This window comes from Nicotiana tabacum, chromosome 19, assembly GCF_000715075.1.
Source record: "Nicotiana tabacum cultivar K326 chromosome 19, ASM71507v2, whole genome shotgun sequence".
Lineage (NCBI taxonomy): Eukaryota > Viridiplantae > Streptophyta > Magnoliopsida > Solanales > Solanaceae > Nicotiana > Nicotiana tabacum.
In genome coordinates, this window is record NC_134098.1 from 132173866 (window position 1) to 132245954 (window position 72089).

Sequence of the window (72089 nt, forward strand, 5' to 3'; positions counted from 1 at the left end):
ACGGATCAAAAGTTGGACTTAAAAAGCTGCTGCAATTTTCCCTTCTGCTGTATATTCTGGGCTATGATCGAGCCCCAGATCGAACCCAGATATCGAGCCCACGATCGAGGCCAGAGTCGAAGTCAGGGACGAGGCTCACTATCAAAGCCACGATCGAAGGCATGCTCGATGCCCTGATCGAAGGCACATGCTACATGCCCTGATCGAAGGCCCACGCTCGATGCCCTGATCGAAGGCACATGCTCGTTGCCCTGATCGAAGGCCCAGCCTCGATGTCTTGATCAAAGGCATGCCATGATTGAGATCCAAGCTCGAGGCTGTGATCGAAGTAGCGATCGAGGCCCAGTTCGAGGACCAGTTCCGAAGGCTGCTGGGCAGTTTTATAAAAAGAGGACATTCGTCCCATTTGCCATTTTTGACGAACTTGAGCTTGAGCAGAGGCGACTTTTGTCAGATTTTCAAGGGACAAATATTGGGGTAAGTAATTCTAACTCGGATTTGGTCTACATATACAAGTATATCATTGTTTTCACCATAAATTAGTGTTTTGAGATTTAAATTTGGGAAATTTTTAGAAATTTCATAAAAACAAATTTTTGAGATTTCGGTAACGATTCGGAGTCGGATTTGAGTGAAACTAGAATGGTTGGACTCATAATTGAATGGGTTATCGGATTTCATAACTTTTACCAGATTTTGAGATGTGGGCCCCACAAATAAATTTTTAATTAATTTCGGGATTTTTCTATTAAAAATGTAGTATTTTCTTATAGAATTGATTCCTATAATTTTTAGTGATTGTATCGAATTATTTTGGATAGCTTCGAGCCAGACAGAGTTGGATAATCGTGGGAAAGGCCTTATAGTGGATTAATTGGAGCAAGACGAGGTAAGTCTCTTGCCTAATCTTGTGAGGGGGAAATTTACCCCATAGGTGATTAAATTAAATATATTTTTGCTAAATTACGGGGGCTACGTACGCACGAGGTGATGAGAGTCCGTGCGTAGCTACTATTAATGCTAAAGTCCGGGTAGTTTAGGACTCAAAGCATGAATTACTTGTGTGAATTGTATTCTTTATTAATTAAAATAATTGATGTATATATTGTGAATTGTTATGAAAAGTAGAAAAATATGATTTTCATATGCTTAATTTTTGTTTAAATCAATTAATTGTTAAAAGAAATTATTATCCTCCCAAATTTATCTTATAATAAATATACTCTCCTTCCGGAGGCACATAAAAAAATGTCCTCCTTTCTTGTGGAGCGGGCCGAATGCCTCGGCAGGATAGATGCATCTATGGATCGCGCCGCACGTCCCTCGGCAGTGTACACGATACTCTGGATCGGGCCGTACGTCCTCGGCAGAAATCATGCGTAATAATAATAATTACACGATACTTTAATAATTTATTTCAGCTTGTGAAGCTAATTAATAAATTGAAAAATCCTTGGAATTTAATGAATTATTATTCTTGCTTGTTAAGGAATTAATTGTTACTCCTGTAAATAAGATTTAATTGATAAATTGGAAATTATTTGAATTGAAGGAATTTAATTAATATATTGAGAATTGTTACATTTGAAGGAATTTGATTATTTCTACTGATTAAGTAAATTAATGTAAATTCTGTAAATCATGCTGATTTAAATATCCTACTTTTATTTCAGTTATTATTATTGACCCATAGTGAGTGTCAAAGTCGGTCATCTCGTCTCTACCACTTCGAGATTAGGCTTGATACTTACTGGGTACATGTTGTTTGCGTACTCATACTACACTTGCTGCACTTTTTGTGCAGGATCTGAGACATGTACTAGTGGAGGACCTATCATCACATACCCAAGTCATCCCGATGCATAGTGGTGAGCTGCCTTTCTGAGCCGTTCTGCAGCTACCAGTATCTCTTCTTATATTTATATTCTGTCTATTTCATTTCAGACAGTATTTAAAGTTTTGTATAATCTACTAGATGCTCATGCACTTGTGACACCAGGTCTTGGCACACACATTGGTAGAAGTTGGTATTTTATTATTTTGCTTGGAATAAAAGTTTAACTAATGTATGTTTGACTTACTAGTTGGCTTACCTAGCTGTAGTGTTGGGCGCCATCACGACCTATAGGTGAAATTGGGTCGTGACAACATGGTATCAGAGCCCTTGGTTCACGTAGGTCTCACAAGTTATAAGCAGACCTAATAGAGTCTTGCAGATCGGTACGGAGACGTCTGTACTTATCTTCGAGAGGCTATATGGTGTTAGGAAACTACTTTTCTTCATATTCCATCGTGCAATTGATGTAGTACTAAATATCCTTCTCGTATTCTCTCACAGATGGTGAGAACACGCTCTAATGAGTTCCCAGACCATGGAAGAGCTACTCCCCCAGTTGCTAGAGGCAGAGGCAGAGGCCGAAGGAGGGCTCCAGGCCGTGGTAGAGGGCGAGGACGTCCCAAGACTGTTCCAGTTATGCCGCCAGTGGATCCAGCAGAGAATCCCATTATTGAGAAGCAAGGTGAGGTGCCTGTGGCAGAGCCAGCTCCGGTGGACTTCACATCTGCACCGGAATTTCAAGATGTCATGGGTCGTATGTCTGCGATTCATGGACAATATGACTCAGGCCGGTTAATTTCCGGCAGACCCAGCCACATCTTAGGCGGGCGGGGGAGCACAGACCCCTACCGCGCAGGCTTATGGATAGGCAGCTGATGTATATCAGACTCAGGGTGCACTACCCGTGGGTGGAATCCAGCCAGTGGCAGCAGCTACACCTGAGCCAAGGCCAGCTGTAGCCGCCGATCCTCAGAAACTATTGGACAGATGGACTAGACTACATCCTCTTGTCTTCAGGGGTGAGCGACATGAGGATTCACAGGATTTCATTGATCGTTGCAAGGATAGACTGTACAACATGAGGATATTGGAATCCCATGGGGTTGATTTTGCTACTTTTCAGCTAGAGGGTAGAGCCCGTAGATGGTGGCAGTCTTTTGCTCTTGGCAGACCAGCAGATTCTCCTCCCATGACTTGGGACAAGTTCACCCGTATCTTCTTGGACAGGTATATTCCACCCTCCCAGAGGGAAGAGTTGCGGTTTCAGTTTGAGTAGCTTCAGCAAGGTCAGATGTCAGTGACTGATTATGAGGCGAGGTTTTCTGAATTATCTCACCATGCACTAATGATACTCCCTACCGAGGCGGAGAGAGTGCGAAGGTTTGTAGTTGGTTTACATACTGGTATTCAGGCCACTATGGCTCGAAAGGTTGAGATGGGTACTTCTTATGAGCGAGTTGTGGAGATAGCCCTGAGGATTGAGGGGGTACGTCAGCAGAGCCGAGAGCAGATTATGAGAGATAAGCGGTTCAGGTACTCTGGAGAGTTCAGAGGTGCTCCGTCCGGGGGTAGAGGTCAGTTCGTGAGGGGGCAGTCCAACATACCTCCATATCCAGCACCACCACCTCCTCGAGGTGCTCCAGTACGACCTTATTTTAGTGCTATACCAGAGAATTCTTATCGCCCACCAGCTATTCAGGGTTCTTTCTGTGGGTATTCAGGTCCCCAGGGCCAGACACTTAGTCAACAGCACATCGCACCGAAGAGTTGTTACGAGTGCGGAGATCCCAGTCACATGCGGAAGTTTTGCCCCAGGCTTCGAGGTAGACCAGTACAGCAGGGTCAGCAGCCTATGTTTGCCGGACCAGTTGCTCCACCAGTAGTCCGACCACCGAGAGGCGGAGGACAGATGGGTAGGGGTCGTCCTAGAGGTGGAGGTCAGCCAGGCGGAGGCCAGACAGTTGGCGCTCCAGCTCGGTTCTATGCTTTTCCGGCTAGACCAGATGTAGAGGCCTCAGATGCCGTGATTACAGGTATTATTTCTGTTTGTGGCAAATATGCCTCAGTATTATTTGATCCAGGATCTACGTATTCATATGTGTCATCTCTATTTGCTCCATTCCTGAGTGTTTCTCGTGAGTCCTTGAGTACTCATGTTTATGTGTCCACTCCTGTGGGCAATTCTGTTATTGTGAACCGGATCTACCGGTCCTGTATTATTACATTATGTGGTTATGAAACTAGAGCAAATCTGCTATTGCTTGAGATGACCGATTTTGAAATTATTCTGGTCATGGACTGGTTATCTCCATATCATGCTATTCTAGATTGTCGTGCCAAGACTGTTACCTTGGCTATTCCAGCATTGCCTAAGCTGGAGTGGAAGGGTTCGCCTGTTAGTTCATTTAATCGAGTTATTTCTTTTATAAAGGCTCAACACATGGTTGAGAAGGGTTGTTTGGCTTATCTAGCCTATGTTCGGGATACTACTGCAGAGACTCCGGCTATTGATTCAGTGCCTGTAGTTCGGGAGTTCCCCGATGTATTTCCTTCAGATCTTTCAGGTATGCCACCTGATCGTGATATTGATTTCTGTATTGACTTGGCTTTAGATACCCAGCCTATATCTATCCCACCGTATCGCATGGCTCCGAAAGAATTGAAAGAATTGAAAGAACAGCTTGAAGAGTTACTAGCCAAAGGGTTTGTCAGACCGAGTGTATCGCCTTGGGGTGCACCAGTATTATTTGTGAAAAAGAAGGATGGAAAAATGCGGATGTGTATTGATTATCGCCAATTGAACAAAGTCACTATTAAAAACAAGTACTCGTTGCCGCGTATTGATGACTTATTTGATCAGTTGCAGGGTGCTAGGGTGTTCTCTAAGATCGATTTGAGGTCGGGGTATCATCAGTTGAAGATTCGAGATTCAAATGTTCTGAAAACTGCTTTCCGTACTAGATATGGTCATTATGAGTTTCTAGTAATGTCTTTCGGTTTAAATAATGCCCCGACAACGTTTATGGAACTGATGAACAGAGTATTCGGGCCATATATTGATTCATTTGTCATTGTCTTCATTGATGACATTTTGATCTACTCACGTAGTAAGGAGGAGCATGAGCAGCATATGAGAGTAGTGCTTCAGACATTGCGGGAACAAAAGTTATATACTAAGTTCTCTAAATGTGAGTTTTGGCTTGAGTCTGTAGCATTTTTGGGACATATTGTATCGGGCGAAGGTATTAAAGTTGATCCCAAAAAGATTGAGGTAGTTCAGAATTGGCATTGTCCCACTTCGGCGACTGAGATCAGGAGTTTTCTGGGTTTGGCAGGTTATTATCGTCGGTTCGTGGAAGGTTTTTCATCGATTGCAGCACCTTTGACCAAATTAACCCAGAAGGGTGCTCCATTCCGATGGTCCGATGATTGTGAGGTGAGCTTTTAGAAGCTCAAGACATCATTGACTACAACACCAGTGTTAGTGTTGCCTTCCAGTTCAGGGATGTATACAGTGTATTGCTACGCTTCGCGCGTTGTCTTGGGTTATGTATTGATGCAGGAAGGGCAAGTGATTGCATATGCTTCACGTCAGTTGAAGCCCCACGAAAAGAATTATCCGGTACATGATTTGGAGTTAGCTGCGATTGTTCACGCTCTTAAGATTTGGAGGCATTATCTTTATGGGATGTCTTGTGAAGTTTACACAAATCATCGCAGTTTGCAGCATTTGTTCAAGCAGAGGGACCTAAATTTGAGGTAGCACAGATGGCTGGAGTTACTAAAAGATTATGATATTACTATCCTATATCATCCGGGCAAAGCAAATGTGGTTGCAAATGCCTTGAGCAGAAAGGCGGAGAGTATGGATAGTTTGGCTATCATTTCAGCAGAGGAAAGGCCATTAGCCTCAGATATTCAGTCCTTGGCTAACAAACTTGTGAGGCTGGATATTTCAGAGCCCAACCGAGTTCTTGCATGTGGGGTGGCCCAATCTTCATTATTTGAGTAGATCAAGGCTCGATAGTATGATGACCCATACCTGATGGTTCTTCGTGAAACGGTACTACGAGGTGGTGCCAAGGAAGTCACTATTGGTGCAGATGGTGTTCTGCGACTCCAGGATCGTCTATGCGTTCCTAATGTGGATGAACTGAGGAAAAAGATCTTGGAAGAGGCACACAGTTCTAGATATTCTATTCATCCAGGTGCTACGAAGATATATCGTGACTTGAGGCAGCATTATTGGTGGCGACGGGTGAAAAAGGACATAGTTGAGTATGTAGCTCGATGTCTAAATTGCCAGCAAGTTAAATATGAGCATCAGAGGCCAGGTGGCCTACTTCAGCAGATGACTATACCAGAGTGGAAATGGGAACGAATTACTATGGATTTTGTAGTTGGGTTGCCTCGGACCTTGCAGAAGTTTGATACAGTTTGGGTCATTGTTGACAGGTTGACTAAGTCGGCATACTTTGTTCCTGTTGTGACTACGTATACTTCAGAGAGGTTGGCTCAGATTTATATTCAGGAGATAGTTCGGTTGCACGGTGTGCCAATTTCCATCATATCAGATAGAGGCCCTCAGTTTACTTCACATTTCTGGAGAGCAGTACAGAGTGAATTAGGGACCCGTGTAGAGCTCAGTACAGCCTTTCATCCGCAGATCGACGGGCAGTCAGAGCGGACAGTTCAGATTTTGGAGGATATGCTCAGGGCATGTGTGATTGACTTTGGAGGTCAGTGGGATCGTTTCCTGCCTTTGGCCGAGTTTGCTTATAATAACAGTTACCAATCCAGCATCGAGATGGCTCCATTTGAGGCCTTATATGGCTGTCGATGCCGTTCACCTATAGGATGGTTTGAGCCCGGTGAGGCTAAGATATATGATACTAATTTGTTAAAGGATGCCTTGGAAAAGGTAAAGTTAATTTAGGAGCGACTTCGTACAGCACAGTCCTGGCAGAAGAGTTACGAGGATCAGAAAGCGCGTGATTTATCATTTTTGGTAGGCGAAAGAGTTCTCTTGAAGGTTTCGCCGATGAAGGGAATTGTGAGATTTGGGAAAAGGGGAAATTGAGCCCAAGGTTTATAGGCCCATTTGAGGTGTTGAGACAAGTTGGGGAGGTTGCTTATGAGCTTGCATTGCCACCCAGTCTATCGGGAGTTCATCCGATTTTTCATGTATTTATGCTCCGAAAGTATCATGCCGACCTATCACATGTGTTAGACTTCAGCACAGTTCAACTAGATAATAACTTGGATTATGAAGAGGAGCTAATTTCCATTGTTGATAAATATGTTCGCCAGTTGAGGTCCAAGAGGGTTTCTGCAGCAAAAGTCCAGTGGAGGGGCCAACCAGTTAAGAAAGACATGCAGAGCAGATATCCACACTTATTCAGCACTCCAGGTACAATTCTAAACCCGTTCGAGGACGAACGTTTATTTAACAGGTGGAGAATGTAATGACCCAATCGGTCATTTTAACTTTTAGAACCTCGTTCCCTAAAATAAAACTTCCCGTAGGTGCTTGTAATGATTTATGACTTGTAGGGATGGTTGGTTCGGGATTTGGAAGTATTTGGGGTGAAATCGGAATACTTGGTTCCTTAAGTTGGCCTTAAAGTGGTAAGTTTGACTTCGGTCAACATTTTGAGAAAACGACCCCAGAATAGAATTTTGATGATTCCAACAGCTCCGTATGGTGATTTTGGACTTAGGAGCGTGTTCGAAATTTTATTTGGAAGTCCGTAGTTAAATTAGGCTTGAAATGGCTAAAAACAAGAATTTAAGTTTGGAAGTTTGACCGATGAGTTGACTTTTTGATACCGGAGTCGGAATCCAGTTCCGAAAATTTTCATAGCTCCGTTATGTAATTTATGACTTGTGTGTAAAATTTGAGGTCAATCGGAGTTGATTTGATAGGTTCCGACATCGAATGTAGAAGTTGAAAACTCTTAGTTTCATTAAGCTTGAATTGGGGTATGATTTATTGTTTTAGCGTTGTTTGATGTGATTTAGAGGTTCGACTAAGTTCGTATGATGTTTTAGGACTTGTTGGTATATTTTGTTGAGGTTCCGAGGGCCTCGGGTGAGTTTTGGATAGTTAACGGATCAAAAGTTGAACTTAAAAAGCTGCTGCAATTTTTCCCTCTGCTGTATATTCTGGGCTATGATCGAGCCCCAAATCGAACCCAGATATCGAGCCCACGATCGAGGCCTGAGTCGAAGTCAGGGACGAGGCTCAGTATCGAAGCCACGATCGAAGGCATGCTCGATGCCTTGATCGAAGGCCCATGCTCGATGCCCTGATCGAAGGCACATGCTCGATGCCCTGATCGAAGGCCTAACCTCGATGTCTTGATCGAAGGCATGCCATGACCGAGGTCCAGGCTCGAGCCTATGATCGAAGCCGCGATCGAGGCCCAGTTCGAGGACCAGTTCCGAAGGCTGCTGGGCAGTTTTATAAAAAGAGGACATTCGTCCCATTTGCCATTTTGACGAACTTGAGCTTGAGCAGAGGCGACTTTTGTTAGATTTTCAAGGGAAAAATATTAGGGTAAGTGATTCTAACTCGGATTTGGTCTACATATACAAGTATATCATTATTTTTACCATAAATTAGTGTTTTGAGATTTAAATTTGGGAAATTTTTAGAAATCTCATAGAAACGAATTTTTGAGATTTCGGTATCGATTCGGAGTCGGATTTGAGTGAAACTGGTATGGTTGGACTCGTAATTGAATGGGTTGTCGGATTTCATAACTTTTATCGGATTTCGAGATGTGGGCCCCATAGACGAATTTTTAATTAATTTCGGGATTTTTCTATTAAAAATGTAGTATTTTCTTATAGAATTGATTCATATAATTTTTAGTGATTGTATCAAATTATTTTGGATAGATTCGAGCCAGACAGAGTTGGATAATCGTGGAAAAGGCCTTATAGTGGATTAATTGGAGCAAGACGAGGTAAGTCTCTTGCCTAATCTTATGAGGGGGAAATTTACCCCATAGGTGATTAAATTAAATATATTTTTGCTAAATTGTGGGGGCTACGTACGCACGAGGTGACGAGAGTCCGTGCGTAGCTACTATTAATGCTAAAGTCCGGGTAGTTTAGGACTCAAAGCATGAATTACTTGTGTGAATTGTATTCTTTATTAATTAAAATAATTGATGTATATATTGTGAATTGTTATGAAAAGTAGAAAAATATGAAATTTTCATATGCTTAATTTTTGTTTAAATCAATTAATTGTTACAAAAAATTATTATCCTCCCAAATTTATCTTATAATAAATATACTCTCCTTCCGGAGGCACATAAAAAATATCCTCCTTTCTTGTGGAGCGGGCCGAATGCCTCGGTAGGATAGATGCATCTATGGATCGCGCCGCACGTCCCTCGGCAGTGTACACGACACTCTGGATCGGGCCGTACGTCCTCGGCAGAAATCGTGCATAATAATAATAATTACATGATACTTTAATAATTTATTTCAGCTTGTGAATCTAATTAATAAATTGAAAAATCCTTGGAATTTAATGAATTATTATTCTTTCTTGTTAAGGAATTAATTGTTACTCCTGTAAATGAGATTTAATTGATAAATTGGAAATTATTTGAATTGAAGAAATTTAATTAATATATTGAGAATTGTTACATTTGAAGGAATTTGATTATTTCTACTGATTAAGTAAATTAATGTAAATTCTGTAAATCATGCTGATTTAAATATCCTACTTTTATTTCAGTTATTATTATTGACCCATAGTGAGTGTCAAAGTCGGTCATCTCGTCTCTACCACTTCGAGATTAGGCTTGATACTTACTGGGTACATGTTGTTTGCGTACTCATACTACACTTGCTGCACTTTTTGTGCAGGATCTGAGACAGGTACTAGTGGAGGACCTATCATCACATACCCAAGTCATCCCGAGGCATAGTGGTGAGCTGCCTTTCTGAGCCGTTCTGCAGCTACCAGTGTCTCTTCTTATATTTATATTCTGTCTATTTCATTTCAGACAGTATTTGAAGTTTTGTATAATCTACTAGATGCTCATGCACTTGTGACACCGGGTCTTGGCACACACATTGGTAGAAGTTGGTATTTTATTATTTTTTTGGAATAAAAGTTTAACCAATGTATCATTGACTTATTAGTTGGCTTGCCTAGCTGTAGTGTTGGGCGCCATCACGGCCTATAGGTGAAATTGGGTTGTGACAGCTATACATCATAAACCAAACTTATAAATATATTAGGAATTATTTATAACTAAGTTTACAAATAACAAGACTACATTTGAAAATAATATAATTATAGTAATAATAAATATAATGTACTTTAAGTTTGTTGAACTTATACATGTTAAAGCTCAAACGCAATCAGATAAGCGAAGCATAGATAAGATACTGAAATTTATATTGAAATTATACTAATAAATGGTATGCATTTTTGTAAGAATTTTAAGGATGGAATAGTAGGAAAAAATGTATTTTAAATAAATTGTCATTTTTTCTCTTTTCTTGCATTTAGTCCAACAAATGACGATGCCTCACTATATTATTTATAATAAACTATTTATTGTAATATGCCAATTCAATCGTAGTCATTTTTTAGACTTTACATTGTCAATATTAATTTTTGGGAGCTATAAGACCAACCTTTTTATTCTCTTTTGTGTTTTGTTTTTAGTATTAGGTCATTAAAATAACAATAATTTTCATAAGACAACATAAGTTCTCATAAATCACAATAAAGCATCTAAAAACTTATGTCATCCATTATTTCTTCATTTATTCAGTTAACTAATAAATGGGAACAACATTCAGGATTTTCAAGAATATTTATTTAACTTCTGTTATATATTTTAAATTAGTCAAATATATAGTCGGATAAAATTTACGTAATTTTTTTAAAATTGTGTACTATTAATATAGGTACACGAGCAACGCGCGTACCATAAGGCTAGTACTATATTAAAAGCACGAAGGCCGTTAGCGAAATATCGTTCCCCCTTTTTATCCTTTAAAAATAAATTTCATATTAGACAAAATCGTAATTTAGTTATTTTTCTAATATTTAATACTTTAAATCAACTTAAATTTTAGTTATTAAACCTTTTCTTATTTGAATTATTGTTCGGAGAAATAAGAGTATTACCTTTTCTTTTGCTTATATTTGCTTACGCCAATTCCTATATGAAATATGTTTGAACTTATAACTCTAAGGGAAGGATTCCATATATTCTTACTATTTAAAAAGAGTCGTATGTACTTAATTACTTTCTAAATATTAAATGTAATTTTTAAATATTATGCAAAAATATCGATGAAGAGGAAAATTTATTGTTCGCATAAGAAAGGAGTTCAAAAAATATCTATATTTTTATACACGAATCTCGAACGCAAAAATAAATAATTATTTTTTTAATTTTTGTTCAATAACTCAAATATATTATTTAATAATATTTATATAATTTTTTAAAATTATATACTCATTAACATTGGGTACACGCGCAAAACACGTATCCTAAAAAAAAAAAAACAGCCCTACATAATCTTGTAAATAAGAACAGTTGGAATTGACCCGCAAAAGCAACTACTTCTTTACAAAAGGGTAATTCCCCCCCCCCCCCCCCCCCCGCCAAAAAAAAAATATTATCATCAAACAAATAAAACCTGATCTTTTTAGCAAATAATTTTTTCACCTTATTTTCCGAAAAAACTTATGATTCTATACATATGGCATGCAGTGTATACACGACATGCATATTCTAAAGTTGATTTTGAGTGTTGCTGTTTCTTTATTCTAGCTGATAGAGTGAATGTTTCAAATGATTTTTATTGATTTTTCGTTTCTTTTTTCCTTCATTATTTGTATGGTTTTTAGATGCCTATATTTCTTTTAAAATTATCCTTGGAAGTATTTCTGTACAACATCTTTAAAAATGTACAAAAATATTATTCCTGTTATAAAAGAAAGACTGTAAAGTAAAGACAAGTATAGAGAGAAACTGATATATTATTCAAACTTCAAACTTACGTACATAATGAACTGAAAACTCCTCTATTTATAGAAGAAAGGAAGATGCTTGTAAGCTGCTAATGCAAGCTGTTGTGTAAGCTGCTTGTAAGCTGTTAATGCAAGTTGTTGTGTAAATTGCTTGTAAGTTGTTTGTAAGCTGCTATTGTACCAGATATAGATAATTTTCTACCGGAGTAATGTTTATTTATAACGGAATACCAAAATTATAAACTTCTTCAAGAGGCTTATTTTCAATAGATTACTAAATAGATAAACATATTTACGGCAGAGTCTCATTATGAATAAATTTTTTCAGGAAACTTATTTACAACGCAGTACTAAATGAACATCCATAATATAATATATTTATAATATAAGCTCAAGTATTCTATACTATAGTATCACTTCAAATTTTGTAAAAATGGCGTGTGGTAGCCACTAAATAAGGTGGTGTTTATTTTTTATCCACCAATTCTAATGTTGAGCAAAAAGAGCCACTACTCTATTAAAATTAATATGAAAAGATATTTTTACTCTTTCTTCTATTTTTTTTATTCCCAAACCCTTCCTTTATACGCTTCTCTCATTTAAGTTCAGAGCCAAAATTTCATAGGCAAAATTTCGCTCCCTCAATATTATTCCTGTATGCAACTCTCTTCTCTCGATTGAAGTTCAGAGCCAAAATTTTATAAGCAAAATTTTACTCCCTCAATATCGCTCCTGCCCAGCCCACAACAATTTTCTGCGTATACTTTGTCCAACTTAATCTCTTCTCCTTTGTCATCTTCTCTGCAGCGAACCAGCGTACTGGTATGTTTTCGATTTTGCTTTTATGTATTTTTCTTTTTGTATATCTCTAATCGTGATCAATATTGTATTTGTCATCAACTATGTGTGAAATGTCCAAAATAATGATTATAACTTGATTCGCTGAGGAATAAGGTACAGATTTTTGTGAGAAAGTTAGTGAGAACCTTCTGGTATTGAAATGTGTTTGTGGTTCAATCAATATATTGATTATGTAAGAACATTTCAGAAAAATAGTCCTAAGAATTTGTAAGCTAACTGTGTTTAGGAATTTTAGTTAACTGTGCTTCTATTAAAGATGCATCTAATTAGGTCCTGAATTTTATTTTTTTAGTTTAAATATTAAGGACATTTCAGAAAAATAGTCCTGCGAATTTGTAAGCTAATTTTAGTTAATTATGCTTCTATTAAAGACGCATCTAATTAGGTCCTGAATTTTAGTTTTTTAGTTTAAATATTATGGATATTTCAAAAAAATAGTCCTAAGAATTTGTAAGCTAGGTTTAGTTAATTGTGCTTCTATTAAAGAGGCATCTAATTAGGTCCTGGATTTTAATTTTTTAGTTTAAATATTAAGGACATTTTAGAAAAATAGTCCTAAGAATTTGTAAGCTAATTTTAGTTAATTGTTCTTCTATTAAAGATGCATCCAATTAGGCCCTGAATTTTAGTTTTTTAGTTTAAATATTAAGGACATTTCAGAAAAATAGTCCTAAGAATTTGTAAGCTAATTTTAGTTTATTGTTCTTCTATTAAAGATGCATCCACTTAGGTCCTGAATTTTAGTTTTGTAGTTTAATTATTAAGGATATTTCAGAAAAATAGTCCTAAGAATTTGTAAGATAATTTTAGTTTATTGTCCTTAACATTTTCACTGCACACATTAAAGTTAAGGACACCATGTCCTTAACTTTTACAATGCACATATCAAAGTTAAGGACACCATGTTCTTAACTTTTCCAATGCACACATCAAAGTTAAGGACACCATGTCCTTAACATTTTCACTGCACACATCAAATTTAAGGACACCACGTCCTTAACATTTTCACTGTACACATCAAAGTTAAGGACACCATGTCCTTAACATTTTCACTGCACACTGCAAAGTTAAGGACACAATGTCCTTAACTTTTTCACTGCACACAGCAAAGTTAAGGACACGATGTCCTTAACTTTTTCACTGCACACATCAAAAGTTAAGGACACCATGTCCTTAACTTTTACAATGCACACATCAAAGTTAAGGACACCATGTCCTTAAGTTTTTTACTACACACATCTAAGTTAAGGACACCATGTCCTTAACATTTTTAGTGCACACATCAAAGTTAAGGACACCATGTCCTTAACATTTTCACTACACACATCAAAGTTAAGGACACCGTGTCCTTAACTTTTATAATGCACACATCAAAGTTAAGGACACCATATCCTTAACTTTTTCACTGCACACATCCAAGTTAAGGACACCATGTCCTTAACATTTTCACTGCACACATCAAAGTTAAGGACACCATGTCCTTAACATTTTCATTGCACACATCCAAGTTAAGGACACCATGTCCTAAAGTTTATAAAACAGACTAATAAACTCTTTTTGATTGTTTACCTGTTGTTGTCGTCTATTAATACAAGTTGCAAAACAAAGGACACTTTATCCTTAATATTTTTAGAACAACAGTCATGTTAAGGACACCAAATCCTTAACATTATGTCCTCAATATTTACAAAACAATCACAGAGTTAAGGACGCGATGTCCTTAACGTTATCAATACAGAAAAAAAGAAAAAAAATCAAATTCCTAGCATCTTATTCTTCAGTAACGAAATAAAAATCCACACAAACACACAAAAGCATATAGAGATATCTGAAACTTTAGAACTTACTGTAATTTTATGGTGAATTTTGGACGAGAAAGTTAAATTCTGAACTTAGACAAAAAGTTTGAAATTGGAAAAGAAGCTTCTGCAATTTTGGACGATCACAACAATTCTCTGCACGTAAGTTTGCACGTAAGTTTGAGCTGCTGCTGATCGTGAATAAGGAGCGTATGTATCAGCGAAATCCTATATAGCAGAAGGGTATTTTCGTCCGGGTGGGTAAAAGTTTATTAAAGCAGTGGCTAAAAACTAAATATATTTAAAATAATAGCTTAAAAGTAAATACATATGTTATTATTGGTTATTATTCATCTCACTCCAATTTTGGTTACACAAAATTCAGCTTAACTCATCAGCAAACGCAAGCGAGGGGTTGTTTTGTCATTTTGTAAATTAAAAGAGACGCGTGCCACCGCTCTCGAGACACGTTCCACTTTGTATTTTCACTAACCCGAAAAGGCTCTATTCGTTGAATCAGAAAGCTCTAGAAACCTCAAAACCCTCACACTTTGAAGAATTCCCTTTTTATTTCGCCCGAACCTCAAAACTAAACTTCTCAATTTGCTTTTGCTTATTGGAAATCAGGAAAAATGGCAACGTTCGAGGAAGCACCGGCAGGTAATCCCAAAGCCGGAGAGAAAATCTTCAAAACCAAGTGCGCTCAGTGTCACACCGTCGATAAAGGCGCTGGTCACAAACAAGGTATCTTTCTCTTACACACAGACACACAGTAAGATTGAGTGTATCGCTGTTTTTTTCTGCTGTTTCTTTGCATGAATTATTATTTTCTGAGTTTCTATGGTGTTTATGGTCTTTTTTTTAGTTCACCGCTTATCATTCATCATGGATCTGAATTTTCTGTGTAGTAGATTCACGTGTCATACTGATTATAGACTTGTTTGATCGTTACTTTTATATATTATGAGTATTCTGTTATCATTTTTTTTGCATGAATTTTTGTTTGCTGAGTTCCTACGGAGCTTTTACTCTTTAGTTGATTTGCTGCTTCTTATTCATCGCACGGTTGCCCTTTTATAAGTGGATTCACATGTGAAACATCGTTCCTTGTGGATTTAACTATTTGGTTTGGAATTTGAGGTGGTGGGTATGTTGGTTTGATTTTCCATGAATTTATACCGACTGCTAACGCGGCAGTGTTATTGAGACCTGACATGTAGCAACAACAACAACGACCCAGTGAAATCCTACTAGTGGGGTATGGGGAGAGTAATGTGCTCTGTTTTAAAAGGCGTTTCTGGTGCGAGCCCCGGGGCGAGGCGTATCAAAAACGCCCCAGGGCGATGGTGTGGGGCGAAAGTCTCAAGAGGCGTACGCCCCGCAATTTGAGGCGTACGCCCGGGCGTTCGGGGCGCATTTTTTTAGTAAGGAGTAAGCCCTAGAGACTTTTTCAAATTAAAACAAAATTTGTTGAATTAGTCCTTCATGTAATACCCAAATTTTTAAAAGTCAGTTTGGTAATTACTCAAAAGGTTTAAAAAGGAACTCAAAAGTATTAAATTTAAAAGTAAAGACCTTTTTTATTGATTTAAGCTCTAATTCATGGTTTTCCCAATTTTTTATCTTGTCTGCTAGTCTGCTAATATCTCCCAAAAGCAACGAATATTTAATTTTTTTTACAAATACAAAGAGAACTACATTTTTCTTCATAGCAGCAAATCCAAAGTTCAAATTGCAGGTTAATCATCCTTTTTGTTCCTCCATATAGAAAACTTTATTCTTTTAGATTCAAATTACTTGTGCTTGTAAGTAACGTATAATAAATTGTTTGATTAGTTTTTTGTGGGGATGGAGCACACATATATATAGTTTTCTTCAATTTTTATGCAATTTTACCTGTTTATAAATATTAACTGTCATTATATTATTTTATAAAATATTAAAAATTAAATACCTATGGGGCTTACGCACCGCTGAGGCATATGTAAAACGCCCCGCCTTACGCCCACGCCTTTTAAAACACTGATAATGTGTACGCAGATTTTACCCCTACCCCGAGGGGTAGAGAGGCTGTTTCCAAAAGACCCTCGGCTCAAGAAGACGGAAAGAGGTAATATATCAGTACCATCAATAAGCCATCAATAAAAATCATAGAAAAAAATAACATCGCAAGAACAAGGAAATAGATGGAAAGCAAAACAATAACCAGTAGATAAAGCCCTACACTAAGAGAAACGAAAGAGTAGTGAGAACTCAACACTAACCACTAGCAGCCTAAGACTAAATACTAACAGACTAGCCTCACTCTGGTGCGCGGTAGAAATATCCACAACTACCTCCTAACCTACAACCTTAATGATCGACCTCCACAACTTCCTGTCTAGGGCCATGTCCTCGGTAATCTGAAGTCACGCCATGTCTTGCCTGATCACTTCTCCCCAATAATTCTTTGGCCGCCCTCTACCTCTCCTCGTACCCACCAAAGCCAGTCACACAGACCTGACCTGTAGCAGCATTAAGGATTAAACTGGTTTAGGTAGTAGGAGGAGAGGGGGAGAGAGGGGAGAAGAGGAAAGGAGTTAACTTCACGAGAGAAAACCAGAAAAGTAAGCCATATGGGAGACTTTTTAAATAATTTTTTAAGTTTCTGCAACTGAGGATGCAATTAGTGAATATTCCTTGTCACCAGGTTCCTTGGATGAGGTTTTCGATGGAGTAAAACTCAAAGTCTATCCGTTGTTGGAATTGGTAACCCTGTGTCTATGTTATTGGTGTGATGTGCCGTTCTCCATGTGTATCCTTATTTGCTTCTAGAATATTAACTACATTTGTAGAACTAATTTCAGGAGGTGGTGATAAGTATATTGTTAGGATTGGAAATCCGGGTAGTGCGTAATTTAGCCAAACGTGATAATGACAATAACAAAGACAATGCAAGTTGATGATAACAATAATTAAAGAAGATAAAGAAGGCACAAAATTTAACGTAATTCGGTCAAGAGTGGAGTAATTTCACTATAACAACCGGTACACAAAAGAGTATACATAATTAGGGATGAAACTCTAATTATCCCCAAATATATCCCAAGAGAATAACCTCGCTACAATCTCTTACAAAGAAGAGGTTCACTCAAAGTGTTTCCCAACACTAACTTTATGGAATATAACAAAACTCTCTATTACAAGAATACTCAAAATGAGTTTCCAATCAAAGTAAGACCATATTTACAGGGTAAAGTTCTTGATCCCCAAGTAAAAAAAAAAAGAATTAAAATTAATACTTTTATTCTTTGGTTTCAAGCAAGAATGTTTTGGTTCCAAGTTTGAAAACTGTGACTCCAAGTTTGTTTTGACTCCAAGATTAGCTATGGACAAATTTAGGCTATGTCTTACGAATCTTCACCTTGGCCTAAATTGGATGATATAGTTATTTTACTACACCTCCAGAAAAGCCCCAATGGACTTATGTCAAAATTTAATGCCGTCAAAATGACAAGTGACGCTTGCTCAGTTGGTAAAAGCAATTCCACCTACGACCGTTAGGTCCTGGGTTCGAGTCACAGTGGAGGGGAAGTGTGAAAACCAGTGTTGTAAATAGCGAGCGCTACAGCGCTAATAGCGTGTAGCGACGCGAGGCGAGACAGCATCGCTATTTTGGTCTGTTGCGTTGCGAGGAAGAAAAGGCGAGCGCCTCTGCATGTGTAGCGAGAGGCGCTGCGAGGCGTCGCTTGTTGAATAAAACGGAAGAAAAGGCAGCATTAATATTAAAACACAAAATTAGGGCTTGGGTTTCACTTTTCTCCTTCAGCGACGAGCAGCGACCTTCTTCTTCTCCTTCAGCGACCTTCGATCTTCTTCTTCTTCTTCCATCATCAGCCATCATCACCACGTATGTTACTTTCTTTTCTTTTCTTCTTCTTCTCCTTTTTTCTTCTACTTTCTTCTTCCTCTATTTGAGCAGCGACTTCTTCTTTTTTTTTCTTTTTCTTCTTCTTTCTTCTTTCTTCAATCATTCAATGATCAGCTCTTTCTTCTTTGTTTCTTCATTTTTCTTCTTCTTTCTTTGCTGATTTCCAGAGGCAGTAGCCTTTTTTTTGGCTCTGTTTTTCTTCTTCTTTCTTTGCTGTTAGTTTCTTCATTTTTCTTCTTCTTTCTTTGCTGTTTTTCAGAGGCAGTAGCCTTTTTTTTTGCTATGTTTTTCTTCTTATTATTAATATATTATTGTTATTTAGTTTTTAGTTATATGTATATAATATTTTATGTTTTTGTATAAATTGTCGCTTCACATAAAAAAGGCGAGCGCTTCGCTGCGCGCCTCTCGCCTCAGTGAAGCGGGCCCTCGTCGCTATTTGTCGCCGCACGCTATCCAAAACACTGGTGGAAACACTATAGATCCTCCTAATTTGGGAGGGGTTTAAAAAAAATGCCGTCAAAATCAGACAAATGGAACTTTAGTAGTGCATGTAATAGTAGATCCCAATAAAGTATACAACGAACCATATCTGCGTGCTTTCATGATTACAAGAGCACCTTGAAAATTTTTCAGAATTCCACCTTCACCAGTGAATTTGCACCCAAGAGATTCTATTGTGCCCAAAGAGATGAGATTTTTCTTGAAGTCAGGAACATATCTAAATTCGGTGAGAGTTCTCACCACACCATTGTGCATTCTAATCCAAATTGTACCTTTGCCAATAACGTTATAAGTAGCATTGTTAACCAATTGGACAACTCCACCTTCAACTGAATCATATGTAGAAAACAAGTCCTTGCTAGGACACATATGACACGAACAACCGAAATCTGAAAATCCACTCATTATCATATCTGAAACTAGTTTCAGTTGTTAAAAATATAGTTTCCTCAATCTCATCAGTACCAATTTGTTATCTTTTTTAGAGTCATATTGGCTATTGAAATTAACTCGGTTAAATCCTCACTGATACCAACTTGTTAGGACCGGGAACTCGGGTAGTGCGGAATTTTGCCAAACAACGTTATAATGACAGTGACAAAGACAATGCAAGTTAATAACAACGGCAATTTAATTTTGACATAAGTCCATGGAGGCTTTTCTGGAGGTGGAGTAAAATCGGTGGAGATTTGTAAGACATAGTCTATATTTGTCCATGGCTAATCTTGGAGCCAAAACAAACTTTTATTCTTTGGCTCCAAGCAAGAATGCTTTGGCTCCAAGTTTGAATACTTTGACTCCAAGATTAGCCATGAACAAATTTAGGCTATGTCTTACATATATCTTTAAGTTTTTTTTATTGGTGTTAATATGTCCATAAGATGCACAGTTTCGGTTGATATATGCTACATTAATTATAATGAAATGGTATATCTGTAGTTGTTAGAAGTCAAAGGTGGATTAAGGTGCCACAGTGTACTATTTGAGATGCACGTGCATGATTTTGCCTTATAAACGTGGATATTATAAATTTTTAAACTGCAGATTTCAGGGGAATTAGCAATTGAAAATATCTGCTATATTTTCCAAATTGTGCTAGACTGTGTTTAAGGAATCTATAATTTATGATTTTATATCGTGTCTACCTCTTTTTTGATTTGGAATATGGGAAGGGAAAGAAAATAAAATAGTGGTGTTGAGATATGGAACTTGCTCTTTTATTTTCACTCCTTTTTAAGAGTTGGACGAGGATAGGCATGTGTCGGCGGATATCTTCTGTAATAGTTCGCCCTTTTAACTTAATTTTAGCCGTGCTAGCAAGATATTCATTCATCCTCAGGTGTGCACCATTATGGAATTGTCTTCAAGTGCTCGGATTGTGCATGTATGATAGTTGAGGTATTTCATGGGGCATAGCAATCAATATTTGTGTGGATCTGTTAAGCTTGTTATAGTGATTTTCGATTTTCATCCTCATTGCCTTCTTCGATTCTGCTGTACTCTATCAAATGGTTGATACTTGAGCACACAATTTACTTTATGCATTTCCCCCCTCCTGCATATAATTTTGCAGAAGGGGCAGCGATTATTCTGCTTTCCGCATGTTCTAATTTTCTAACATGTCCAACTTTTTCCAGGACCCAACTTGAACGGTCTCTTTGGAAGACAATCTGGTACAACTCCAGGTTACTCTTACTCTGCTGCAAACAAGAACATGGCTGTGATCTGGGGAGAGAATACGTTATATGAGTACTTGCTCAATCCTAAGAAGGTGAGGGTCATCTTTGTTTGTGTATGACTTTTGTTTAGTGGTGTGGTGAGAGGTTTTAGTGCTTCACATATGTGTTCTTACCTGTATGTTTTCTCACATGTGTGTTTTGTGTTCTGTCATTCTGTGTGCTTTTCCGTCCTACTTAAAGATAGTTTTGGTGGATTTCAGTTGTCTGTATAATTATATCTATTATCCCAATTTGTCTGACCAACATTAGCTCTTTTTTCTGTGCTTTTTTCCTTACCGTGCAAAAAATGATATGCCAGTTAAGGTCCAACTGTTATGAGTCTCACACATCTAGTCACTGATCATTTGGATTGTTTCTCAAGTCAAGTCCCGTTGTGATTTGGCAGCCCCGTTATATTGAGTCTTCTATTTGAATATTTTATTGCGGAGGCATTGGTGATCAAGAACGAACGCCTTGTGGGGTTCTTTCTGGCCATGGATAACTTTTAAGGGTTTAATACGTTACAAAACATCTTGGCCATTAAAATAAAAGATATTCCTCATCTCTGAAGCAGCTGTTAGATTTTACTTAGCCTCGTAATTCTTGTTCGTTAGTTTGTGATGGCATTTTCGTCTTCTTGAGTTGAGGGTCTCTCGGAAATAACCTTTCTATCCCTCCGGGGTATGGGTAAGATCTGCGTATACTCTATCCTCCCCAGACCCCACTTGTGGGATTTTACTAGGTTGTTGTTGTTGTTGTAGTTTGTTATAAGATTCGAGTCTCTAGACTGCGTCAGTTGAAATGAATGAAGGAGGTCCAGAATGGAAAGATCCAGCAAAATAGGTGAACGTAATGAGGAAGAGGAATCGAATGGGGCAGCCCATCCTGGTATTTAACTCGCAAATAACCAAGGGGGTAAAGCTTTTAGGAAGACCTTCCTGGCATGTAGTAATCGGGGATCCCCAGCTTCTCTCGGTCACTCCTGGGAAGCTGAGAGTTGATGAGCAAGCGAATGAACCATGTTCCCTTAAAAAAATGATCCTCTTTGTTCTGTTTCATCTCTTCAATATCTTAAAAACCATTCTGCAGGTCGGGTGTTGGTACTTCATTAATCTAGTTAAAGTAAGGCTCTTTTGCTGAGTGAAGCTGCTAGACGATTTAAATGGAGATCATGCATACTGAAGCACAACTTATTGAAATAAAGCTTCAGCAGGCAAAGCAAGCTTTTCCCTTTGTTCTTAGGTTTTTAGTGTTTAGATACCATAAATTCTTGGAAGTCAGTTTGTCAGCAGTGGCGGAGACAGGATCTCCGCTAAGGGAGTTCAAAAAAGAAAAAAGTTAAAAAATTAAAAGGGACTGTGGCCAGTAGGAATTAAACCAGCAACCTCACAAAGGTTTTATCACTGAGCTATGCTTTTGGGCTGTGACAAGGGGATTCAAAATATAATATATTGAAGCACAAAACGGATGTTGCCTTATATGTATAGTGTAATTTTCCGCCGAAGGGGGAACCCACTTCCGCGCCCCTAAATCCGCCCCTGTTTGTCAGTGCTGCACTTGGATTTTTTCCCCCGGTTCTAACAAGATGTCACAATGATATCCAAAAAGATGTCTAATACTTGCTGGATTAGTCAGGTTTAAGGTTTTTGAATGTCATTTCCTACTCGAGCAAGGGAGGTGGTATCAAGATATTGCTAAGACGTGTGAACATGACGGGATAAGTAGAGAGCTTGAGCATTCAGGAAATTTTATCTTTATCTAGCAGCATTGTCCCGAGGTTTATGCTCTTTCAGCAGAAAGTTGATGTCCAAAACCTGAGATCCTAATCTTGGAAGTGAATTAGAGATATTTGCACCAGTAGACTCGAGAAATTTTGAGTACCAATTTGTAATTAATGCTCTGCACTAGTTTGAAATGCTTTTCACCTCAAGATGGCCCGAAATGCTTACAAGTCAGCTTCTAACTATGGGCTTAAGAAACATTGAAGAACATTTTTTTGGTAGTCCCTCAATTGCTAAGTGTCTCCTATGGATGCTAAAGGTGTTAAAATTGGACCAATTCAGGATGGAATAAGACCATAAAAAATGGAGGTTGTATAGTGTGGAATTAGAGTGAACTTTTACCCCTTGATCATCTTTAGCTTTTCACACTCAACGCCTTCGACTTTGTTGTTTACATAGTTTCTTTTTTGATTAAAGTTTTGTTGTTTACATAGTTGAGGACTTGAAGCACCCATAGATGTATGTGATCAGTTTTTGTCATAATGTGCATTTAAGGAACGTAAAAAGAGGGAGGTCAGAATGGAGTCTAGTTGTGTATTTTTTTGCTATGTCTGGTATTCCATTTGGTGGAGTTGACAGGGGGTCAATGAGACTGTCTTATTTTAAAAATAAAGTACTGTGGGAAAACTATATATGAGGGTGCGAAATTTTTGTTTCTGCAGGTAAAAAGGTAGTCAAAATCAATTGCTCTGGTGTGAAGTGACTGTAAATTGATCCTCTGTTTAATTGCAAATTTCTTGTGTTTATCATTTTCTTGCTTTGCATGGTCGATGTTCTGTAATTCTTTTGATGTGGTATTGACATTAGCAACAAATTGAATGTGCTAGGATTATGTTGATATTTGTTTTTCATCAGCACTATGCTTATCATCTGAGGTGTTTTCTGTACAGTATATTCCTGGGACGAAGATGGTTTTCCCTGGGTTGAAGAAGCCACAGGATCGCGCAGATCTAATAGCTTATCTGAAGGAATCAACTGCATGAAGATCTCTTTGGAAAATCATTATATTTTTGCTAGTGTTACACATTTTATATTTTTAAAGTCATCCTTTTGCCGATCAAATAACACCACATACTTTATCATGCCATTCTTCTGGTTGTGCAAGCCAGTCTTGAGGAATTTGGTCAAGAGTTTGTCATTTGAAGTCTTTTCAAATCTTTACGAAATCATGAATGTGTTTGGTGTTTGGAGCCAGTTCGTTGTGAACAGCTTTCATATCGGTCATCGGTTGTACCTTAATTGCAAGGAGGGGAGTATAAACTTATCATAAGGGGGTGTGGTGTTAAACACGAATATACTGCAACGAATCCGATTATCGGTTTTCAATAATGAAATCCATTTTCTTCTGCTAAGTAAGCAATAAAGCAAGATAATTCATGTTACTTATGTCTTCCTTTTTGCTAACTCTATCAATCTTTTTCATTATGCTTTTACTATGGTGTAAATATTATCGCCAATATTTACTGCTCAAAATTATCACTCTGCCTCTAGCTTTATCCTCACCGACGACTACGTACATGCAGCAATATTCCCATCCACCAAACACTAGATATAACTTTTCTTTTCTCTAGAGAGAAAAAATAGGTTTTGTGTTGTAATGATCAGCAGCTAATAAGGTTGCCTAGAAAATTAAGAAAGTGGGACCACAAAAGGCATCTTAATTCTTAAAGATAAGGTGGGAATAAGTCGATGAAAGGATGCTAGTATAAGAATAAAACTAGTACTAGTATACTAGCATCTGCCGTCCAAAAAGTTGCACGTATGATCATGGCAAATGACACATTCATTAAATTGAACTTACAATTTTTGTGGTCATAAACTCCCGTGAGGATTCAAATTCGACGAAACTAACTATATATCTATTTATATCTATCTACGCTATATTGAAAATACGAAAATTCTTAGTGAAATGTCATTCATTTTTTTTATCCTTTTTAAAATGAAGTTCACATTGGACAAATTTCTCTAGTATAATAAAGAAAGCTTAATAATCCTAGCACCGAAGTTAGTCCTCAAGCATCTTATTGTCAATATTTATATATTTAAAAAAAAAAAAAATTTACCCATTGAAATAGTGTACTCATATCTCATAAGACTAGTTTAACGGAAAAGAGAACTTGGATGTTTCATGGAGTGCATGATTTGCTTCTTGGATTTTCCTTTTTGATTTGTCTGAAGTTGTCTTGTCTAAAGAGGCAAATAAGCAAAACGTCACAAAAGCAGCCAAAAAGAAAGGGAAAAAAAGGAAAATCTTATATGATTCTTCTGGTGGGAGGTTCTTTTTTTACTTTCTTGGCAAATGTAATTTTCAAGTCCGCTGTACAAAAATGCATCTCGAGATCAAGTGTAATCTGATACAAATAACGTCATTTGGTTAATCGTTAAAGCAATGAAAACTTGTTATTCAAATGCAATTAATATAATCTTTACTTGAATAGTCTGATAAATAAAGAAGTTTTTTCCCTATCTTTTCTTTTGTATATTACAAACAACAAGTTGAAATTTAAAAAATATACACTCGTGGCAGTATGTCAGCCATGCCTCAATATTTAAAATGAAAAGAGTAGGAATATACTCGTGGAGTGACTATATTAGAATTACATATACTCCAAAAGTTTATTAAAAAATTAAATATTTTGTAACACCTTAATAGTTTGCACCTAGTACCCTCTTCCCCACCACATTACACATCGTTGTCAACTTGAAAAAAGTCTAAAATCATAGCTCACTTTTGATTATAGATTGTAGTTGCTTATTTTCAAAAACAATTTGAAAGCAGTGTTTTTTATGGACTATGATCAGTTTTTGAAAAAAAAATTCAAGTACCAATTTTTAGGTAAAATTTGTTCTTCTACTCACAAAACTTCATTTTTTTTCCAAATAAAATGTGTATCCAAAAATTATTTTTTAATATAATTTAATTTTTTTTTAATTTTAATTTAAATTTCAACTAAATCTATGTCCAAATATTAGCTAAACAATTGGTTTAACTAAAGGTAGGGACTAAATAATGTGTTGGGATAGCTAGTAAAAAAAAAAAAAGGCAAATAAGTAGCACTCCTTAGTATAATAGTTGCGACTTGCGAGATAGTGAAAGGGACTGATTCAGAAATGAAAGAAGTTAAGGGGCAAAACTCAAATTAAGAACTTTGACTGAGAGATTAAAGAGAGCACATAAAGATCCGCAAATAGCAGGAGAGAATACGCAACGTCTATTCCATGCTTCTTGGATTCTGAATTATGACTGATTCACTTGCTTTTTCAGGTTAGGGTTCTTTCTGATCATCTATTTCATTCTGTGGACAATCCATATGTTGTTCATGCATTTCAATTCAATGCTGATGAATAAAATAAATCTGAATTTAAAACTTTCTTTTTTGGCAGCTTTCTTTTTCTTTTTTAAATCACGTTCCTTATTTGACTTCTGAATTAGTAACATTTGATGCTTTAATTTTGAAATCGGACTTCTCAGTTATGATATATTGAAAATACATGTGCTGATCAACTAGTGGAAGTGATTTGTATTCAAAACTATATATAGGTAGATTTAGCGAAGGTGTGCGCAAACTGGCCCACACACTACTGTCATAAAAATAACTGAATAAATATGATATTTATACTGAATATTTTCATTTATTTTTTGATAAAGTATCCATAGTATGATTTTATTGAAAGAAAAGGAAATTTGCAAATTGCAATGAGAAATGAAACACTGACATTTCTGATCGTCAGAAAAATTGGAACTTTCTTGTTGGATTGCCGGTCGTCAAATATTTTTTTAACTGAGTGCACTGTTTCTAGACCATTTTGGTGATGTCTGCTTGTAAACAGTCTCTTTGCATAAATGCAAGGAAAGACTGTATAGGGTATGTGTCCACTCTCTTCTAGCTCTCTAGTCGGGGAGCACTTCTTAGGCGAGATAAGCCACATTTTGGACTAGGAATAATAAGTGCTTTTAGGATATCAGAATCATGTAGAAGAGTAGACTAGAATTTAGTTGACACTAAAATCAAATACTTTTCCTGGAATAATAAGTGGTTTTGTGTACTCCCGTTTTGGAGAGTAAAGCCTTCGTGGCATTTTGTTGGAGATTAAAATCTACGTGATTTTTACTCCAGTTTGAAAACGTTTATTAAACGTTTGTTTGTGTCATTCTTTTACAGAAAACAAATGACGACTGAAAGCGAAAACCAAGCTGTTCCGACTTCCGACGGTGACTGCCAACGCATCGACAAGCCGAACACCGGCGTTGGCACCGGCAGAAAAACCCGGAAAATTTTCCGGGATTGATTTCAAGCGCTGGCAGCAGAAGATGTTCTTCTACTTAACTACGTTATGTCTACAGAAGTTCATCAAGGAAGATGTTCCTGATCTGCCAGATAAAACTCCAGAGAATGAACGCTTTCTCGTGATTGAAGCGTGAAAGCATTCTGATTTTTTATGCAAGAATTATATTCTTAGCGGACTGGATGATAATCTGTATAATGTATACAGTGGCGTGGAGACGTCAAAAGAATTGTGGAATGCGCTTGAAAAGAAATATAAAACTGAAGATGCCGGGATGAAGAAATTCGTTGCCGCAAAATTTTTGGACTACAAAATGGTAGATAGCAAGTCTGTTATTACCCAAGTCCAGGAATTGCAAGTGATTATTCATGATCTACTTGCTGAAGGTCTTGTCATCAATGAAGCATTCCAAGTAGCAGCAATGATTGAGAAGTTGCCTCCATTGTGGAAGGACTTCAAAAATTATTTGAAACACAAACGAAAGGAAATGTCCCTTGAAGATCTCATTGTTCGGTTGAGAATCGAAGAGGACAATAAAGCTGCTGAAAGGAGAGGCCGTGGAAATTCAACAATAATGGGGGCAAATATTGTTGAAGCTAACAAAAAGAGGAAGAAGGCTTCTGGTCCGAAATACAACCCAAGCAAGAAGCGGTTCAGTGGAAACTGCTACAACTGTGGGAAAATCGGACACAAGTCTACGGAGTGTCGTGCTCCGAAGAAAGACAAGAAAAGAGGTCAAGCAAACATGGTAGTAAACCATGATGATGTTGATAACTTGTGTGCCATGCTTTCTGAATGTAACTTGGTGGGAAATCCTAAACTGTGGTGGTTTGATTCAGGAGCCACTCACCATGTTTGTGCAGTTAGAGAGGCTTTTGCTACCTATGCTCTTGCTGAACTCGGAGAGACAGTTTATATGGGAAATGCTTCAACAGCAAAAGTTGAAGGATATGGGAAGATATTTCTAAAAATGACTTCTGGCAAGGTCATGACTTTAAACAATGTCCTTCATGTTCCCGAAATGAGAAAGAATTTAGTCTCTACTGGACTTCTTGTTAAGCACGGTTTTAAGTGCGTTTTTGTGTCCAACAAGGTTGTAATTAGTAAGAATGAAATATTTGTAGGAAAAGGTTACCTCACCGAGGGCCTTTTTAACCTAAATGTAATGGTTGTGGAAAATAATAATAATAATATTTCAGCTTCTTCTTACTTACTTGAGTCAAATGATTTATGGCATGTACGTTTGGGTCATGTCAATTATAAAACCTTGCAAAAAATGATTAACTTGGAAGTACTGCCCAAGTTTGAATGCGAAAAATCAAAATGTCAAACATGTGTGGAATCTAAGTATGTCAAAATCATTCGCGTCCGTTACCATATTACATTGTTGTTATTATTGTTTGTTACTTGGTTGCTTTATCTCCATTGTTTCTTGAGCCGAGGATCTATCAGAAACAACCTCTCTATCTCTATAAGGTAGGGGTAAGGTCTGCCTACACACTACCCTCCCCAACCCCCATGTATGGGATTACACTGGGTTTGTTGTTGTTGTTCTACTGGTGAAGTATGAAAAATTGCTTCCAACTTGTCGGTTGATGACAAGACAGAGAATTATGATAACCTGGATCTTGTTGATATATGTATTTTTCTTTGGAATTATTTGAACCTTGCTTCTTACTGCAATGGAAATTGAGAGGAGAGAATTAGGGGCCTTGATGCTTTGAATATAACTGACACCATATTTCTTGGTTCAACACAGGAGATATGTTGATTGATGGATTTGATGAAGGAGGAGGAGAATTTCGCAAGCATAGGGAGGTACTCCACTTGCTTTCCCTACTATAGTGTGCGCTCTGAGGAGCTTCTCTTTGTTTGTTGTTGCTTCTTCTCTTTTCTCCAATTAACTGTGATGGCATGAGAAAATCGATGGGCCACATATACTTTAGGTGCAACAAGACACAATTGTGGCACCTTCATTAGGTCCCTCATGCAAAGCACTTAACAGTAAAGGCCTGTATCCTTTATTCGCTCGTACTCATGATTAATAACAAGAACCATCGTCTATTAACTTTTGACAGTGGCCAAAAACCATGCAAGCAAAGTGGATTATGTTATTATTGGATAACTAGTTCGAAAGAGTTATACTGGATAACTAGTTCAAAAGAGTTATACTGGATGAGAAGAAAATATTAAATTAAGTGTCTGAGTGTTGTTTATGATTTGGTAAGAAAAGAATAGATCTTATGAGCTCTGTCAATTTCTGTTTTATGTATCTAGCTTTTGATGAGTAATGTACTCTGTGTGAACTATTTGATTACAAATTTCTGTTTATGTTTATTATCTATCACTTTTGTGGGATAACTCTGGGTTTGTTATTGTTGTTGTTATTATCTATCACTTTTGTCACACAGGTCTATGGGGTTTCTGGCTGCTGTGGCCAAGACTCTACAGTGATCATAAGCTTGTGATATATATTACGCCTTAAATGCCTATGCCTTAATTATAATTTTTAAATAATTGATTAAAGATTCATTCTTAGTTCTGTTACTCAAGTTCCTTTAAGAAAGTATACCTCACACCAGTTTAAGCCTTTTGGTTTTGAGTTATTTGGCTTATTTATTTGATTTTATATAATGCAAAGGGTTTGTCATGTTTTATCTTTTAATTATTGCCTATAAAAAGTCCTTTTAATTTTGGCCCTTTAATTCGTAAAATGACTGCCTCATCTAGTGCATTTCTGTTGCCTATGAGAAGCTACTTACATAGTAGTAATCAATATGAAAATAAAATGTGATTTTGAAGCCTCTGTTTAGCACCTATCTAGATAGGTCAAAAGAAGGTTTGTTCAAACATATACTTACATAGTTATGTGCAATTTTTAGAACACAGATACTTTTGATCTTTGTTGTCCATTTCCTTTAGATTATATTTTTTTCCCTTTTTTTTATTGGTTATTTCTTGTTTATGTTATACAAGAAAGCTTGTCCACTTATTCCAAATCAAGAAGACTGATGGGCAAGTCTAGATGGAGTTCATTAGTTTAGATAATCCTCTTAACCAATGTACTGCTGATGACTTTTTCCCTTCCCCCCTTTTTCTCCAGGTTAATGTTGACCCAGTGAAACTTCCATCTTTGACTTGGCAGCGCAAGTTAAACTGTGATGATATTTCCCTTTCAGAATTCAGTCTTAAGCTGAAAGAAATGGTTTCTCTGGTATGTGGATAAACTCTGACGTGGTTTCACTGCTCGAGCAAAGTCTTTAGCGGTAACGTATTGAGAAGTATTTTAGAAATAAAGCAGCTCTATACTTTTGTGTGAATACAGTGAAGAAGCATGTTTTCCAGCCTTTAGATCAAATTAGGAGCCAGCTAAAAGCCGTTTTAGCTTTGTGGGAATTTTGCTGATCTAACCCTAGATTTGTGTCTAAGTCAAGCCTACTCATGACTTAATGAGGCTGATTATATACCTGACTACAGAAGTATCTGAAGCAAACTGTAATTTAAGTGCATGCATGAACTTATAGCTAGTTAGACATGCTATCAAATAACAACATAGGTACATGAAAATGCACGCACCACGGGTGTAAGTTGGTAATGTGATATCTGTGAAAATGTTATCTCTTTTCAGCTTGAACTCATGGTTTGTTTTCTTGTGGTACTTTTTGTTTCATGTAGGCTCCTCTAGGTTTCCGTCTGTGGAGATTTTTACAAGAAGAAAAAGCCAAGGGAAAGGTGATTTCTTTTGTTGCAAGTTTAAGTATCATCTTTCTAATTATAAGATGCATTTGTCACCTATATTTTCGTCTCGCAGGATGGTCTGTTTATCAATCCTTTCATAAAAAGGATCTACTCATCATGCCAAGGAGTTCCTATTGGTGGTATGGGGTATGTCACAAGATATTGAACATTTTTTTGTCAAGAGAAATTGCTGTAGTATTACAATCTTCTGCTAACGGACTTTACCGCGATTTGACTTGGAATATTGTTCAAAATACAAATTTGCTGCACCTACTGTTACTATCTTAAATATTAACATTTTCGTCATTCTTGCGTGATGATCCATTCTCTCAGTACAAAATTATAAGTATTACATTTTCGTGTTACCGGTACACTGTATTCTGCTCCCATTACAATGTTAATAAATTCATTTCATTTGATGGATCAGCAAGAATTCTTTTCCCTAATTCACTGTAAAAGGGGTTAGTTACCCTACGTGTCTGCACACTGATTAAGAAGATATGTGATCTATTGCTAGTCTGTTCCAGCTAGTTCAAATGAATTATTTGATGTGTTGTATAAAAGGAAAAAAAAATACAGTGCAGGAAGCATAGGAAGAAGCTTCAAAGGTGAATTTTTGCGCTGGCAAATATTTCCTAAGATATGTGAAGATACACCAGTTCTGGCAAACCAATTTTCTGTAAGTTCTATGAAGTATGACTATATAATGCTTTGCATTTCACAAGTACATACTGTTTCCTTCAATACTTCAGATGATCTACTTTAACAAGAAAAGATTTGATGGAGAAGTTCAAATATGATATTGCTACATTACAAGAATAAAGCATTCCAATCACTTTTGTACACTAAACAAGATATTTCTTAAGAAAGGCTTACACGAAATGCTGTTCACAAAAGGTTGAATTTTTTGTAATTGTATCCTTCCATTTCCGCTTCTTTCAAATACATAACAAGAAAAGATCTGATGGAGGAGTTCAAATGAGCAGGTCACATTCAACTTTAATTAATGCAACATTGCTACATCACAAGAATAAAACATATCAATCACTTTTGTAACAATATATTTCTTGAGAAATCCCTTAAACGTGATGCTGGTCACAAAAGGTTCTGGCATTTCTTGTAATTATATTCTGCCATTTCCTTTTCTTTCACATACATAATAGCTGAGATAGGTTATGTGCATGATGTCATGCTATGTGCATTGTTTCCAGAGGTAATTTTTTGGCATTTGAACACTTTTGGATAGGATATGTACATAAACCTTTATTGCTTCTAACCTTGATTATCTACGACGACCTTTATTTGATCTTATATTCCTATCTTTGTTAATTCTGTTTCAACACCCCAGCAGCTTTTGGGCTATTTTACATTGTTACTGGTTCAGAATTTGTTTTGTCATATAGACTTCACATTGCACGTCATCTTTTTGATGGGTAAAGAGCCATTGCTTCGTCGCTTAAAGCAATGAAGCGATGTGAAGTGAGGTGCTTCATAGGTGAAGCCAAGTGATTAGAGAAGTTTGCAATTGCACTTCAAACAATGGTGCACAAAGTGATTGCAATGAGAATCAATCACTTCTTTGAATCTCAACTTTGTGGAGTTGGATTAATATCTGCAGTTTTGTATATTGGATACTGAAGTTTGTTTTATTTAATTGAAATTTAATTTTTGTTGTACTAAATTCATAGATGTTTGATATTTTTAAATTTCTTGTAATTTGTGTGTTTTACTCAAAGAAGCGTGTGCTTCGTTTTTCGCTTCGAGGCCCATGGACCTTGTCGGTTTTGGCGCTTTCCGCTTCTAAAAATACTTGGATATACCTTTAGCTTGGTCCACTTTACTAGGATCCAATGTACATAGACACAAAAGTAGTAAACTTTGAAAGATCATGCAAAAAGAATTAATTAACCAATGAGTTAAACAGTTCTATATATGAGTACAATTCCCTTGTATGGTAAAGAAGGTATAGGAAATCTGAAAATTAGAGCTTCACTTTGTGATGGCAAGAGAAAAGAGAAATTTCTCAAGCATGGAGTTGTCTATGCTTGTTAATTGCCTCCTTTATTAAACTAAACTGTTATACTAGTCACTGCGAATAAAACATTTTAACTTAAAACATCATTATTCTGAAAGTCCTTAAAACTGAAAAGCACGGAATATCTTATTTGCTGTTATTTTTCAGCATGTGGCCTCATTTGAATATGGATAACTTTTGCAGATATTTGTTAGACGTCCAAATGGTGAAAAATATTCTACTGTGTTATGCCCAAGAACTCCAAAGTAAGGAGCTATTCTTTTCTTTGCTCTTAGATGGTTTTAGTTCTTCCTGTTATCTTGGCTTCTCACAATATTATTTTTATTTTTTTGGTGATAATGTTGTGTTATTTGGAAATGTCGAAGAACTAGTCGAAGGAAAAAAAGTTGTATCTATTTTGAGTATATCTTTACGGAGGAGATTCAGTAGTAAGGTCCATTAATAGTTTGTGAACAGTGATTCTACAGCTTCTGGAATAGGATCCTGGGACTGGAATCTGGGTGGCCAAAATTGTACATATCATGCTCTGTTTCCAAGAGCGTGGACTGTATACGATGGTAATTTTATGTTTGACCAGCATATTCACTAGTTTGATGTGCTTCATAAGGGTTGTCTTATATTTTTTATATTTATCAAGGGGAACCTGATCCAGAACTCAGGGTAGTATGCCGTCAGATCTCTCCTTTTATCCCCCACAACTACAAAGAGAGCAGCTTACCTACATCAGTCTTTACTTTCACGGTTGGGAGATATCAAATCCTCTTTTATCCCTCCATTTTTCTGGTGGAGATGTATTTTGTAGCATTAACTTTGCAATTTGAATTTGATTTTGTTCAGGTTCATAACTTGGGAAAGACGTCTGCAGATGTCACTTTGCTTTTCACCTGGGCAGTAAGTTCTCTTGTGTGACTGATTTACTCAGTTTTTGGATTATGAATGCTAACGCTTCTGTTTCCTTCTTTGGTAATTGTTGTATTTACTTGTTCTTAAGAATGGGAAGATAGTAAGTAAAACATTTTTTTCATCTTTCTTTTTTGTGTTCCCAGAATTCTGCTGGTGGAGATTCTGGAATTTCTGGCCATCATTTCAATTCAAAATTTAGGTCAGTTCACTTTTAGCAAGGTTATGACTTAGTCTTTAAGTCCCATTACTTTATTGTACTTTTCTCTTTTGTCATCCGTAGACGTTGCCTGCTTTTCTAAAGGTGAAACTTTACTCTACATAGTTTACTATTTTCTGAACGTAATACATTGCCAATCAGTTATGCCATGTCCTAAAGTAGATGTGCGCCTTCTTTTCTGAGATCTCCCCTAATCTTTCCTTAAATTGAAACCTTTGGCCACAATTCACGCATAAATAGTTAGACGGAGTTACTTTTACATTTCTCAGTATGGCTTCATCCTTCTTTTTGTCCGCGAAAAGTCAAAAAGTAGCTTGCGGTCCTTACATGTTTCCTATTTAACAAATGGTAGATATTTCGAAGCCTACCCTGAAAGACCATGCCAAATTCTTACGGGTAATTCGATTTGGGACAGTGTACAAGGGACACACTTCACTCATCGATCTTGCTCTAGCTTTACGGGCACTTCACTTACAGCTTTAAGCTTTATTCTTGAAATATGTGCCAATTAACTTAACACAAAAATAATAGGAAATGGAAAACTGACTATGTTCTTGGAAATATTGACTTGCTATTCTTGAGAGACACGTCCAATCCACAAAAGAAAATGTTTAATCTTTTTCTTAAAAAATCTTCTTTTGTTTTTTGTCAATAACTTGTTCTCTGATGATGAATTTTAGAATGGAAGATGGAGTCCAAGGCGTGCTATTGCACCACATGTAAGTTTCATCTTCTTGTTACAGGAAAAAATGAAAGGAAAACCAAAAAAAAAAAAAAAAAGAGAAACTTGGTTAGGAATTTTTTCACAGTTGAAGAAAAATTGCGGGGTTCTTGAAAATTGGAGTACCATACTCTGTGAATGCAGGACTTCCAAAGAACGGCCCTCTGTAACTTTTGCAATTGCAGCAGAGGCAAATGATACAGTTCACGTCTCTGAGTGCCCTTTCTTTGTGATATCCGGAGACTCCCAGGGAATTACAGCAAAAGACATGTGGAATGAAGTAAAAAAGGTGCTTGCAATTGCTTAAAAATAAACTGACTTGTTCATTATTTTCAGATTCTTTTTCATGGAGTTCCATATCTGGACCCTTTCACTACCAGCCATATTACACATACATTGCCACTAAATCAATGATGATTTTAATCATTTATGCTTATTTTCTATTTTTAGCTGATTTCCTTTGTGATTTAAGATACTATGTGTCTTGAAAATATCTTCTGATCATTTGATCGAACTCTTTCTTTCCTACACCTCAATTGTGAGAACTTGTTAAGATTTTGATGACGTCATAACATTGTTGACATTTCAGAATTCTGACCACTGAATTTCCCTACAAAAAGATTTTGATTTGACTTTCTATTAAAAGTATACCTCTCTCTTCCCCACATCCAAAACATTCTTGAACCATTTTTCTCACACTTCAAGAGAGAGAGAAGTTAGCTTGGTAATTGGGAGAGAAAATCCTCAAAATCGTACTTTCTACTCCCTCCTTAGTAAATAAGCTAGAAAAGAGGACAAGAATTCCTGTGTACCAGAAATATTTCTATTTATTCAGCTATTTGACCAGTACCAGAAATAGGAAGAAGGGAAGTGTCTAATTAGTAGAAGGTCTCAAAACGCTATTTTAATTGCAGATTAAAATCTATTTATGATGCTTGCAAAAGTGGCTTAACAATTCCATTATCTGCGTAATACTCTCTTTGAAATTGTGTATACTTGTCTTTGTGTGGCTATTTGATACTTTGTCTCCTTCGAGCTATCTTCCTGGAGGACCTATGCAAATTTAAACTTGCTTCTGGTGTTAAAAGTTTCCGCTAGTGCTGGACGACTAGTTACTTACTTTGTGCACCTAAAGCAGTTTTTCCAATCATTATTCCTAAGGGTTCTGAAGAATTCATGAGGACATCTATCAGCTGTTTTGAATAAGACTATTAGTTTTTAGAATATAGAGCCAGCAAACAATCAGTTCGTTATGGTCTTTTTTATTATTTCTTATGTCCACCTTGAAGGGGAAGTGTACACAGTTTAAACTCATTCTATATTGGAAATATTTAATAAAAGAATTATTTCTCATTTGCTTATCCTGTTCTTTTCCTTGTCTTTATTTTAATATCATTCTTTTTTAGTTTCTCTAACAGTCTAACTTTTGGTATACTGGAGATTTTCCCATCATTAACAAAATTAGAACTTATCAAAGGAAAAGACATCCTCAATCTTGACAGAATTTGACCTGTTTTTTTTCCCTCTGATAGAATGGATCCTTTGACCACCTTCAATCTGAGGAAATGTCAACGCCTTCTGAACCAGGATCCCTTGTTGGAGCGGCAGTTGCAGCTTCACTAACTATTCCAGCAGATGATATAAAAAGTGTGGCATTCTCATTGGCATGGGCCTGCCCTGAAATTAATTTTGCAAGTGGTAGAACTTATCACAGGCAAGTAGTTATAACTTTCTATAAGTTTGTACACATGATATAGCATGTTTCTTGTGCTTTTCCTGATTAATGTTGCTTTATGAGCAGGCGCTACACAAAGTTTTATGGTACTACGGGGCATGCTGCTGCAAAAATTGCACATGATGCTATCCAAGGTAAATCTTCATTAAAGCTACCATATTCTCAACTTGTGCTCCTATTCTTGTAAAGATGGACTTTCGGATATACATAATATTGTCTTCATCTGCTGATACAATCACCTAAGATCCTCAGGATGTACATATCCAAAAATACTATTTTTAAGTATTATTTTCTTGATGGAACTCAGAGCATACCCAGTGGGAGTCACAAATAGAAGAATGGCAGAAACCTATACTTGAAGACAAGAGGCTTCCCGAATGGTGAGCTTTCATTTTCTTATGTGCACCATGCATTACCAGATTTTGAGAAAATCTTGTTTTTTTTTTTTTTTTTTTTTTGCAGGTATCCAATAACTCTCTTCAATGAGCTCTATTATCTTAATGCTGGAGGGACAATTTGGACAGGTATACTTTGGTTTCATGTGCTTTAGTGGTGCTTTAATAAGCTAACTATAGCATTCATGTTCTTTTTTATTTTATTTAATTTTTAGATGGATTGCCACCAGTTCAAAGGTTATCAACAATTGGGAAAAGATTTTCCATGGATAGATCTAGTTCGGATGTAAAAGAAAGTGCTGATCCAACCCAGTCAGATGGCACTGCTGTTCTCATTCTTGAAAGGATGGGCTCGGTGCTTGAGGAACTTCAATCTCCTGTCTCAGTAAATGCTGCTTTTGGGACAAATCTTCTCCAGAAGGGAGAGGAAAATGTTGGCCAGTTCCTCTATCTTGAAGGGATTGAATATTATATGTGTAACACATATGATGTTCATTTTTATGCATCTTTTGCTTTGACTATGCTATTCCCAGAACTTGAACTTAGCATACAACGAGACTTTGCAGCTGCTGTGATGATGCATGATCCAAGTAAGAGATTGCTCTTGGATGATGGAATGTCTGCGACAAGGAAAGTTCTTGGCGCTGTTCCTCATGATATTGGAATGGATGATCCCTGGTTTGAAGTAAATTACTATTGCCTGTATAACACAGATAGGTGGAAAGATTTGAATCCAAAATTTGTTCTTCAAGTTTACAGGGATTTTGTTGCGACAGGTGATAAAAAGTTTGCCGAAGCTGTTTGGCCATCTGTGTATATGGCAATGGCTTTCATGGACCAATTTGATAAGGATGGGGATGGGATGATAGAAAATGAAGGATTTCCTGATCAGACATATGATGTATGGTCTGTCTCTGGTGTGAGTGCATACAGTGGTGGCCTATGGGTAGCAGCTTTGCAGGCTGCATCAGCCTTAGCTCGAGAAGTAGGTAATAAGGGTTCTGAAGACTACTTTTGGTTTAAGTTTCAGAAAGCAAAGGGAGTTTATCAAAAATTGTGGAATGGTTCTTACTTTAACTACGATAATAGTGGCAGCGCCGTAAGCTCATCCATTCAAGCTGACCAATTGGCTGGACAATGGTATGCGTTGGATATTTATATCTATATCGATATCTTTCAGCGCTTCTACATACATCTGTCTTTTCTCTTTTTGACTAAGAATGTCAGTTCTTCTGTTTCTTTATCTTCCATATGATCCTCTAGTTTCTCTTTTTGTTCCTTGTATTATAATTATATTAAAATAAAAATATGAAAAAAAATGTCAATGTTACTTATTTTTTTTAAACTTCTTCCATCTATTTCAGTTTCTGCATCTTCGGCGGCAAACCCTGTATAGCGTTGCTGGTCAGATCACATGCATTAGCCTGCTCGATCAAAAATAGGTGGAGACGTTTTAAACATTTGTTTTTATGTCATTGCATTTACTGGAGCATTAGTTTTCTGCACCCTTCTTTTCATTTTGTGGTACATGCCTATGCATTCTCCTATGAGCATTCCAAACTGAACATGTATTTCTGTTATACCAGTATAGGAGATACATTTGATTATGCTATGTATGGTACCTCTTCTTCTTTCATGATCTCCATTTGCTTTATCTGTAGGTATGCTCGAGCATGTGGTCTTCTACCAATTGTTGATGAAGAAAAAGCTAAAACTACACTTGAGACAGTGTTCAATTTCAATGTCATGAAGGTCAAGGATGGGAGACGAGGAGCAGTGAATGGGATGCGGCCCAATGGAGAACCTGACTCATCTAGTTTGCAATCAAGGGAGATATGGTCTGGAGTTACATATGCTGTTGCGGCAGCCATGATTCATGAAGACATGGCTGATACGGGATTTAAAACTGCAGCTGGAGTCTATGAAACCGTTTGGTCTGAAGATGGCTTTGGGTAAAGATCCTGATCTTTTCTTCATTTGGTTAAGGCAACTTCAACTTTAAAAATCTGTGTTTTGTATGCTTTTGGTCGTTGGACTTCAAGAACTAGAGCAAAAAATTTGGCTAGTGGTACGAAGTATTTCAGGCTGTTAGATAATAGAATTGTCCCTAAAGGGGTTTATAATGTCGTGGACAACTCAACCCATTGCCTCACGATTTTGGGGTTGGATATTCAGATTCTTTGACATGGTATTAGATTCAAATTTTAGTAAGCTCATTTTCTCAACCTTTCTCTATACTATTCTATCGACTGTGGCTTGCTATGGGCTTCTCTCTCTCTTTCAATTCAGCCCATTAAACCCTAACTTTGCTCCAAGCTCATCTTTTACACTTGCCTACTCTCTCTCTCTCTCTCTCTCTCTCTCTCTCTCTCTCTCTCTCTCTCTCTCTCTCTACTTCAAGTCTACTCTTCAGACTTACTCCAAAGAAAAACGATAAAAGTTTTCAAGTCTCCAGACCTAATTCTATTGAGCCTCTCTCTCCACTTCAAGTCCACTCTTCAGTCTTCTCCCAAAACACAAAAACAATGATGAAAAAAAAGTCTTCAAAGTCCATATGTCAATCCTAGAATTGGGTTACACGGGGAGGAGGGTGTTGTTGGATAATAAATTGTCCCTCATTGGTTGTGTAAGGATTTTGAAAGGGATTATGATATCCTGGGCTACTCTACCCATTGTCTTAATGCTTTAGGTTGGGTGCTCAAATTCTTTCACGGAGGCCAAGTTGAATGTATTTTGTTACGAGTCAAATTATGAAATCAGTAGTTAGGGAATTGACAGTTATAACTGCATTTCAAGTTTTGAAATATTAATAGAAATTTTTCTAATCATTCGATTACTAAAATAAGAACTTTTTTTCTTTTTTTTCGAAATTCTCCCTCTCCAATTGATCGATGTTATAGATCTTCCAGTAGTTTTTGTTCAGTAGCAATTCTTCTCCCACACTTCTTAGAAGGCTCGGACTTTCTTATTTTCTGAGTCATAACATTACCGTTCATGATGAAAAAGAAAGGAAAGAAACTTCTTAAGAAACAGGGAAGGGAATTACTCCTGAACAGAAGTGTCAATAATTGCACAGAGCTTTCCAGAAACAGGAAGACTTTCAATAACAAAATCAGCAAATGTCTGTGGGAACAAAGGCTGGATTTGGAGGTTCAGGGTGCCACGTCGTTTTTAGCAGAGACGTGGTGCTATTTACACGGCTCAAATAGTGTATACATTGGGTCGGTTTGATCTCTTTTTAGTTTTGGTTTGAGTTATTCGTCTTTTCGGTTTTTATAGACAAACCAATGGAACGAATAAAGTTGTACTGAAGCTGTTCTCCTAGAAAAAGAAGTAAGTTTTCCACCATCTATTAATAAATGATAATGGTAGATACAAGCAAAATAATGCAAAGTTCAAATGGGGTAAGATAAGATTTTGATAGAATAATGAAGAAGAAAGAGAAAGTTACCAAGATCTAATAAAAGGAAAAAGGTCAATAGGAATTAAATGAAAGAAAAAAGTCAACAGGAACTGAAGGGGAAAAAAGAAAACAGAGGAGAAGTCGTCTCCTGTTTGTCTTAAATGATAAAGAGTGCACATGACGAACTCCCGTCTTTGGGAGCCAAAGTTGAGACTTTGCCAATGCCCAATGGCACCCCACGGCCTTTTTGTTGGGGGGGGGGGGGGGGGGGGCACTTATTCATCTTTCCCTTCTTTCGTCTATATATACATATATATACAAATTTTTGGCCGAGGTTTGCGGGTGCAGATGCAGCCCCTCCATCCTTAATAGATCCGCCCCTGTTTGGAATACAATACTGTTAAACGATTTCTATGGTAGTTACAACTGCCATTTCCCTATTTCTGATTTCACAATTTGGATAGCAACAAATACTTCACTGTTGAAGTGATCCTTGTCCTCAAGGATGAGGTGTGGAAAGGGAAATTTGGCATCTTGTGGGATCAAATGGGAATCATGAACAACCAGAAATTATAAGAGTTTGAATATGCTGCAACAAAGTTTTCATTGGGAAAACGTCAACTGCTAGCTTATTTGTCAATGTGATCACTTATTCAGTAAAGAATCACCGTATACTAGCATGAAACTCTTATTATCTGTTCTTTTACATTGCTAGCAGAAGAAACTGGCCTTGTAGAAATTGGGAAAATTGGAATTTGAAGAATGACAGTGTTTGCTTCCTCGTCCACATTTCTCATTATCCTTTTCTCTTACGAAGAAAATCCCTCTTAATGGTTTGGGAGCACAATTGTAGAGCAGTTATAACTGTCAATCCCCTAACTACTGATTCCACGATAGGCTCGCAACGTGCATTTTCTTTTACTTCGCTTGTTTTGATATTTGTCCTCAGTACCAGTGGTACATGCATAATCCAAGGCCAAACTTATTTGTTCTAACTGCCTCGGATGAATTCTTGGAAAAAGAGGGAGCGAGCCTATATAAAATAGAAATTGAATAAGAAAGTTCCATGAAAAGATAGAGTCGGGGGTACAAACAACGCTGCCTACATGCGAATTAGCTTCCGAGGTTGAGTAGTCTCAATCTTACTACAGGATTTATGAATGAATGTTGGGCCGGGCTTATCTCGAATGGCGTGAGCCGCATGCAAGGAGACCCACGCGCACGGTTTTTGGGGGGTGATTCTTCCCATGGCTGGGTGATGCTTCTCATGTCTCTAAACCTTGGTGGACAGAGTTATTCGGCATTTGTCACACAGTTTCTCCTGTCAACACTAGACCTAACGTGAGTGGGTCAATCACAAATCTTCTTCCTGACTAATTTGGGATTGTGGCATAGTAATTGTTGTAGTTGTAGTTATTTTATGCACTTGTTTTCTGATGGGCAAGTTGAAAAACCTTATGGAGTTTGATCTTTGATATTAAAATGAACTATTCTTCAATAATCTTAGTGTTTCTACTAAATAAATGGATGAAGCCTAAAGCTTTAGCATTTATGTGTTCATATTGTGGGATACGGTTTCATTCTTTTGTTTTTGTTTTTTTCCTTTTTTGGTGTTTGTGAGATTTTTCCTTATTCCCTACTATACTGCTCTTCTCGTTCCCAGCTATGCTTTTCAGACCCCAGAAGGTTGGAACACAGAAGGTCGATACAGAGCTCTGGGTTACATGCGTCCTTTGGCAATCTGGGCAATGCAATGGGCATTAAACCCACCTAAGATTCCCAAGCAAGAGGTGAAACCAGAATTGGAGGCAGATTCATTGTCTAAACAACATGCTGGTTTTCAAACGGTAGCTCGTTTTCTAAAGCTGCCGAAAGAGAAAGATGCTCGAAGTGTTTTTCAGGTCCTTTTCGATTACACCTGTAAAAGAATGACAAACTAAAGGAGCCTGCAATTCCCAGATACCAGAACAATAATTATTTTGATCAATTCATTGTACAAAATCTTATTATTCATCCGAATAATGATCGGAAAAGGTATAGTTACAAAATGATGTATCTGGTTGGACAAGTCAGAGTTCATATTGAAAGCCAGTTGCCAACTTGTGCTTTTATGGAAGGCGTTTCATATATTTTAACATACTATGTGCCCTTTTCAAATTTGTGATGCACAAGAGTACAACTGTCCAAGACACTGAAAATTCAGTTGCCTCAGTGTGCATATATCTTAAAGGTTTTAGAGCTCAGAGTGCCTTGATAGTTGGTCTTTAGCGATGGAAGTAACAATGAGAAAATCATTGCTGGCATGAAAGCACAAGAATCCATTAGGCTTTCATGTTGGCGCTATTGAATTCCTCCCCAGACACTAAGCTGGCACTGTTTGCATAAAATCCTGCATATGTTTCCGAGGGGAAGGGTAGACATAACCCGTATCTCTCTTTGAAATGGAAAGCTTATTCTTGCTCACTTAGAGCAAAGTAGTATTTTTCTCCTGTAGTCTATCTCTTAGAGAAATATCAAAGACAACCAATCGTTTACTTTGTAAAATGGGGGATTGGTGGTTTTTATTAGAGATTGTTGTTTTCTTGGAGATGAGTACTAATAAAAAAAGTACCACATCTGGTTCATATTGTCCGTCTTTTAAAAAGTTTGACGTCCTTAAGAAAAGCATTTAATGGATTTACCGTCAGTTAATTAACACTCTAACTAAATTTGTAAGGGCGAGTTTAACAAGAAAAGGTAATGAACTTGTTTTTGAAAATGTCAAATATTTTTGAGTAAATTCAGTTTGTCAAATGTAGTAGTAATAATTAATTACTGTATGTTTAGACACATTTAATCAAGTTAAATGTGACTTAGAAACATCCCCTCGCGAAAGTTCTCCTTTAGTGAAAGTGCAAAGAACATGAAATTAGTTTAATGTGGCAGTTACTGTCCGTTTATTTCCAAAATTCTTGGATCACCAGACACCCCCTTTATAAGTTGGATCTTGAATACAAAATCATACTCCCTTTTACTTTCTTCTTTCATTCCAAAGAGAAAATTATCAACACTGCAAAAAATTTTAATCTTCCTATTGATTAGTATACAAGGATTACTTGAGAGCGGTTTTCCATCATATGGGAAACCGCTCCTTCAATATTATCCCTGTTGATCCTTTGAAAGTTCTGTCAATATACAACAACTTTTGCTATCAAATTTCCTACATTTGCATTTTTTGTATGTTGTTTGGGACTTCCCAGTTTTTGTTTTATGATATACTTGTGCATTATGCAGTTTAGATCAAATTTAGGAGAAGTTGAGATCTTTAGTCTAGATTGTGAATTGGGTTTTGACACCCAAATCAAGATTGATCATTTGATCTTAGGTATACTATTTATATACCATAAAGCGAGGAAGAAAATATGGCTGAATTTTGCAAATGTTCATGTCCTCAACCTACTAAGTGGATGAAGGGAAAAGTGATAGGATCAGGATCATTTGGGAGTATTCATTTGGCTATGGACAAAGCGACCGGGGGACTTTTCGTTGTAAAATCTGCAGATTCTGAGGCTGGACTAAAGTGTCTTGAGAATGAAGTTAAGATTCTTGAGAATTTGGATTCACCTCATATTGTCAAATTCATAGGTAAAGATTTCTCTTTTGAAGCAAATGGTAAGAGAAAGTTGAGTCTTTTTATAGAGTATATGACAGGGGGAAGTTTAGCTGATGTGGCTGACAAATTTGGAGGGTCATTAGATGAAGAAGTTATAAGTTTGTATAGCAAAGGAATTCTTAAGGGTCTAAAATATCTTCATGAAAATGGGATTGTGCATTGTGATTTGAAGTGCAAGAACATACTATTAGGAACTAGTGGAGAAATCAAATTGGCTGATTTTGGATGTGCAAAGAGAATAAAAGATAATAAAGTAAATGGTAGTCGTAAATCTTTGTCTAAATCTATTGGTGGCACTCCTTTGTGGATGGCACCAGAAATTTTGAGAAATGAAGAGTTAGATTTTGCTGCTGATATTTGGTCTTTAGGTTGTACAATTATCGAAATGGCGACGGGGAAGCCCCCCTGGGGAGGGGATATATGTACAAATCCTTTGGCTGCAGTTTTGAAGATTGCTTGTAGTAATGAAATGCCACAGTTTCCAGCACATTTTTCTGATGATGGTTTGGATTTCTTGGCTAAATGTTTGGAGAGGGACACTAAAAAGAGGTGGAGAGTTGAACAATTGCTTGATCATCCATTTGTATCAAAGAAGTCAAAAGTCAAGAATTTAGAAAAGATAGATGCTAGTACACCTGCTAGTGTTTTAGATGCTAGATTTTTCTCTGAGATGGATTTCTTAGATGAATCAAGTGATGAAGATGATTCTATGAGTGGAAATCCATTCTCAATGAGATGCGATAGCGAGTTTTGGATCTCGAGAAGAGGAGGAAAAAATGACTTGGAATCATCAGAAAGTTGGTTCACTGTGAGAAACTAGTTGAGGAAGATGTAAATACATTAGGTGAATTTTGTATGATATGTGGAAATGTACAAAAGATAGGGGAGCCTGGCACCAGAGGCGGAGCTAGGATTTCAACCTTATGGGTTTTAGATTTTTGGATTATGACTTCAAGTGTTAATGACTGGGTTCTAGATTTAATATTTATACATAGTCATATTTCATGAATTCAAAATACCAAATGTACTGTTTGAGCAAAAACTATTGGGTTCTGCCAAACCCGTAGGGCGGTTTGTGCCTCGCCCCTGCCTAGCACAACGGTAAGAGTTGTTCGTCGTTTGACCAAGAGATCATGGATTCTAGTTGCGGAAATAATCTCTTGTAGAATACAATAATAGACCTAATTTAGTCTGGGCATCCCTGAACGCCGTGCATAGCATGAACGCGGACCGGCCTTTTCTTAATATAGAAATATAAAAAGATAGAAGTTAGTATTGTGCCATTCTTCTATATGAAATTGTAGCAGCAGCTATAGACAAGAAGATTAGAACAATTGTTAGCTGTCTTGGTTTGTTTTAGATTTTGATAGTATTTTTCTCTTTAGTATATGAGGCTACTTAGGGATGTGAATTGTACAATTGACACATTGCTAAGTTGATTCTCATTGAATAACATTAGCTTTTTTGTTTTAAATCAGTTAGCAAATGCATCTTACCTTGTGTTTTAGTTGATTGACAAAATCAGGGTTCTAAATAGCAGTATATATTTACATGAACCCTCATAAGTTTGCCATTGAAACTTAGAAAACAAAGATATTTGAGATTTTTATGCGTTAAACGGGAAAAATTTAATTATACCTGTTGTTTATATTAAATCAATTATAACATGGCATGTGTCTTCAAACATTAAGTTTTATCACTTAAGTATAGTTAATCAACATGTAGTTTCACTTCATTTTATCGCTTAACAATTACCACTACAAATCAGTGCAGTTTAGGTAAACACTAAGTTTATTTCGTTTACCTTTCTACAGTTGCCAATATTTGTTTTCTCCTACCTGAACCTTTTAATTGATATTCACTTGCTTTGTGTATAGGAAGTTGCTAGAATTTTGTATCGATTATTGAATATTTGGTTCTTCATATTAAATCTGGACATACTAGATCTAATTTAAAACAAAATAACTTTTTGCTTTTAATAATACCCTCGACTTATATTAAGATGTATCACAATCTGATGAATGGTGAATTATTCAATCGCACACGATCAAAACTTAATAGCACAATGTAAGTTTTTAGCAGAGACGTATTGCTATTTACACGGCTCAAATAGTGTATACATTGGGTCAGTTTGATCTATATTTAGTTTTGGTTTGAGTTATTCGTCTTCTCGATTTTTATAGACAAACCAATGGAACGAATAAAAGTTGTACTGAAGTTGTTCTCCTTAAAAAAAATAACTTTCCCCCTATCCATTGATAAATGATAATGGACATATACAAGCAAAATAATGCGAAGTTGATATAATTTAAATCAGGACATAGTAGATATAATTTAAAACAAAATAACTTTTTGCGTCTAATAAAACCCTCGACTTTACCAAGAACTAATAAAAGGAAAAGTCAACAGGAACTGAAGAAAAAGAAAACAGAGGAGCAATCGTCTCCTGTTTGTCCTAAAGGCAGCAAATGGAGAAAATGATAGAGTAAACACGACTGGTATATATACAAATTGTTTGACTTGTATATTTATAATCAACTTGAATCTTTGATTATTGAATATTTGGTTCTCATGTTTAATCTGGACATACTATATCTTATTTAAAACAAATGTTTAATTTTAAATTGACAGAAATGTTCGAGATGCCTAAACTTGAAATTTTTTGTTTAGATCCCTCGTAAGCTTTATGAACTTGAAAATTTGATAGACTCGACCCCCCTACACGCTGATCATACTATATTATAAGTATGAACATTTTTAGGTAAAGTTAGTTTACTAAAATATCCTTCAAAAACTGAATGACCAAATTACCCTCTACCTAAAATTAAAATTACCTCCCATTAAATGATGTTTTATACTTCATGTTGTGGTAATAAATAATTCACAATATTTAATTTATGAAAGAAATAATCCCTATAAAGGTTGTCATACGTTCAACCGTTATTGTACACATTTTAGAGACGCTGCAAATTTTAATTAATTCATTGTATTTTATATGTTTTCATGTTAAATTGAAAATAACTTTTTAGAAAATTGTAGATGTACTCCATGCAATGTTATTTAAAAAAGCAAACTTAGTTAGATTGTGGAATAAGAAATATACTTTAAACCTATATGGAGTACTTCAATCTCACGCTTCAGCATGTTCATCTCCCTTTTGGGTCCTAACAAACATAGTATAAATTCATCATATCGTATCATAATATATGTAATCATCATACTATATTATAAGTGTGAAGACTTTTAGTAAAAGTTATTTTACTAAAATCTCCTTCAAAAAATGAATGACCAAATAACCCTCTACCTTAAAATAATATTATTTTAATTTTATTTGAAATGCTGCTATGTGAAAATTTGAAGTTGGCCATTTAATTGGGGTCCTATTAAATGGTAAATTATAGATGCAATTAACATGTAAATGTGTGAATTGAAAAATGAAACTGGACATTTAATTAGGATCCTATTAAATGGTAAAACTATAGCTGTTATGTGAATTTGTGAACGGATAAAATGTAAATTGAAATTGGCCATTTAATTTGATACTATTAAATGGTAGGGTATAACTATTGCACATGTGAATTGAAAAGCATTTTTTTAGCACGACCAAAGCACTTTCACCTGCTGTGAATTGATTGAAAAAAGTTTGACATTTAATTGGGATCTTATCAAACGGTACTTTTTCTTAAAAATAATACCATGCTAGAAATATTTTTTCAGTTTTGTTTTTTCCATCTTCCACAGTAGATGTAATGCAGGCAGTCAGCACATTTCAGTTTTCTTTCTTTAATCTTCTATGACAATAGAAATATTTTTGCAGTCTTTTTACATTCTTTAATTCATACTATAAAAGTGTAATTCACACTATAAAAGTGCACATCAAATTATCTAACCACTGTATCACTTGCAAAACGAGGGCATCGTGTAGCTTTTTTCCTTTGAACAAGATACCAAAGCCTCAAAGTAAGACATTGAAAGACTAAAATAATCTTATAAAATTAAAAATATATAATATTCTTAAAAAAATCATTCCTATATAAACCAAACAACATGACCCTTAAATGATATAAAAGGATCCGAAGAATTTGAAAAGTTACACGAGTAATTCATCAATTATAGACTAAATTCATTCAAATAATTTAATACTACATCAAATTCATTTACTTAATGCAATTTATATATAATTGATCACCCGTTCATATATATCGTTTCGTTTCTCTTTTCCTAAAATCACTATATAACCATTTGTTTTATCAAGGTAAGATAAAATAAAGGAATCATTTGTGAGGGTGAAAAGTTTGAAGCATTGTAAATTTTTGGAGGGATGTTTGAAAATTAATATTAATTATGCTGACACAATGCTAAAAGATGGAAAGAGGAGAAAATCAGGTACAACTTATAGGTAAATTATATTAGTTAATTAGAAATTAAAAATGTCAAGAACTCTCCTGTATCTCCACTCTTTCTTTAAACTCTACTATAGTTATGGTAAATAAAGCTAAAGAAATAGTAAGCAAGAAACATGAGGGGGTGAGATCGGGGAGGAGAGTGGACCATTGGAATAGGTTGAATATGAAAATACGTTCTTAGCATGTTTTCTTAAAAATAAAATTTAATGCATAATGTACGCTTAACTTATTTTGAATGTTTAGGAGCAGTTGTATATATTTAAAATTTTAAATACAAAAATCTGAATTATGAATTTTTATTTAGTGAAAACTAATAAATATCTTTTTCTTATAATAATGTGCAACATTGCAACATATATGATGTATATGTTCTATGTCGAAATGATTCCAATTGTTACCGGTCCAGTGAAGTAGTTCTAATATCACAGGGAGAAAATTAGTTATAGAATAGTTTAGTTCGATAGAATATATTAGATTGGAGACATATCTAGAGAACAAATTTTAAAAAAAAACATATTAAGTCATTGCTCTCAATTCTCACCGATGGACTTAGTTCCAAATTCCTACCTATTTTACTCTTTGAAAAGATACAACTATATATGTTGTCGATGAACCTTAGGAGCGCTTCACATTTATTCCCCTCGTGATTTGTCTCTAATTTCTCAATCTTTTTACTTATTGTTGTTGTTGTCAATAAATATAGAATTTTTACGTCAAGGTTGTATATTTATATGATTTTTAAAAAGTTAATACTAAATAATATTAAAGTATACGCGCAACGCGCGTGCCCATAACTAGTATGGTAAAAAATGTGAATATACTCTGTTTTATGCGCGTGGGAGGGAAGAAAAATCGAAATTTTAACTTCCAAGTGAGGTGTTTTTCAATTATTAATTGTCACATAATTAAATATAATGATTTATTTGTTTCAATTGTATTTATCGTTGTTTCTTCTTAATATACATTGCATATTTTATCTCAATTGTGTTTATCTAGATATAATGAATATTTGTTTCTAAGCTAAATAAAAAAGAAGGTTTAGCCAAAGTAATGCAATACAAATATATTTTCTAAAAAGAAAAAGTACCGTGTATTTTTCTTTTCATGAAATGACTATTTGTTTAAACTATGCATTATTCGTATTCGGGTCAAATTCGTAAAATATTTGGTTAGAATTTTATTATTTTTAGCCAAAATATGAAGTTCCAACAACTTTTTTATTATTATCTTTAGCCAAATAAAAAATTATAGTCAAAATAATATTGTTCCAATTTTTTTTATGGATTGGCACGGAAAAAATAATTTACATAATTGGTGTACTTAAAAAGGTAAAAATATATATTATATTTAAAAAATACCACATAGACACAAAAAAAATCCATGTGGCAGCGCGTGTGTCACATTCCCATGGATTGTTAGCGCCCGGGGGGGTGAAGCTATTAAAATGCCAAGTTAAGAGGGTATTAAAGATCACGTGAAGTTTAATGAGTAACTAAACAAAAGTTGTCAAGTTCAGGGGATCCCAAACTATTCTGCCTTTTAAATTTGATAATAACCTGTTATTTTTAATAATACCCTTGACTTATATTAAGATGTATCCCAATCTGATGAGTGATGAATTATTTAATCGTATACGATTAAAATTTAATAGCAAAATGTAATTTCCTCTTCTTCTTTTTTGCACATGTATTATTTGTCTTATTTTGCTTTTCAACATCAGCTTGATCAATTTAATAGAAAAATTGTTATCCCAATTAATGTTTTTATCGAAAATACTCTAAATTGACGTATCCTTAAGTTAAATATCAACATGGAACATTGAAATCGGAGTTTGTGAAAATTTGGAGCAGTGTAATCTTTACTTACGTTGTAAGTTGTGCCCTGTAAGTGACGGCACGACACTTTCAACGGCAGCTTTGCATCGATATCCACACACAAATAAAGAGGATACGTTAAATCAAACTTATATACTCACTCCGTTTCGATTTACGAATCTTATTTTCTTTTTAGTCCGCAACAAAAAGAATAGTTTATTTTTCTATTTAGAAATAATTTATTTTTATAATAATTTATAGTCACATAAAATATATATATTTTATTTTATATCACAAGTTCAAAAGTCTTCTCTCTTTTTTAAAATTTTATGCCCAATCAAATAAGTTCACATAAATTAAAACTGACGAGTTATATTATAAGCCAAGGCGAACCTAAAATTTAAAAGCGACGAAAGCATTACTGTAGAATAAAAATTTAAGCAAATGGTGAAGTCAGAATCGAAACCAGGCAGACTAAAAATGAAGTTGTATAGCTTCCTAAGATTTGAATCTTATAATACCAATCAAAATACATGCCTATTAATTAAGATATATATACATATATATTTTTCGTAGTTAGGGACTGATTACCCCCTCTACCCAAAAAGTAGGTTGCCTCTGATTTTAAGTACGGTTTCCAACTTAAAAGAAGCGATAGAACAAAGAGGAAAAAGTATACAACAACAACAATAACAACTCAGTATAATCTCACTTGTGGGGTTTGCTCCTACCCTAGGGTAGAGAGGCTGTTTCCAAATGACTCTCGGCATCCTTCCCTCCAATAACTCTCCACTTTGCTCTTGGGGTGACTCGAACTCACAACCTCTTGGTTGGAAGGGTGCTTACCATCAGAACTACACACCTTGTCTAAAAATGAAAAGTATAGTAAAATCTAATACATATTCTAATACTGTAGGATAAGGGTTTTGAGTTTTTCTTAATATTAATAGGTTAACAATAGGAGTTATTAAGTTTAAAATAAAATAATAATAAAAACAATTCCATGTGGACCAAGAAAAAAAATTAAAAAATGTCCATGTGGAGTGAGAAAAAAAACAAAATTCCACATGGAAAAAATAAAATACTATGCTTCTAGGGAAAAAATAAATGCATTGTAGTACAAATTTTAAAAATAGCTTTTCTTGTAAGTAGAAGTTGCTTTTAATTTTCTTAATATCCTTCGTGAATCATGGACAAAGACTAACACCAATGCATGTTGACACCACAATGACCGTAGGTAATACTAACACAAAAAAAAAAAAAAAAAAAAAATACAAGCGAATAACGTATAAAATAATACCAAATTATAGTATATATTTATTTTTATAAGCCTGAAAATTAATTGAGTATTTTTTGAAATCATGAAAGGACAATCAAGTGTACGAAGTATTCTGCATTCACACACTATCTAGAAAAAGTTCGCACTCTAAAGTATGCAATAAAAATACTTTACTCTAATGCAAACATCATAATTAATGTATTTTACACATTATACTAGCCTAGTTATCATTTATTTTAGGTTATGAATGAGTAATGTTTATTAAATAAATTTAGTACAATTACCTTATATAAGTGATTTAGTATTTTTACACCGTAATGCACAACTCTTAAATAAAGCTAAAGCTTTTTACCGTAATGCACGATCTAGGAAAAGCCGCTATTTATATTAAAGAAGAATTAACCTAAGCATGTTTGTCTAGCGGGGTTGACCCAGTTCCGGACCGGCCCAGATCGATATTAAACCAGATCGGCCTGGACCGGTGGTAGGGGGTCGGGTAGGGCTGAGTTTGTGGGGGTAAGGGGTTGGGACTTTTACATTTTCCTTATCTGTTAACCGGACCGGTCAAATCTGGTCAAGGAAAATCACTATTGAACCAGTTAATCGGACCGGTCTAGACCGGTTTAACGGTTATTTTATGAATTCATTTGACCAATTTGACTTTTGGCAACGGTCAGCTTCCAATTTGACCGTTGCCCAAAGGATATTTTGCAAGAATAGCCCTTTTTGGGAATTTTTTTAAAAAAAATAACACTTTTAGTAATTACTAATATAGCCCTTTGAAAAATTATAAAATACACCCCCCCCCCCCCACACACACACACACACACCTCTTCTTCATTTCTTCACTATCTCTCCAACTCAAATTCTCAATTGTCATTCTCTGATTCTTCACCTAAATTACCATAAACTATTTGGCTCTCATTTTTTTGGAATTTATTTTATCGTATTATTTGAACTTTGAACAATTGACGTTTCTTCGTGGTAACATTGGAGTTGTGAAAATCATCAAGTGTTCAATTTATTACGTAATTTGGTACACTACCTCCAACTCTTTCTCTTATTTACAATTTTATTTGCATATTTAATTTTGTTAGTATTTAAATTTTCACAATATGTTTAATATTGCAAAAAGAGTGTGTAATAAGGTTGCTAATCGGGAAAATAAAAAAAGAGGTATTACTTCAAAATCTAGTAGTAATTTAAATGACTTTACATATATTTCTGAAATATCACCTGATAATAATATAGATTATGAACAATTATATGAAGATTTCGGTATAGAAGATAATGTCACAACCCAAAAAAAAATCCGTAGGATATCGTGATGACACATAGTCTCTAAGATTAGGTCAGCCTATCAACATGCAGAATAATTAAAATAATCATAAATAGTAATAAAACTCAACAACTTAGTACATATAGAATTTTTCCCAAATCCGGCGAAAATACAAGTCACAAGCTCTAAGAATTTATTCTGAATATCTCTATACATCAGAGTAGGGTTGTGCAGAATTTGGTAAATACCGAATTACTGTACCGAGATCGAAAATTTTGGTATTTGGTATTCGGTATTTTGGTATTCGGTATGGTATTTGGTTTAAGTTTTTAAAAAATAAATGGTACTAGGTATGGTATTTTATATTTTAAAATAAAATGCCGATACCGTACCGAAATATATATTATATTACACAAAACACATATTATCAATTGTAACATAAATATAAAAAAATCTAAAAAAAAATTCTTTCCTTTATTCTCTAAGTTTATCAATTAACTCTAAACAAGTAACAAGACATTTCTAATATTCAAATTTATTCTTTTATATACAGTTTTCTCTCTATGGGTCGATATTTATTGGTTTTGGACAAAACTTTTATCAACAAATATTTTTAGTTTTGTACTTTTGAGTACTTTAATTAAAAATATTAGAGTTTATGGCTCTATGTACTAGTTAGTATTCAAACCGAATAAATCGAAGTTATTGAACCGAATAAACCAAAACCGAAACCGAAAGAAGAAAAATCGAACCATACCGAATTTAATTAGGTACAGTATTGGTATAGAAGTTTATGAAACCGAATACCGAAAATACCGAACCGAAATATCTAAATACTGTATCGTACCGTACCGACCAACGAACACCCTTACATTAGAGTCTAATGAAGATAATGGAAACAACATAATAAAGATAGAGGGGGACTTTGAGGTCTGCAGACGCTGACAGATATACCTTGAAGTCTCCGCGTATTGCTAGCTCACTGATACCTGGTCTGGTAGAAAGTACCTGGATCTGCACAAAAAGATGTGCAGAAGCGTAGTATGAGTACACCACAGCGGTACCCAGTAAGTGTCAAGTCTAACCTCGGTAGAGTAGTGACGAGGTCAAGTCAGAGCCCTACTGAAAATAAATAATAAGGAACATGGCAAAAGATTTAACAATGTATAAAAACAATAATAATAATAATAATAATAATAATAATAATAATAATAATAATAATAATAATAATAATAATAATAAAAGGTATCTAATGGTATTTTGGTAGTGAGGCGATGTGTTTATGCTCGTACCAAAGTTTAGAGGAAAGAGTATTGTATTCTTTAATTGTCTTTGTGTGTATTTGTTAGAGGAAAGAGTATTATATTCTCTAATTGTCTTGTACTAGTGGAGTGGTGGTTGATAGTTATTTTTAGGTGGAAAAATTATATGTTTAGCTAAAAGTATATCCACTAAGAAGACCACTTATTTGATTTTTTTAATTAAACTGCTCATTCTGTGCTGCTAATGTTGAAAAAGTTGTACGTTTAGGCATGTTTTTCTTATTCCTTGTCTTTTCCCCCTTTTATCACTCCATATCTCATTTTTTTAAAGTTCTTGTGTAAAGCAAAGCAACCATAATATAGTATAATGGTGTCATGGTCATCTTTGAATATTGCTAACTGTATTTTAAGGAATCACTTTTTTTTTTAATTTGGCGATGCAGAGTGACATGTAATCTTTAGTTGGTGGAAGATGAATTTACATATTAAGGGAAACAAAACAAACAAAGACAAGCACACCAAATGAGAAATATCAACATGGTCACTCCCGAGTTACCGCCTCGTAGTCTCAAATCATAAATAATTTGACAATCTTTTCTTATATCACCGCGGGAGCCTTCACATTTAGTTTTAAAAATTATTTTTTCCAAAATAGCATCCCGCGTTTTAACCCACCTTATCACACCGCATGACTTCTAGTAGTTTTCCTACTAGTATCGCGTATCAAACCCACATTATCTCACCACATGCGTTTCAACACCCAGACCTTATACCACCGTATGTGTATCAATATCACAATTCGCACCTCAAGTGCCCAAATATTTTGACTTGCCAAATAAATCAACAATAATAATATTTCCCATAGTAAGGAGCTCACAACTCAATCACAATGTATACAAAAATCTCAACAAAATATTCGGGAGTGAACAACTCAACAGAATAATATTTAATAATTTAACACTTTTATTTCAATATGATTTACAACTTTTATATTTTAATACCAATTTCAATAATCGATATTCCATAATTTAACAACTCAATTAGGAATTCAACCTTCAAATAATGAGCACAAAATAAAAGGGAACAAAACTTCAACTAAACAAGTAAAGCAATTAGCAGGAAAAGGTAAGGCAAGTAGGACATATGAAAATAGAATAACGATGATGAATATAACATGATAGAATAATTTAATTAATATGTGACAGAGATCTACACAATTTAAAGTGAGAATTTCCTATATTTAGCCCGTGTACATACTCGTCACCTCGCGTACACGGCTTTCAATACATCACAATTATCATAACAATACCAATTCTAAGGAGAATTTCTCCCACACAAGGTTAGACAAGTCACTTAACTCGACTTACGTTAATTCAATCCACTAGTAGGCCTTTTCCTCGATTATCCAACCCCTAGTTGCTCGAATATTTTGCAGCAACACTTCAATAGTAGATTAATGAAAAGACTAAGAACAACTTGACCAGAAATAGATCTTTAGAGCAGAGATTGGATCGAAACCTTGACCAAATAGAACCTCGAACCAGAGGAATTTTGAGATATAAATAGAGGCTCAAGGTTATCACGTGATGTTGTTTCAGTGGTTTTTCTACAGGTTGAGTGTTGGGTTTAGATATCAAGGTGACATAATTTGAGTTAGGATGATGGACTGTGGATTTGAAGATGGGGCATGGAATTGAAAGAAGAGAGATGTCCGAAATGTTTGTGTTCTCTTCCTGCGTCCTCTATCTCTCTACTCTCTGATTTTTTTTATTTTTTATTTTTGTGAAAATGACGTGAGGTCACAAATTTTGTTAAAGGAAAAAGTAAATAATATGTACATATTAAAATAGTAAAAGACTAAATTTTATATAAAAGCAAGATACTACGTGCTAATTGCTTATACTGTGTACTTATAAATTAGAATAAAACTAACACTAAATAACAATATTAAAAATAGAGAAATATCCAAGCACTAAAAAGGTATAAGGTTTTGGGGAGGGTCAAAATTAGATGTCTACATTTGGTACCCTTTATGCCAAAAGAAACGACGTCGAAACATCAAATAAGAGCGCAGTACAATCTAAACCCATCTGAAACTTACCTGAGCCCTCAGGGCTCCTAACCAAACATCCACACAAGTTACATAACCACAATACAGCATAGAGACAACAAAATTTCGGGGATCGGGGTTAAAATACTCATAACGACTGGCCAGGTCGTTACATTCTCCCCCTCTTAAACAAACGTTCGTCTTCGAACGAGTATAGAGGCATACCTGAAGTGGTGAAAAGATTTGGATAACGGCTACGCATATCATGCTCGATCTCCCAAGTCGCCTCATCGACCGGTTGACCCCTCCATCGGACCTTTACCGAAGCAATGTTCTTTGATCTCAACTTTCGAACCTGCCTGTCCAAAATAGCTACCGGCTACTTAAGATAAGATAAATCCTTGTCCAACTGGACTGATATGAAATCTAACACATAAGACGGATCACCATGATACTTTCAGAGCATAAAAACATGGAATACCGGATGAACTGCAGCTAAGCTAGGTTGCCATGCAAGCTTGTAAGCCACCTCACCAATCCTTTCAAGTATTTCAAAAGGTTCGATATACCTAGGGCTCAACTTGCCCTTCTCCCCGAACCTCATAACACCCTTTATGGGCGAAAACCGGAGTAAGACCCGCTCCACAACCATGAATGCCACATCATGAACCTTTCGATCCGCATAACTCTTCAGTCTTGATTGGGCTATACGAAGTCGATCCTGAATCAATTTAACCTTTTCTAAAGCATCCTCAACTAAGTCAGTACCCAATAGCCTAGCCTCGTCCGGCTCAAACCAACCTACTGGAGACCGACACTATCTCCCATACAAAGCCTCATAAGAAGCCATCTGAATGCTTGATTGGTAGATATTGTTATAAGCAAACTCTACTAGCGGCAGAAATTGATCCCAAGAACCTCCGAAATCTATAGCACAAGCGCGAAGCATATCCTCTAATATTTGAATAGTGCACTCAGACTGTCCGTTCGTTTGAGGGTGAAATGATATACTCAACTCAACCCGCGTGCCTAACTCATATTGTACAACCCTCCAAAAATGCGATGTAAATTGCGTACCCCGGTCAAAGATGAGAGATACTGCCATGCCATAAAGCCTGACAATCTCGCGGATATAAACTCGAACCAACTGCTCAGAAAAATAAGTAGTCACCACTAGAATGAAATTAGCAGACTTGGTCAACCTATCAACAATTACCCAAACTGCATCAAACTTTTTTGAGTCTGTGGAAGCCCAACAACAAAATCCATAGTAATCCACTCTCATTTCCACTCTAGAACCTCTAGTTTCTGAAGCAATCCACCTGGCTGTTGGTGCTCATACTTCACATGTTGACAATTTAGGCACCAAGCTACATGCTCTACTATGTCCTTCTTCATTCTTCTCTACCAGTATTGCTGCTTCAAGTCCTGATACATCTTCGCGGTGCCCGGATGGATGTAATACCATGAATTGTGGGCTTCTTAGAGAATGAACTCACGCAAACCATCTACATTGGGCACATATAACCGGTCTTGCATTCGCAACACACCGCCATCCTTAATAGTGACCTCTTTGGCATCACCATGTTGAACTGTGTCTTTGAGGACAAGCAAATGGGTGTCGTCATACTGACGCTCTCTGATACGATCATATAAGGAGGACTGAGAAACCACACATGCCAGAACTTGAATGGGCTCCAAGACATCCAATCGAATAAACTGGTTGGCTAAGGCCTGAACCTCTAGTGTTAGTGGTCTCTCTGCTACCGGTAGATATGCTAAACTACCCAAACTCCCCGCCTTTCGACTCAAGGCATCAGCCACCACATTGGCCTTCCCTAGACGATACAAGATGGTGATATCATAGTCCTTAAGTAACTTTAACCACCTCCGTTGTCACAAATTAAGATCTTTCTGTATGAACAAATGTTGTAAGTTCCAATGGTCGGTAAAGACCTCACAATGGACATCGTACAAATAATGTCATCAAATCTTCAAGGCATAAACAATAACTGCTAACTCGAGGTCATGGACCGGAAAAATTTTCTCATGTACCTTTAACTATCTAGATGCATAGGCAATCACCCTATCGTCTTGCATCAACACTACGCCGAGACCGATAAGCGACGCATCATAGTACACAGTATAAGACCCTAAACCTGTAGGCAACGCCAATGCTGAAGATATAGTCAAAGTTGTTTTGAGCCTTTGAAAGCTCTTCTCACATTCCTCGGTCCACCTGAGCGGAGCACCCTTCTGAGTCAATCTGGTCATAGGTGCAGCAATAGACGAGAAACCCTATGCAAATCGACGATAGTACCCTGCCAAACTAAGAAAACTCTGGATCTCAGTAACTGATGACGGTCCAGGCCAATTTTGCACTGCTTCAATTTTCTTCGGATCTACTTGGATCCCCTTGATCGATACTACATGACCCAAAAATCCCACGGAATCAAGCCAGAATTCGCACTTTGGAAATTTTTCATACAACTTCTTTTCCCTCAAAGTCTGAAGTACAGTCCTCATGTAATGCTCATGATCCTTCTCGCTCCGGGAGTACACCAGAATGTCATTAATAAACGCAATGATGAATGAGTTAAGATAAGGCTGAAATACACTATTCGGCAAGTGCATAAATGTTGTTGGGGAGTTGGTTAGCCCAAATGACATTACAAGGAACTCGTAATGACCATACCGAGTCCTGAAAGCAGTCTTTGGAATATTCGGGCCCCGAATCTTCAACTGATGATATCCTGACCTCAAATCAATTTTTGAGAACACTCTGGCACCTTGTAGTTGATCAAATAGGTCATCAATACGAGGCAATGAGTACCTGTTTTTCACTGTAACCTTGTTCAACTACCGATAATCAATACATATGCTCATGGAACCATCTTTATTCTTTATAAACAAGACTGGAGCACCCCAAGGCAATACACTAGGCCGAACAAAACCTTTATCAAGCAACTCATGTAACTGCTCTTTTAATTCCTTCAATTCTGCTGGGGCCATACGATATGGTGGAATAGAAATGGGCTGAACGCCCGGTAATAAATCAATTCCAAAGTCAATATCCCTATCGGGTGGCATACCCGACAGATTTGTAGAAAATACATCCGGAAAGTCTCGCAGTACTGAAACAGAGTCAACAGTAGGAGTATCAACATTAACATCTCTCACGAAGGCTAGATAAGTATCACACCCTTTTTCAACCATACGCTGAGCCTTTAAAAAGGAAATAACCCTGCTAGGAACATAATTTAAAGCACCCCCCACTCTATCCGTGGTAATCCTGGCATAGTCAGAGTCACAGTTTTAGCGTGACAATCGAGAATAGCATGATAGGGCGACAACCAGCCCATGCCCAAAATAATATCAAAATCTACCATACTGATCAGTAAGAGATCAACTCTAGTCTCAAAACCATTAATAACAATTAAACACGACCGATACACACAGTCAACAATAACAGAATCTCCCACGGGTGTAGACACATGTACGAGAGAACTCAGAGAATTACGGAATACCTCTAAATATGGAGCAAAATAAGATGACACATAGGAATAGGTGGAGCCTGGATCAAACAAAGCTGAAGCCTCTCTATGACAAACCGAAATAATACATGTGATAACTGAGTCAGATGCAACTGCCTCAGTCCTAGTTGGAAGAGCATAATATCTGGCCTGGCCTTCCCCTCTAGGGCGACCTCTACCTACCCGACCTCCACCTCGAGCTGGTTGTGTAGGTGGAGTGACAACTGGTGCAGTAACCATGGTCTGAGAAGCCTAAGGGCCCTATGGAATACGTGAGGCTTAAGTAACCTGTGGAGGTGCACTTTTCCTAAGTCTAGGGCAATTCCTCACTACATGACGAGTGTCACCACACTCAAAACATGCCCTCGGAGGACGTGGCTTCTGAGACTGGCTCGGGCCTTATCGGCTTGACTAGCCACTGAAAGCACCCCGTGCAAGAGGTACAGTAGACAATGGCGGTGCATAATAGGGAACCTGAGGTCTGGGAGTAGCCGAAATACCACTGGAAGCTGGAAGTGCTGAGTGAATAGGATGACTCACATAGCCTCTATCATGATGGGTTGCAGCTGGGGCACAGGAACTGTTATATGTGTCAGAATCTCGAGGCCTCTTAGCCTCCCTCTCTTCTCTTTCCCGGACCCGCATACCCTCAAATGTCCTAGAGACTGCCACTACCTGTTGGTATGCGATGTCAATCTCCAGCTCTCGGACTATGCTGAATCTGATACTAGGGTTGAGACCCTCAATAAATCGGCGAATACACTATCTGACAGTAGCAACCAAGGCTGGTGCATGCCTGGATAAATCACTGAATCAGACTGCATACTCTGATACTGTCATAGAGCCCTGGCGCAACTGCTCAAACTCTGCATGCCATGCATCTCTAAGACTCTGGGAACATACTCCCTCAAGAACATATCCGAGAACTGAGTCCAAGTGAGTGACGATGCCTCAGTCGGACTACCCAACTCATATGCATGCCACCACTGATAAGTCGCTCCCTTAAGCTGGAACACAGTGAAAGAAACCCTACTAGACTCCACAATACCCATAATACGAAGGATAAAGTGGCACTCCTCAAGAAAACCTTGGGCTTCCTCTGACGCCAATCCGCTAAAAGTAGGAGGGTGGTACCTCTTGTACCTCTCGAGCCTGAGCTGCTCCCCCTCATAAACTACTCCTCTAATCTCGGGTTGTACCGGGACAACCGGTTGTACAGGTATGACCCCTGGAACATGGTCAACCTGGAACCATGGCTCTGGGGTACGGGCAACGGGAGTCTGTGCTCCTCCCCAGCCTGAGATATGGTAGGAGCAAGTGGAATCAACCCTGCCTGAGCTAGAGTACCAACACATGCTCACAAACTGGGTAAGAGTCTCTTGAAGTGTAGAGGTAGTAACAAGCGTCTCAGGTGCATGCTCTCCAACTAGAGTTATCGATGGCTCCTTTGAAGCAGCTCGTGCAGGTGTTCTGGTTGCACTACGTAGTCGTCCTCGGCCTCTAACTCAGCCTCTGCCCTGGCCCCGGCCTCTCACGGCTCTAACATGAGGTGCGAGTGTGTGATCATATGATCCAGTTGTGCATGTCCTCACCATATGTGAGAGAATAGAAAGACATAGATTTAGAATTTTGAATTCAGTAAATTCGCACGATAAGGGATCAAAGAAATAAAGCTTCCTAATAGTTCCATAGCCTCCCGAAGATAAGTACATACATCTCCATACCGATCCGCGAGACTCTACTAAACATGCTTGTGACTCATAATACCTATGAACCTAATGCTCTAATACCAACTTGTCAAGACCCAAAATTTTCCTCCGTAGGATATCGTGACGGCACCTAGTCTCTAAGACTAGGTCAACCTATCAACATGCAAAATAATTAAAATAATCATAAATACTATTAAAACTTAACAACTTAGTACAATACATTTTTTCAAAACCCGGCGAAAATACAAGTCACAAGCTCTAAGAATTTATTTCGAATATATCTATACATCAAAGTCTAATGAAGATAAGGGAACAACATAATAAATATAGAGGGGGGACTCCGAGGTATGTGGACGCTGGCAGATATACCTTGAAGTCTCTACGTACTGCTAGCTTACTGATACCTGATCTCGTAAGAAGTACCCGGATCTGCACAAAAATATATGCAGAAGCGTAGTATGAGTACACCACAGCGGTACCCAGTAAGTGCTAAGCCTCACCTCGGTAGAGTAGTGACGAGGTCAAGTTAGAGCCCTACTGAAAATAAATAATAAGGAACATGGCAATAGATTTAACAATGTATAAAAATAACAAGAATAACAATAATAATAATAATAATAATAACAATAATAATAATAATAATAATAATAATAATAATAATAATAATAATAATAAAAAGGGGGAAGAACTGATAAGAGGAAAAATGCCGGAATGACGCATGCTCTCGTAGCCGGTCACATACTGGTCTATTCTATATATGTATTTGTGTGTATTTGTTAGAGGAAAGAGTATTGTATTCTCTAATTGTCTTATGCTAGTGGAGTGGTGGTTGATAGTTTTTTTAGGGGGACAAATTATATGTTTAGCTAAAAGTATGTCCACTAAGAAGACCACTTATTTGATTTTTTTAATTAAACTGCTCATTCTGTGCTGCTAATGTTGAAAAAGTTGTACGTTTATGCATGTTTTTCTTATTCCTTGTCTTTTCCCCCTTTTATCACTCCATATCTCAATTTTTTTAAAGTTCTTGTGTAAAGCAAAGCAACCATAATATAGTATAATGGCGTCCTGGTCACCTTTGAATATTGCTAACTGTATTTTAAGGAATCACTTTTTTTTAATTTGGCGATGCAGAGTGACCTGTAATCTTTAGTTAGTGGAAGATGAATTTACATAATAAGGGAAACAAAACAAACAAAGACAAGTACACCAAATGAGAAATATCAACATGGTCACTCCCGAGTTACCGCCTCGTAGTCTCAAATCATAAATAATTTCATAATCTTTTCTTATATCACCGCGGAAGCCTTCACATTTAGTTTTAAAAATTATTTTTCCCAAAATAGCATCCCGCGTTTTAGCCCACCTTATCACACAACATGCATTCTAGTAGTTCCCCTACTAGCAACGCGTATCCAACCCACCTTATCTCACCGCATGCGTTTCAACACCTAGACTTTATACCACCGCATGCGTATCAATATCACAATTCGCACCTCAAGTGCCCAAATATTTTGACTTGCCAAATAAATCAACAATAATAATATTTCCCATAGTAAGGAGCTCACAGCTCAATCACAATGTAGACAAAAATCTCAACAAAATATTCGGGAGTGAACAACTCAACAGAATAATATTTATTAATTTAACACTTTTATTTTAATATTATTTACGATTTTTATATTTTAATACCAATTTCAATAATCGATATTCCATAATTTAACAACTCAATTAAGGAATTCAACCTTCAAATAATGAGCACAAAATAAAAGGGAACAAAACTTCAACTAAACAAGTAAAACAATTAACAGGAAAAGGTAAGGCAAGTAGGACATATGAAAATAGAATAACAATGATGAATATAACATGATAGAATAATTTAATTAATATGTGACAGAGATCTACACAATTTAAAGTCAGAATTTTCTACATTTAGCCCGTGTACACACTCGTCACCTCGCGTACACGGCTTTCAATACATCACAATTATCATAACAATACCAATTCTAAGGAGAATTTCTCCCACACAAGGTTAGACAAGTCACTTAACTCGACTTGCGTTAATTCAATCCACTAGTAGGCCTTTTCCTCGATTATCCAACTCCAAGTGGATTGAATATTTTGCAGCAACACTTCAATATCAGATTACTGAGAAGACCAAGAACAGCTTGACCAGAAATAGATCTTTACAACAGATATTGGATCGAAACCTTGACCAAATAGAACTTTGAACCAGAGGAATTTTGAGATACAAATAGAGGCTCAAGGTTATCATGTGATGTTGTTTCGATGGTTTTGTTTCATGTTGAGTGTTGGGTTTAGATATTAAGGTGACATAATTTGAGTTAGGACGATGGACTGTGGATTTGAAGATGAGGCGTGAAATTGAAAGAAGAGATGTCTGAAAGGTTTGTGTTCTCTTCCTCCGTCCTCTATCTCTCTACTCTCTGATTTTTTTTTTTTTTTTGTGAAAATGACGCGAGGTCACAAATTTTATTAAAGGAAAAAATAAATAATATGTACATATTAAAATAGTAAAAGACTAAATTTCAGAGAAAAGCAAGATACTACGTGCTAATTGCTTATACTGTGTACATCTAAATTAGAATAAAACTAACACTAAATAACAATATTAGAACTAAAGAAATATCTAAGCACTAAAAAGGTATAAGGTTTCGGGGATGATCAAAATTAGATGTCTACATGTAGTACCCTTTATACCAAACGAAACATCAAATAAGAGTGTGGTACAATCCAAACACATCCGAAACTTACCCGGGCCTTCGGGGCTCCAAACCAAATATCCACACAAGTTACATAACCACAATATAGTATAAAGAAACCATAATTTAGGGGGATCGAGGTTAAAATACTCCTAACAACTGGTCGGGTCGCTACGGATAATGAATTAGAAATTGAAGATGAGACACCACTTACACCTAGTAGTGTTGGATTTGGTAGCAGGGGTGGTGGTCGTGGCATTAGTAGTAGACCACATGTGGCTCCGACTACTAATCGGAGGAAAAAAATTAAAGTTTTGAAATATTTTGATGAAATAGAGAATTCTGATAGAGTTAGATGCAAACTTTGTAAAGATGATTTTAAACATAAGATTGGAGGAAGTTTAGGGGGGAGTGAAACACTTAGTAGACATATGAAAATTACTCATCCTATAGAATGGAGCTCTGATTTAGATGAAAATCAAGGAACTCTAAACCCTAGTACTGGAGGACTTATGAAATTTGATAAAATGAAGGATCGTGAGGAGTTAGCAAAATTGATTGCTTTGGGTTGTCTACCTTTTTCTTTTGCTTCTTCATCATATCTGACTATGTATATTCAAAGGATTTATAATCCCGTATTTAAAGGTATCCCTAGAAGTACTTGTAGATTTGATATCTTTAGACTTCGTGGATAATATCAGACATACAAACGTTATTTGTTTGATCACCTTGCTTGTAGAGTTTCTCTAACTTCTGATATTGGACATGTTGTAAATGGAAATGATTATTTGACAATTACATGTCATTGGATAGATAATAATTATTGTATGCAAAAAACGTATTATCGATATGATGAGATCAAAGCCATACTGCTATCTTTATAAGTACTACTATTTGCGAAGTTATTGAATTTTATAATCTTAATAAGAAAGTATTGTGTATGTCTTTTGATAATGCTTCTATTATATTCTATTATCTTAAATTCTTAATGAAATATTCAAATATAAGGATTTTAAAGCCTTTGCATCATTTATTCACACACTCTTTTTATAAGATTGTTTTTTTGTTTTATATTTTTACTTTATCTTAATATAAATTACGGTAGTTATACAAAATACAAAAAAAATAATAATAAAAAAACCCGGCCCGACCCGACGCCTTTGGCTCGTAACCGTTCCGGTTCAATAAAATATCGGATGGGCCCGAACCCGGTTGGCAAAACCCGGTATCGGCCCGGATTGGTGATCGACCGGTCACATTTTTCTTCAACTCGGACCGGACCGCCTGCCCCGTCACACATAAATTAACATAAACAGTCGCCTACCCAACAACTTAAACTAAAGATAGTCAGTACAAGTATAATATGTATTTAAGTTATGTATTATATATTTATAGGTATATAATTATATATAATTAATGTAAAAACTATGTATATGACCGGCTATTTTTGCATAAATAAAAGCTAACTTTTTAAAAGAAATAAGCAATTACTAAAGACATTGTTTAGTTGTTCGTTCCAAACTGACAATTGTATCCATTCTTCTGTCAACTGTTTAGTGTGTGTCAGTAATTCGTCTGTCCTGTTGTTTATCGAAGTAACTTAACTTTGTTGTAATCTAACATAGATTTCTCCAAATCCCACTTGATTCTTCTTTCCTGAATAGGGCTCTTCTCTTCAATTCAAAACCTTATTACAACAATCTCTCTTTCTCTTTATCCCTCTTCTCCCCCCCAATTGTCTATCCAATGGTAGCAGAATCAGCTTTCTGTTGAAGAAGGTTAGACAAGTAAAGCTAATTAATTTCTTTTTTGATTTTTTTTCTTGTGAACATCTTTTAGTTGATCAAAACGACATTCATGTTTTCTAGGTAAATCGGTGTGCGAGTTGTCTAAAAATCTCCATCTTTTTTTTTTGGTAATGATTCTTGTGATTTCTTTAGAATTTTATGCTTTTTCTTATATTTTTTCTAAAAGGGTTTGTTTTCTTTAAATTTTTGCACCAAGAAAAAAAGATCATCCTGTCTGCATTCTAATTTTGATTATCTGAACTAAACCAGTGGCTTTTCTTGATTACAGTGAAGTGGGTCTCTGGTAATAAACTTTTGGCCTATATATATCAAAGAACCTCAATGGCGAAGAAGAGGGGCAGGCCCAGGAAATTGAAGAAAGAAGAAATAGCTGAAGATTGGTGCTTTGAATGTAAAGATGGAGGAGAGCTCATGATTTGTGATTATGGGTAAGTCATTTTAGTAAAAACCATTTTATTTTTATACGACGAAACAGTTGAGGTATACCAAGCTAATCTGAATATAAAAGTTACAGTATTTTTTCCCCTTCTTGTCGGGCTTTACTTTGGTCAATGAAAACGTGGTCATGAAATGTGGGAACTTTAATTTTTTTTCTGGGTTGAAAAAGACACCTTTACTAAATTTAGGTCAAAATTGACCCTCTGCATGGTGGTTTTTACATGGATGGTGATGGAACTTTTTGTCTTTTTCCAGAACCCTAGGCTGTGTCTTGTCTTTTTCTATATTTTGCGTTAACTGGCCCTATAAGATTTGTTGATGTGAAGTAATAGCCACTGTTTGGCTTTCTGGGGAAAGGTTATTTTCTTTTCCGTGACAAACCATAAATTTCTGTGGATAAACTCAAGCTTGCTTGCAAACATTGTTAGTTGGCTCCTCATAATTCAAAAAAAATGAATGAAAAATGAAACAGGTTAATTCCTTCAGTTTTCAGCTGGGACTTCTTTTATTAGGAACTTGTCAACTTGACTTCTATGAAACGCAAAGTCTGTAGATTTACAGATGTCCAATAACAGCCTTGGATGCTAGAGTGGGGTGTGAGTGGACAGTAATTCATAACCTCATGCTCTACTTGCTGGCACAATGTATATACCTTCGAAAGAAAGGGATGGCATAGTAATTCTGGTCAACATTACTTTTAATGAAAGGATAAAGTAAGAGTGTATCTTTGGAATGTGAGGGGATGAATCACACGGACAAAAGGAGAAGTGTAAAAGGAGGGAGGTGGATTAAGTATGGTATTCCGATTTGAGGGAATGCGGGGCCGAGAGAAAATTGGAGGTAACGGAGGTAAAAAAAAGGAGAATCCATGATAGCAGCTCTTAGAAATTGCATGGAAAAAATAAGGGAGGTTCGTGATAATTTTTCAATCTTTTCTAAATTTCAGAAAGGCGTGCTTCGCTGAGGCGAGGATGCCTTGTCAGCGACTAAAAATTTAAACGTTGGGAAGTTTTGGTGCTTTTTGGAATGTATATGGGTCGGCGGGGAGGGTCAAATTAGAGGTTTTGGGTTGAGTTTTTTTTTGATAAGGTAAATTGTATTAATCAAAAGGGGGAGAACTCCCGTATACACGAAGTATACCAAAGACGTAGAGAATTTACATCAGAACATGATTCTCTACAAAAGACGCCCAATCTTCTATACAAGTAGGGGCTAAATGAGTGCACCAAAAAGCGATCAAAGATAAAAGACTATTCTTAAGATGTGAAAAAGGAGACTCAATCTCCTCAAAAGCTCTCCTATTTCTCTCCCCCCATACTACCCACATGAGAGCTAACGGGGCGAACTTCCACGCCTTCTGCTTTCTTCTTCTCCGAAAACCGCCCCAGCTATGTAACATTTCCTTTACAGTGCTTGGCATCACCCATTGAACACCAAAAAGATTCAGGATTGCCCTCCACAAAGCAGAGGACACAGGGCAATGCAACATAAGGTGATCAACTTCTTCCCCTGAGCTTTTGCACATGTAGCACCAACTAACAAGTGTAATTCCCCTCTTTCGGAGATTTTCAGCAGTCAAGATCACTCCCTTTGCCGCTAGCCATGCAAAAAAGCATACCTTCGTGGGCGTCCTAGGAATCCAGATCGAGGAGTATGGAAAAGTGGTCTCCTCTCTCACCAACATACTCTGGTAAAAGGACTTTACGGTGAACAAACCATCGCCACGCAAGCCCCATCTCCAAGAGTCACAGGATGGCTGAAGCCTGTCTTGCCCGTATAGCAGCGCCAACAAAACTTGGAGCTCCGCAATCTCCCAATCTTGCATGTTCCTCCTGAATGAGAGGTCCCATACTACCCTCTTCAAGCTCCTTGCGAATCTGTTGGACCATCAGTTCTTTCTGGTTTGAAACTATGAAGACGTGGGGGAAGGAGACCCTGAGAGTATCCTCTACACACTACCTATGATTCCAAAAGCTGATTCTCCTTCCATCTCCCACCCTGTAAGTGACCTATGATTCCAAAAGCTGATTCTCCTTCCATCTCCCACCCTGTAAGTGATGTTGCCACTGAATGCTTCCCAATTCTTCATGATACTCCTCCATATGCCACAACCGAAAGGTGTTGTGATCGCCTTGGTCCTCCAACCCCCTCCCGTTGAGTCGTACTTTTCTATTATGACCTCCCTCCATAGAGCATGCTCTTCTACCCCGAATCTCCACAACCACTTTCCCATTAAAGCTCTGTTAAAAACCCTAAGATCTTTCACTCCAAGTCCACCCCACTTCTTTGGGGAAGTGACTGTCTGCCAGTTCACTAGATGAAACTTTCTAGTTCCATCCGCCGCATCCCACAGAAAGTTCCTTTGAAGTCGCTCCAGTTTTTCTGTGATGCTCACCGGTGCTTGAAACAATGATAAGTAATAGGTGGGCATACTCGATAAAGTGCTTTTGATAAGCACTTCCTTACCTCCTTTTGACAAATACCGTTTCTGCCACCCTGCTAATCTTTTTTCAACCCGTTCGATCACTGGATTCCAAACCGTAGTATCCTTATATGAAGCGCCCAAAGGGAGACCCGGGTAAGTAGTGGGAAGGGAACCCACCTTGCATCTGAGAACACTAGACAAGGCATCAATATTAGTAACCACACCTACCGGGAAAATCTCACACTTGCCGATGTTGATTTTGAGTCCTGATACTAACTGAAACCACTGCAGGACCTGCTTCAGGTAGGTCAACTGATTCATGTCGGCATCACAGAAAACCAGTGTGTCATCCGCAAAAAGCAAATGTGAGACTCTTCGGGCACTGAGCACTCCAATCGGAGCTGAGAATCCTCTTAAGAAACCTCCGCCCGCCGCACGATCCATCATCTTGCTCAGAGCATCCATCACTACATGGGGGATTAAGGGGGTCTACTTGCCTGAGACCCTTGGAGCTGCCAAAGAAACCACACGGACTACCATTAACCAGGACAGAGAATCTGACTGAGGAAATGCAGAACTTTATCCATCCCCTCCATCTTTCCCCAAACCCCATCCGCATCATAATGACGTCCAGGAACTCCCAATTGACATGGTCGAAAGCCTTCTCAAGATCCAACTTGCATAGTAAGCCGGGTTCTCTATTTTTCCTTCTGGAGTCTACAAGTTCATTTGCCACCAAGGTAGCATCCAGTATCTGCCTACCTTCCACAAACGCATTCTGGGAGGACGAAACAGTCATGTCAAGTACCTTCTTAAATCTGTTGGAAAGCACTTTAGAAATAATCTTGTAAATGCTCCCCACGAGACTAATATGCCTGTAGTCTCTGATACAAGATGCATCTTCTTTCTTAGGCACAATAGTAATAAAGGAAGCATTGATACTTCTCTCAAAAACACCATTCGCATGGAAGTATTCAATGGCTTCCTTCAACTCCCCTTTGATGGTGTCCCAGAAGAACTGAAAGAAAGCCAAGGAGAAACCATCAGGCCCGAGGGCCTTATCGTCAGCACAACACGACACAGCCTTGTGCACCTCCTCCTCCTCGAAAGCCCTTTCTAGCCACTCACTATCTCCCTCCCCTATATGGTTGAACTCTATTCCCCCAAAGTAGGCCTCCAACTAACTTCCTCTTTATATAAGTTCTCATAAAAACCCGTTATAGCCCCTTTTACCTCCTCCTCTCCCTCAATCCTCACCCCATCCACAACTAAAGACTCTATGAAGTTTCTCCTTCGATTTGCGACCGTCACCCTATGGAAAAACTTGGTATTCGAATCCCCCTCCTTTAACCAGAGCACCCTCGATTTTTGCCGCCAACTAGTCTCCTGAGCTATTGCTAACTCGACTATTTCCCTCTTAACCTCCCCCAATCTCTCTTTCTCAGATTCGTCTAACTCCCCCGCCCCTTCCCCTCTTTCTAAGTCCCCCAATTCATGCATAAGCTCCCTCATTTTAACCTCTACCCTCCCCAAAACTTCCTTATTCCACCTAATAATATCTCCCTTGAGCAATTTGAGTTTCTTCGAAAGACGGTATGAAGGTGACCCTGATACCCCGTAGCCTGTCCACCATTCTTTCACCTTGTCCCCGAATCCTGGCACTTTCAACCACATGTTTTCGAATCGGAAGGGAGCACGCACCCCCTCCCTCTGCATCCATCTAGCAAAATAGGCAAATGATCTGAAGTCAACCTGGGTAAAGGAATCTGCAGCACATTCGGCACCAGCTCATCCCACGAGGGAGATGTCAGGAATCTATCAAGTCTAGACCTTGAGTTGGAATCCTCCGCCCTGGCCCAAGTAAACCTTTCCCCTGACAGAGGAAGGTCAATGAGAAAGTGATCATTGATGAAGTCAGAAAACTCCTCCATGGCCCTCGAAATCCCACTACACCCTAATCTCTCCTCCGGGAATCTAATAGTGTTAAAGTCTCCCCCTAGAACCCATGGAATGTCCCATTCCCCCATAATATTGGCCAGTTCCTCCCAGAAAGACACCTTGGACCCTTTCCCTACCGGCCCATACACTCCCCCAAATCCCCACTCACTCTATCTTTGACGAGAGCTGCCAAAGAGAAAACTCCCTTCCTAATCTCCTTTACCTCCAAGCTTCTATCATCCCACATAAGTAGAATGCCCCCGGCACTTCCGCTGCTGGGACCCAATCATATTTCACCCAACTACCTCCCCAGACACTTTTCATGATCGCATCCGACAAAACTTCCATTTTGGTCTCCTGAAAACAAACTAGGTTGGCACCCCACTCCCTAACTCCCACTTTGATGATGGCCCTTTTGTTTGGGTCATTCATCCCCTTGACATTCCATGAAAGGATCTTAACTTCCATAAGCAACAATAGCCCCAATTTTCCCACCCCCCTAGCCGAGGTCCCTTTCTCCATGTCACGCACTCGACCCCTTCTCTGATACACCACTACATCCCCTATTTTATTTTGATTAACACCTTTACCCAACTCCCTCCCCTCGCCTTCGTAACAAGGCTGTTTCTCCATCTCCCTCAACAGTTCTAGCACCCTATCTTCCTTCCCTTCAAAAGAAACACCTAAGAACTTCCCAAAGTTTAATAGTTTATCCTCCATCCATAAGGACATATCCCCTTCTCCAATTCGTGACGAAATTGGACATGCGTCTTCTGTAATTACCTTTTCCTTGCCCCTATCGGAGGAATGCAAGACCATAGCATTGCTAGTAATAGGAACTCTGGGTGCTGGGTGGATCACGTCGTTTCTTTGAGAGGCACCAACCTCAGGAATTAATGCCTCTCTTGGAGGAGATTGTATTGTAACCTCAGCATATCTAAGCACAATGAGAGATGAGGGGGCGATGGAGCTGGGTCCATCAGAGGCGGGGGGCCGTGGAATAACACCGCTAGCTTTAGCCGGTGCTGCCCCTGGAACAATGGCCGAAGAGGGGCACAAGTCCCTAGTGCTTGGTGAAGAAATAACACTGTGTGAGGCATCATTGGCAGAAGAAGGAGGAGTGACTGCTCCCATATGTTTAGGAGCCTTAACGGACGCAGCTTGATATAAACTTGGGGCCCTTTGGATCGATTCTAATAGAATTGGGAAAAGTTGCTGGGCCCATGTGTGGAGGCCCAGGACTATGCTTGCTGAAATCTTTCCCGACCCTATAATTGTTAAAAGAGTACCGACCCATTCTACCTTTCCAGCCCGCATCACTAACCCATTCACGTCTTTTTCTCCTGTTAAAATTTTGTCTTCTGTTCCCAAAATCAAACCTCCCGTCACTTCTCGATCTACCGTCTGTTTCCAGCTTAATCCACTGATCCGGTGAGCCCTCCCCTCCCCTCGGAAACTGATTTCCCCTTCCCTCCCTTCTATTTGACCTTTCCTTTTCTTCCGCCAAAATCACAGGCATAAAGATAGGGCGAAATTCAGGGCTCAACCAAACCCTGTAGCTCAAATAGCCATCTTCCACCACAGTGGAGACAGAGATTATGCCCCCTTTCCTCACCACATGCCTTACGCGCGAGAGATCGTGCAAGCTGCAAGTGACATCAATGAAACCCCCACAGATTTCCCCAACCTTCTTGAATAGGTCAAGACACCAGAGATGCACCGGGAGACCCACCATGTTGACCACCAATGTTTCGCCAGCGAAACGAGGGTCGAGACACCCATCGTGCTCCACCCATCTGTCTAACTTTAAGAAATCCCCGTCGAGCCACCTGTTTCCTCTGACAAGAATTTCTGAAGCTTGAGACTCGTCGACGAATCGAAAAAGATATTGCGTGTCCCCCAGTTGCGATA

General features: G+C 37.1%; 4 protein-coding genes across 8 annotated transcripts in view; all 4 read left to right on the forward strand.

Moving 5' to 3' along the window:
- The first annotated feature begins 15011 nt into the window (after positions 1-15011).
- Positions 15012-23810, forward strand: LOC107816090 (cytochrome c). Its single transcript, XM_016641762.1, has 3 exons — positions 15012-15259; positions 20567-20700; positions 23319-23810. The coding sequence occupies exons 1-3, from the start codon at positions 15148-15150 to the stop codon at positions 23409-23411; spliced, it is 339 nt and encodes a 112-aa protein (XP_016497248.1). The 5' UTR covers positions 15012-15147; the 3' UTR covers positions 23412-23810.
- A 1691-nt stretch (positions 23811-25501) lies between these two features.
- LOC107816091 (uncharacterized) lies at positions 25502-41961 on the forward strand. Of its 4 annotated transcripts, none has more exons than XM_016641763.2 (20): positions 25502-25693; positions 28475-28533; positions 29819-29929; positions 30391-30447; positions 30527-30600; positions 31033-31132; positions 32672-32733; positions 32945-33045; positions 33126-33229; positions 33326-33379; positions 33535-33590; positions 34289-34327; positions 34474-34618; positions 35862-36043; positions 36131-36198; positions 36372-36444; positions 36527-36588; positions 36675-37599; positions 38121-38411; positions 41526-41961. In XM_016641763.2, the coding sequence occupies exons 1-20, from the start codon at positions 25669-25671 to the stop codon at positions 41800-41802; spliced, it is 2865 nt and encodes a 954-aa protein (XP_016497249.2). In that variant the 5' UTR covers positions 25502-25668; the 3' UTR covers positions 41803-41961. The 4 variants fall into 4 exon arrangements, with proteins under 4 accessions (XP_016497249.2, XP_016497252.2, XP_075094754.1 ...); XM_016641766.2 differs by having other exon boundaries at positions 25622-25693; positions 32934-33045; XM_075238653.1 differs by lacking the exon at positions 25502-25693 and adding an exon at positions 27555-27700.
- Positions 41962-42885: 924 nt separating this feature from the next.
- On the forward strand, positions 42886-44988 carry LOC107816089 (mitogen-activated protein kinase kinase kinase 17-like). Its single transcript, XM_016641761.2, has one exon. It carries the CDS (start codon positions 43264-43266, stop codon positions 44332-44334), a length of 1071 nt encoding a protein of 356 aa, XP_016497247.1. The 5' UTR covers positions 42886-43263; the 3' UTR covers positions 44335-44988.
- A 20062-nt stretch (positions 44989-65050) lies between these two features.
- LOC107816092 (zinc finger CCCH domain-containing protein 19-like) overlaps positions 65051-72089 on the forward strand; it is a 26069-nt gene continuing 19030 nt past the window's right edge. Inside the window, exons 1-3 of one of the 2 annotated variants that reach the window (XM_016641769.2) lie at positions 65203-65347; positions 65438-65484; positions 65646-65805. In XM_016641769.2, coding sequence (XP_016497255.2) covers positions 65699-65805 — 107 coding nt within the window. In that variant the 5' untranslated portion in view covers positions 65203-65347; positions 65438-65484; positions 65646-65698. Of the gene's footprint in view, positions 65348-65437; positions 65485-65645; positions 65806-72089 lie in introns of both variants that reach the window. The other variant, XM_016641768.2, reaches the window with a different exon arrangement.

Excerpts from the sequence above, each read along its gene's own strand:
- LOC107816089 (XM_016641761.2), top strand. The coding sequence starts at position 43,264 with ATGGCTGAATTTTGCAAATGTTCATGTCCTCAACCTACTAAGTGGATG.
- LOC107816090 (XM_016641762.1), top strand. The coding sequence starts at position 15,148 with ATGGCAACGTTCGAGGAAGCACCGGCAGGTAATCCCAAAGCCGGAGAG. Across the intron at positions 15,260-20,566 it reads AGGCGCTGGTCACAAACAAG|GACCCAACTTGAACGGTCTC; the intron begins GTATCTTTCTCT and ends AACTTTTTCCAG. Across the intron at positions 20,701-23,318 it reads ACTTGCTCAATCCTAAGAAG|TATATTCCTGGGACGAAGAT; the intron begins GTGAGGGTCATC and ends TTTTCTGTACAG.
- LOC107816091 (XM_016641763.2), top strand. The coding sequence starts at position 25,669 with ATGACTGATTCACTTGCTTTTTCAG. Across the intron at positions 33,046-33,125 it reads AGCGTGGACTGTATACGATG|GGGAACCTGATCCAGAACTC; the intron begins GTAATTTTATGT and ends ATATTTATCAAG. Across the intron at positions 38,412-41,525 it reads TGGTCTGAAGATGGCTTTGG|CTATGCTTTTCAGACCCCAG; the intron begins GTAAAGATCCTG and ends TCTCGTTCCCAG.